A 72,089-nucleotide genomic window follows, 5' to 3' on the forward strand; every position below is an offset into this window, starting at 1 on the left:
AGGTGAGGCTACCACTGGACTTTGATATACACAGGAAAAGAAGGAGTTACAGAAAACCAGGGCTGTATTTAACAAAGAACACTCTCGTTCTGCTGGCACAGGACCAAAGTTGCTGAGAAAAGAGAACGCACCAGCTATCATATGATCTTAAAAAAGCAGTTTGCTCATTTTGAAAGAGCACCGTATCTTTTCTGGGTGACCAGCTAAGCTGAGCACCCAAGTGCATAAGGTGAAGTTGATTACGACTGGCAAAACTCTGCATCTTGGACTCCCTCAGGACTTTTCCAGGGAAAGCCTGGAGTACAATCTTACGTTTTTGGAGGAAGCTTAAGATTCCCCTCTCCCTGCTGCTGTCCTTTCCCTGCTACAGCAACCTTCGTTCCCCACAGACGGAGCATTTCTTGTCCTTCCAGCAGGGGACACAAATGTTTCATGGAGGAGTGGTGGCTTTGGTAGGTTTTAGCAATGGCCACATCTGGAAATCCTAAAAAGCTGATGTATGTTAGAATAAATTACCAGTTGCATAGAAAACTAACTTAAATAAATTAAGGAATGGGTCAGTTGGGTGGTTCAATTGTTATAAAGGGCTGAGTATATCACATGTATGTGACAATGCCCACAGCACACTGGATGTGCAGCACTGTCTATAGCTTCAGGAACAACCCTGAGCAGAACACTCAGTTCTAACCTGTAGCTGTCTCTGCCTGAGAATGACCATGTCTGGTCCTCAGTGGTGACCAAAAAGAGCAAGTTACATGGTTTTCTGATTGCCAGTCTGCTCAGGCCTATGCTGGAGAAAGCTGGCACAGCCTATGCTTGGAGCAGCCAGTGTGTGCTGCAGACTCCTGCCAGGGTCCCCTACACTACCATTAGCTGGGGCTCTTGCATCATGGAAGCTGAAATGGAAACACTGCAAAGCTTGCAGTGCTTCTTTGAAGTTGGATGAATTAAGTTGGATGAATTAAGTTTTAAGTCTGTTTTAGGTTGATGGAGCATAAAATGACTATGCCATGTGCCAGGATCAAGGGCAATGTTTCATTCCTGGCTGGGATATGCCTAGGTAACCTGTCCTAACTGAGCACCTAAAATTAGTGTTTCCTTATTCATGATGAACTGTTTTCTGCAAATTTTTTATGCCAGGAAAGTACATTAATGGATGTTAAGTAATCTTTTGCAGAATAATTAGAATTTCTATATAAGAATAGTTAAACAACAACAACAATAAAAACAAACAAACAAACAAACAAGAAGGGGCAAAAGAAGCTCCAAATTTCCCATCTCCTATTATTCACAGCTAAAAACCTATCAATGTAAAAACTTTCATCTGAATTATCCCAATTGATATGTTATGATCAAGACCGCTGCCCATTTTCGCAGACCTGAGATACTTCTGTATTTTGTTCTGTCTTGGCAAAAGGTTGAGGAATAGTACTTTTTGCAGGTGTTTGCATATCAAACCTCCCTATTGGTGATTAATTACCAAAAGATTATAAACTCCTTGCAAGACAGCTTAGCTATTCTATTACTTGATCTTTGTCCTCTTTGCTTGTCACTTTGTCTTTAACCTCTGCAAGGACAGGCTGTAGGAGCCTGATTTATGTTCTTAAAGTGATTTACTCTCTTTTGCCCTGTCACACAGACTTTATCTGATTTGTTACTTACTCCTCTAAACAAGTCCAGGCGGGGCTTTCAGAGGTAAACATGAATGGTATGCTCACATAAACAAGGCTCAAAGACTTACTACCAAAAATCCCCTACTCATATAAAATTAAAGGGTGAGGAGGAAGTAAAAACCTTGAATAACTTCATAACAGACAGTAAGAGCAAGCATGGGGATGGCCTGCACAGAAGGAAAGGATGCTGGTGTTTCATCTAAACCAAAGATGCCTGGCAAATCCCACCTCACACTGCATACCACATCTGTGTCCAGCCTCCTACAAACCTCTTTTCCACCACACTCTGAGATTACTTTGCAGATGTTTATGGAGTGAAGGATCAGGTGTTGATGGAAGGGGAAGGCTTGATAGCAGCATTGCTCTGAGGCTTCTTCAAGTTGCTCCCAGGAATGGCAGGAAGCTCTGAAGCAGGGTGCTGCTGGTCCGCAGTGCCATTAAAGTAAGGTCTCCCAACAGAGATTTCAAGTGAGTTTGAGCAGAACAACTCTAGGTCATCTAGCCTGGCCCACACTGGTCCAAAGCCTGGGCTCAGCCCTGAGTTGGATAGGCAGTGAGGCAGAGCACAGGCTCTGAGCTATGTGCTGAAAATGGGCTTGTTTCCTTCGGAGAAGAAACATGGGTTTTCCTACTAGTGCTATCATCTCAGTAGAATAAATTCTACTTCCTTTGTACTCCAACAAGAGTAAGATTTAATGTGCATCTGTTTTTCCCTGTTACAACTTGCAAATGCAGAGCAAGCTGACTTCGTGCTCTGTTACTCAGCAGACATTGCATGGGAACACTGGACATTGGGGTGGCATATGAAAGGTGGAGAGCAAACTTTATTAGGAATTCATTGAAGTGTAAAGTGCTTTATACCATGATGGGAAAGAATTCTGGAACTTTGGTAACGGTTCTTCAAGAGCTAGGTAGACTTGGATAGAGAAAAGACCTTGAAAACACATGCAACGCATTACATGGATATATGGAACCTCGTTTTTCAGTTCTCAGAGTAGGATTAATGGGGTAGAGTGGCAGTGAAAAACAAAAACTGTCATTAAAGGAAATATAGGAGTACTACCTTGCTGCCATGGTACCATTTCACAGACATTTAGTCATCCATTGACCTGCACAGAAAAGCAAAATCACTTAGGACTGGCTTCAGATGAGACTGATCTTATAGCAGAACTTCAGTAGTAAAATATGAAATGGACATCAGGTCGGCTCCCTTGGCTACCTGAATGACATGGTTCCTGGGAGCTGTGGAGGGCTTTTCTGAGAACCTGAAAAATCCATCTCAAGGGATGACTGTTCAAAAAAATCTTCTGATCCCCTCAGAATAGCCAAATCACAGGTACTTAAATCTGGACAAGAAAAAATAATTATGACAGGAAGTTGAAGTGCTAAGTTAGGCTTGACTTTTCATTTCTATAGTGACAGTGAGAACTTAAAACATATTCCTTTAGACATTCACAGCCAATTTCCATAACATTAACCAGAATCTCCAGGGCAGTGTCTGTAGATTTTGATCTGTTACATTCTAAATATAATTTTTTGAATGCTGACTAAAACCCCTTGAAATATGAAATTGATTTAAGGAAATCCTACTTCTTGGAAGAACAGTAATAATAAGTGCCGAGGTTCCTTGTCTATTAAGCAGTCTTTGCCTTTGCTGCTGCATTTATCACAGTCATCTTGTGAAATTCTGCAGTACTGTCACCAGCTACTCAGAACAAAGACTGTCTTTTAAAACCTCTTCAAATGAAATGAAATGACATAGTGGTCTCTCACACTAGAAAGACAGGGTTTTTTTTCCAAAGATTCCTGTATTGCTGCTAGTCAAAACATAGTTCTGGTAACTAGCAGTGTTTCTAATCTTACCAGAGGTGAGTTGCTCTGCTGCATTAACCTGCTCTTCAGTAGGTATAATTTCGATATTATTGTGCAGACACTGATCTGACTGTCAATAAATAGCAAATTATGCATTGTAGTGTGCAACTATGTGAGTGAATCTAACTTTTAGAAATGAAATTAATTGAGACAGATTTTTCAAGGTATTTTTGGATACGTAAATTCCCTTGCCTTGAAAAATGATTTTAAGCAGTGTATGTACAAATCAGTGTTTTTAATCTTTAAAATTTGCAATAAGTCAATAATTTTAGGGAAAGAAGCAAAGGTAAGAGTGCTTCTTTTCCTTAAATTAACCCTTTGACATGATTCAGCAGTGTTTGCTACATGACAGAGCATGAAGACTACACAGCTTTTCAGTGACATTTACTTCTGCCATTCTTGAAAACTTGCATGTGAAAGAGGTAAAAGTTAGAAATATTACAAAAAAAATCCTGAAAAAGATTCAGGATTCTAAAGATTGCAGATAGTTCTGGGTTTAAAATTGCCCGAGTATTTTGGTTAAAGGCTTTGGTATAATCCTGTCTGGCTTTGCTGTATGAAGAGTGGATCAAAGGTGCAGACTTGTTAGCCTCTTCTGAATTTCAGCCCTCCTGGGGATTAGTTTCCTAGGGGTGTCCTAAAAGCTTTCGTCTAATACAAACACAATAACAGAGGAGCAGTTCACAGGGGCTGAGAGTTTAAATTCTCAGTTTATACATGCATAGTTTAAATAGACAATTCATTTGAGTGCAAAGTACAGTACCTTAGCCTTTCTCTCTTGTTATCATTACCAAATGCACATTACACTAAACAAATTATCGTGCTAGACAGAAAGGGTATTTGAATTTTTTTAGGAGATAAAATGAAGACTAATCACGTTCTGACATCTGTGATGCCTCCATTCTTCCTCCAATGCACACCAAAACCTGCTTCTATGAAATTTTGCATGGGCTGTTGGTTGTACTGTACAGATCATCCATTGCCATTGTTATGCATTGATGGGGAAAAAAATCATATGTAAAATATGGTAAAAAATGCACAGCAGATGAAAAAAATAAAAAATTATTAGAGAATAGTGCTATGTGCTTTCACAGTGAGATTTCTGCTCCAAAGGTATATTCTAATGATACCATAAAAACTGTGCAAATGACTATGAGGAACTTACTCCTGTTTTTTTAAAATAACACCATGTCAGGGAACTGTACAGACAATTCACAGGCTGCACAGTGGGTTTATGAAATTAGGATAGCAATCCATTCTCCTGGGTGTTCTCTTGCTAGATGTTTTGTTGTTTTTTTCCCCCAAAAACTAGTCAATTTACACTATTCTACATGACATACTGCTTATGACAGATTTTTTTCACAATCTACTGCACTTTTACAATTTTGTAGTAAAGGAGGGTTAAAGAACCTCTTTCAGGTACATCAAGAGATAACTGACTCCTTCTGCAGCCGGGAGGGTTGATCCTGGGAGACGCTGAGTGCCTCTAATGCTGCTGAAGCCCTTCAGCTCCTGCTGACCCTGGTAGCCAATGAAAGGGTTCTACATAACAAATGTCAGGTTCTTTCAAATAACTTGGGAGATGTGGCCCAGATGTGATCATCACTGCTCCCCTTGATCGTGCCCATAGTCACATTGACTTCATGATACTATTTCTGTGAAAAATTACTTGACAGGACAAATTAAGTTTTAACAGGTTATTAGGAAACTATTCCAGAAAAGGTTTTTCTTAGGAAAAAGCTTTGATTATCACACAAGCTGAAAAGGCAACTGAGGCAGAAGATATTTTGAACCTGAAAAGAAGATGGTAAATCGTTATTAATAAAGTCTTCTGATAATTTAACTATAAAATAAACATAATAGGGTATCATATGAATTCCAGTGAGCTCCCACTACTGATGTTGCAAAATTCTATTAGATCGATGTAAACATGAAAAAAGAAACCAGATACTTTTTTGAAAGGGTAGACTGTTCAGGTCACTTTAATGGAAACCAGTGTTACTTCTGTAACTCACTTCAGTATGTTTTGTTCAAAATATTACTGTTTCCAGGAAATACAGAGCTCTGAGCTTTGGCTAGCTCTGTTCTCAAGCTGGTCAACAAGACTCTTGTGATACTGTCAAGTGGTGACTCTTTGGCTAGAGATGCTGTTAAAAAAGCTTCATACTGAGATAAGATGAGGAGGCTTATCAGGAGACAGGGGGCCATCTGCACTGGGCCAAATGATGAAGGGTGTTTGGGAGGCAGAGGGTATAAGAGTGGGGGAGTCAGAAGGATATCTATTGCCTTTGCCATGTCCGTGAGATATCCTTAGCACCAGCACAGGATACTGGGGCAAGTGGCTGGGGAACCACATGTATCCTGTTGCAGTCTGTCTCTCCACAGTGACAGCAGAGGGAACTGGAGAGTAACTCTGTCTTGACAAAATTAATTTTACTAATTTTCTCTTCCTCCTGAGGCAGATGGGAAGCCTGTTGTTGAAATTACTGAATACAAACACTTTGTCTAATAGATACCCTGATAAGATTTTTCTGTATTTTCCATTTCCCATGTCCCTGAGATGCTAGAGTGTCTCTCATTAATGACCAAGGCTTTGTTGTTTTCAAGGAAGTGTAATTACCTGTTTTTTTTAAGGTAACATCTGGGAGATTTCTTCCATAGCCCTCACAGCATAGTAAATGTGTCTGAGAGTTAGAAATGTCATCTATTTTATCTGGTGAAATACAAAGGAGAACAAAATACTTAGATCTGTGATAATATTGACTGTTTATTCACTTTTTTGGCAGAGTATATTTGTGGCTTCACTGCTCAGTCCTTTGTTACAGTTAAATATCATCTGAGCTTTGCTAATTTTTTTTTCTGCTTAAAATGCTATTGTAATTTTTTTTCTTAATGTGACCAGAATCACCAATTTCAGGAAAGGCCATTGTATGAATTATCTTCCTTACCCCATCTTGTATTATTAAAAAGTCTTTCTAAAAATAATGTACTGAATATGTTTCTCCATATATGTCTCCATATTTGTCAAACAACTATTTTAGCACAAATATTTTCCTTAGTATTGGTAATTTCCCATTAATGCTTATTTCTTCAATATTTCTTACTTAGTTTTATTTGATACTATTTTAACTCTTGCTTCTTGAAGATTCATATCTGGTTTGGATTCATCAGTTTGATGAGAGCTCATACATACTGAAATTAAAAGCAGATCTCTGAAGTACCAGAAATTTAACATTAATTCTTACCATTGCCGCTTAATATACTTTTGTTCTGACAAAATTGCAATTTATAATTACCTAACACTCAAACTTACAGAAATTCGGTTTACTTAATCATTTCACAGTTCAATTATTTTTAAATACAGTAGGTGGTCTATCAATCTAGGGCTCTATAATTGATTCACTCTGTGCTACGTTTTCAATCCCAGTCCATGTGGATTGCCAGCAGACCATAAATCAGAAATAAATAGCAGAGCAGCGAGTGAGGTGACTGTGTGTGTGCGTGAGGTCAGTGCATTGCTGGTGGATGCAGCAGGACTCCTTGTTACATACAGTTGTATCCAGTATATAAATTTATGACCTGATAGGAAGAGCAAAGGTGGCCAGATAGGAAGAGCAGATATCTCCTTGTGATTCCCCCTGCTACCTTCCTAATATGTAAGCAAATATCTCTAGCAATCTGGGTCTCAGGCTACACTGTGAAAGTTATTGTTATCAGTGAACCATAGCTTTAGAGTACCTCTAAGTTTCCCTGGCAAGAGGCTGGTACCCAAGGAGCCACAGGTCCATACTGTCCATGCTGGGGATAGCAAATTGTTGCTGGAGTGACAATAATAAGCTAGTAGAATATGCAGCTGCAGAGGATGTTGAGCAGACAGGCGCATGAACATGTTCTCCCAACTCTTGATCCTGGGCCAGCAGCAAGTGCATTGATTCATCTCCCAGAGGACATTGCAGCACTTTTCAGGACAAACCAGCACCAGCCAGGAAGCTCAACACATCCATTGAGGAACTAAGAACTAGCCAGGCTCAAGGTCGGTCTGTTCTGGTTGCTGAATTTGACCATTCATTTTCTGACAGCCAAGTGGAAGTAGTGTAGAAATTATGGCACTAGTTTTATAGCACCAAAAGGGTTGCCTACACTGCAGCGGGCACAGTTGCAATGTAGGGTGTTATCAGTTGCTACTCAGATTGGTTTTTGTTTTCTTTAATCCAAGGTATTTATGTTTTTGTGTTTGCTGCTGTATAATGGATCACCCAATACTCTGCCTGATAGATGTAGGTGTGTTTTGTGTCTTTCTGGGTGATGCCTGTAAGAAGTAGTTTCACAGAAACTCACTATATCTTTCCCAGCCATCACATATGGCTATAGACTAACCCAAATTGTCGTTGTGACCTAGCCAGTCAAACAAGATGAATCTTGTGTTGCTGTTCATTGGCACATAATTTTTTTTCTGTGAGAACCTCAGCAAGAGGAAGGTACCAAGAGGTCAAATCACAAATCACAGAGCATCCTGCAAGCCTTAGGAGTCTGAGTGTATAAGCTGTGATTGATTGGCTCATTTTTCTGTTGTCTCTTGCTGTAACACAGAAAGACAAAACAGCGGAAAATTTCAACTGTTCTTTGATTGATACACATCTCTACATACATTTCTAACGTATGTGTTACATGATTTCATCTGTCCCTTAGAAGTCAAGTAGGTGAGATCTTTGTGGTTAAATATGCAATAAATATACTAGTTTCAACTTGTTTATTTGCCTAATACTCTGTTCTCCAGAAACTTCATTCAACACCCAAACTTTTGAGCAGTTTCAAACTGTCTTTTTTTCCTCTTTGTTGCAGTCTAACCTGCAACATATTTATTTCCTTTCCTGAACAAACACTCATATTTCTCCCTAAAGATATAGTAGTCCTAGTGCCAGAAGGCCAAGAAAGAGTCCTGAAAAACTGTCAGATTCCATCTACGTAGGAATTGTGTAGTCTGCAGATCTACAGAAATGGAAGTGGGTAGTTGCTATGACAGGAAGAGAATAATACCAAAGAGACCCAGGACTCACTTCTAGCCCTAAAAAGGCCTGAAATAAAGAATTTTGCAATTTTAAGATTGACAGTCAAGCTTAAGTTTTGAAGCATATAACTCCTAAGGAGCTATTTTATGTAGCATGGGCTATTTTTGTGGCTTTCAGCATTGCTCCCTCTCCCCACAGCTGTGCCCAGGACATGATAACCATAGAGGGTATCACCATTACTATGCTGTGGTTCATCAGCATTAGGGACCAAGTGACCAGAAATGTGCGATCTCTGCTACCACCTGTTAGAGTAAGAGGAGACAGGTCTCCATCCTGTGCTCTGAATTAAAAACAAAGCAGAAACCTGGGAAGAAACCCAGTTTCTCCATTGGTCTCCAGGTCGTCTAAGTGAGAAACACATGTACTGGCTATTGATTTTCATAAATATTTCTCACTATTTGATACATTTCTTTCCTTTTTTCAGTGTAGAGGTGTTTGTAGACACATATACACATATGTCTGTCCAAACACGGGTGCATATTTGTAGAGAATATGCAGAAAACATGGATGTATTGCTCTGTCAGAACCGACTTGGATGTAATGATAATGCTCTCAAATCTTTGCTGATAAATATGATATTCCAGAACTCTATGGATTATATCTGTAATATGATACAATCCATCATTCTGCCTTTTCATAAATCAAACTTTAAATATCAATAAATAATTTATAAAAGTGATAATTTCTTTCACCCTCCCCCCCAAGAACTAAGAATATTAATGTTACCTCTGCAATAAAACCCAACCCAAACATTTTTTGTCTCATTATGCAGTGTTTAGCATAGCAGTTCAAGAAGACTTTCTTTTCTAAAGTGTATCTAACTTTCAGAACATATGGATAAAATGTCATAATGCAAAAGTAGGGATTTTTGAGGATTGCCGTACCTGAAATATTTAGAAAGTTTAATTTATGAGGAGAAATCTTTTCAGTGCAGTTAATCTGCCTGCTTGAGTTTGTCAGAAACTCTATTAGATTGACAACTGATTTTTTCAATACAAGCTGAATTATTAAACAATCTTGTTTTTAAAGAAAGTAATTTATCCCAATTTAAAATGAGGAAACAGAAAAACCTCAAACTTTTACCTAACTTCTTCATACATTATGTTCCAAAAACTTTTAAGCAAGAATGATAATAGGAAAACAGAGTAAGAAATACTTTTCTTCCTTTACATGAGAAACTAGCATATTTGTCATTTTTTTACTTTACGACCCATTTCAAGAAGTAATATTCAGTTGAAAATCAGACATATCATTGGTGTGGAAAAAACCAACATATTCAGCTGTGTCTAACGGAGATCTTTTTCAGACTTGCATCTTGGCAAAATCACCTGTACAGCTTACGGCTTCCTGTTTGTAGGACTGTAGAAACCAAGATAGATTACAAAGGGGAAGATCAGTAATCTGCCTTGTCCAACCTTTGGCTTTTGGGCTAAATATCTATTTGCCTCTACTCGCAGTAGATTTTCTTGAATTTTTGCTTTGAATCAAATCTGTGGTATTATTTTTTTTTTTCTTTTTTTCTGCTTGAGAAACGGTGTGTTCTTAGGAATCTGATATGACTTTCTCTTGCCAGTAGGTCTAGTGTGTTCCTGGGCTCACATATGGGCTTTCCAATTTGCCTATAATTAGTTCATGTTTGGCTGATCGCTAGCACTTCTTTCAGAGGAGTCCCACCCAGTTCGTTGTTTACATCCTCATAGTTTTGATGTACAGAAGAGTGGGACACCAAGTTTGCGGTTTTTTTTGGTGTCAGTTATAATACATGAAATGTGGTACCAGATCTGATTAGTTATCCAGTGACCATTTTCAGACATTTCAGAGATGAGTGTAAAACTTCTTTAAGCTTGAAATTTCTCCCTATACCCGGGGAGGGAATAGTTGATTGTTGTCCTGCATACTCAGAGTTAGTGTCTTCCAAGTTATTTTAAATCAGTGTGAGGTTCACCTTGAGCCATTTTGACCCCAACAGAGACACAGAGCCTGAAAGATTTTAGTGCCGAATTCCCAAAACACCTGCATTATGATGCAAGAGTTAACCGTTCCCTAAATGAGAACGAGAAGACTCCTCCGTAAACTAATCCAGTCTCTGGGAGCAGGTGTCCAGAAAAACACCCACCCTTCCTCAGAGATATCAGATACAAGTGTATTTATCCTCCCAGACAGAGATGCCCAGTTAATCTGCTCATCCATGCAGACAGTAATAAAGCCCTAGAAGAGACAGTCACAATAAATGAGAGTCCAGATCCTCCCTGGAAGTAATCTGGGCTTGTTCCTTTGAGGTCAAAGTGGTGAAAAAATTTTATGCCATCTGAAAGTCTGGTCTGTAAGGACAAGCAGCAATATGGATATGGATTTGCAGACTTCCTGACCAAGAAAATATTATTTACAGTCAAAGAATTGCATATATTTGTTAGTAGTATCTTTCCATTTGGACTTGATGGGATTTAATACAATAAAGTATGCCTTGGGCTGTGTAAAAGAGAGAAGTAGTAGTAGTGAGCATCTTTAAACAATTATCTTCTATTATTATTTTAATATCATCTGAATATTACCTTTTATGAATGTGACCACAAGCTTTTTGCTTGTTTGAATAGTTACTTTTATTAAAAGGTTTTTGTGGTGGTTTGAGACCCCCAAAATCCAATTCTCGAGTCCAAGCCCCCCCTCCCACAAATCGCCCCAGTGTGAGATGGGTTTTCCAGACACCACACAGGACTCAATATGGAGGGAAAGGGAATTATATTACAATAACTGTACAAATAAATATTACAATACATATTATACATAATCTTAACTATCTCTCCTATGCTAAATCAGTATTTACAATGGATCAATCTCTTCTCCCTCCAATAAAAGTCCAGAAGGGAAGTCCTTTCCACACTCAGGGCAGCAGCCTCTCTTCTTCCATGCAGCAGCAGTAGCTGGACTGTTGTAGCTGGATCTCCTTCCATTACACACACAAGGGGATCTCCTCTCCCCCCTCTCTTCCGTGGACTATGATATCAGGGACAAGCTCGTGTGACTACGTCATATCACGAAGTGCAGGGGCATCTTCATGACGGTCCCTTTCCTCAGGGGATTCACCCCTGAGTCAGAACGTCTCGGGTAGCTTTCAGTTGAGAGCCTTTGCCTCAAGAGTTCTATCAGAGTTCCTGTGCTCTGTCTCAGCTGCTGCCAGCTTGGTAGTAGCAGTGGGGGGGGGGGCAAGGTCACCCCTTCTGCATTCCGTCTGACCGTCCCGGTCCAGCTCCGGGATGTCTTGAGCCTCTTAGCTCCTCTCTCCGGTGCATGCTGCACTCCAAGACTCCTCTCAAATAGGAGTCCACCTCCTTCTGCTCTCTAGGAGGTCTTAGAGGGGCTTGGGGAGGTTGTTTCCGTTCTTACCCCAAAACTCTCTTTGTAGAGCTTAGTCCTGCTCTGTAGCCAGCTCTCTTTCTCTTTCAGACAACTCTGTGTCTTCCTGCTTGGCTGCATGCTTCTTTTGCTGCTCCTTACCTTCTTCTGGCTCTCTGCCACTGTTCTCCATCAACTGCTGCTCTGCTGCCGCTTTTCAGTATCTCCTGCTGCCCACACACAGTGGAGAAAGACTCTCAGCTTCTCCCAGCCGGGCTTCTGCCCCTTCTCCTCGTGGCTCTACAACATGGCCACTTTCTTCCCAAGAACTACAACATCACCCTTCTTTTCCGGTCTGCTTGTGATATGTTTATATTTTGCAGGAGCGCTCATTGGGTCCACATCAAGTGACACCATCCCCTCGGGAGTTACCATTTTTTTTAACTCCAGGGGGAAAACTTCTTTCCCCCCACCACAGTTTTATATTGGCCCAGGAAGTGTATTTTTTGTAAGTGTGTTATTTTTCCCAAGAAGTGAAATCCCCATGAAATGCAACTGATAATTTTATTTTTGAGTTGGCTAAAAGCCATTTTCATAGGGAATAGACATTTCCTTCTAATGACATGCCACAATCTGATTCATCATTTGCTTCTGTAGTTTCACCAACAAAAGGCTTTTCTGAATAGTTTTTTTTATTTTTTTTAATGAGGATTTCATCTTTTTTTCGTTTCCTGCTGATTAAGTATGATTTCCTAAATTATAGCTTTTAGGTGCATAATTTTTAGAATAACTCCTAAGTGTTATGTCTTCAGCTCTACCTTTTGTTTCGGATTTTGATTTCCTCTTATTATTGTTACTGCTGTTACTATTATCACTGAAAGTGTGTGGGATGCTCAGCACTCAGGAATGAAAAAGGTTAAATATGTTGCAGCCTGAAGACCAGATTTTCCTGGCTTTTTCTTTGAACTGATATTTTTTATCCCTCTTGGGATAATGTGTTTTCAAAATGAATGTAATATTTTACTAGTATTTTACATGGTATTTTGCAGGAAAACATCATCTCATTGCTCATGCTCTGGGCCAGCTGGATGCTCCTTGGAAGTGAAGGTGAAGCCATGTATTTGTGGCGAGCACAGCCCTTAGCCTAAGCTAATCACCAGCCCCCTGAGAGGAGGGATAGGGGCTCATACACAGCCTTAGGTGTCTGTGTGGATGTGGGCTCTGCCTGCCTGTGGCTCTGTGAATGTACCCACAGCCAGTCTGTGGCTAGCCCAGGTGAAATAGGCTCAGTTCCGCTAAACTGGAAACTATGGTTTGGCAATCAATTTTGGAAGACAGAACTGCAAAGGTGAGTTGGAAGACCAGGTTTCTCCTGGCTTTAGGAGTCACCTGGAGGGAAGAGTGATGCATGAGTCTTCACTATGGAGGGCCCAGATCTCCATCATATCTCGCGCTACTGTTAGTGCAATGCATGGGAGTGTGAAGAGGAAAATATTCTACTCTGTCCATGGGCTCTCCTGATCCAGCTTTTCCCTGTAATTTAAACATGATTCATTGTATATACGAATGAGAATCAGTCATCTGGAGACTTTATGCTTTCTATGTTTGTTGAATTATATCAGAGGCTGCTGTATTTCCACCAAGGCAAATGCCTTAAGGCTGTAAGCTTTATTTACAGAAGGAAAACAGTGTTTTAAAGCACTGAAAAATAATCTGAGCTTCATTATTTTTAAGGTAACTACAGACTATGCAGACATCTAGGTAGATATCATTTCAACTTTTTTAACAGATTTCTACAATGAACACCTTGCTAATTATACAGTAGTTATCCAGCATTAATGAAGTTATACACAATGAGATTTGCAACATTAACTTTTAATCTTGTTTTCTATAATGATTTTTCTTCCCTAATGGAAACACATGCTTATCTAAGCAGGTTTTTTGACCATTATTTTATAATTAAACTATGAGTTTCTCTTGTTGTAACTCCAGCCTGAGCAGGCACTAACAGATCTGGAAAGCGTGGATGTATTCTTAAAGCTCTTTTAAATTTCTAACCTTGAATAATTTGTCTCTGATGCTTTTCTTAATTATAATCCATTCAGAATAAAAGAGGATGAATTTTTCCCCTTGAGCAAAGCCAGGATAAATTCTAACGTATCTGCTCTCTATAAAGATTTCTTTTTCATTCTGCCAAAGTGAATACTGCATCCTAAACTACTTCATCGTTCATTAGTGTACAATTATACCCGTATTCACTGGTATGTACTGCCTGCTTTGAGCCATTCTGGTGATGCAAAGCAGCTGTAAACTCAATTTAACAGCCTGGTTAATCCAGGTTTACAGCTGTTTTGTGTGGCTGGCGAGGAGTGATGTGTCTGGGGTGTACTGGTAAATCTGGCCTGTTGAAAAAGAAAGAACTTATATTATTATTTTATCACTTCTCAAACTCTCTCTGTCATAAAGTAGCCTTTGCAAGTTTTCTTCAGGTAAGGCCTGTTTCTTCACTTTTTTGCATAGCTTTGTCACATTCTAATCACAACAGAGGAAAAACACATCAGAAAACTAGAGTTTAAATAAGCAATGTATTAGAGAAATATATAGTATTAGAAAGGATAATTTAGGAATTATTCATAACTGTGGTAGAGATTATATATGGCAGAGAGACTATATTATGACACAGGAAAAGAAGTACAAATTTTCCCTATGTATCAGCAATCTCCTTGCCTGAAAATCACTGACAGCCTGTACTTCACCCTAGCAGCTTCAGCCTCCAGGTAGGTACTAGCTCATTTAGATGGTGCAGAACCATGGAGGTAATTAGATGGTCACGACACACCATGAGGATTGCACCTTTTCAGACATGGTTTGTCTTACCTCTTTTGCCAGCAAAGTTGTCTGCACAGGTCCTGAAAGTGATGATGCTTTTCCACCCAAACTCTCCTTCCTCATCCATGATGAACCCTTAAGGAGAGCCACCCTAGGATCAGTTGACAGAGGGTTTCAGTAGCTGTCTCTGATCTGACACCACTGGGCTGGTGTCACAAATATCGGTGTGAGAAGCTTCCCCCCAGGAAGGACAGTGGTGCTGGTAGGCTGAATTTACATAAATCCCTTCAAAGTGTGACACAGTTTGAAAGACAATTGCAATTAAGTTTCTACTGAAACCAACCAAGTTCTGTACTTTTGTGTTTTCTCTTTCTTTCAATGACCTTCTGTGCTTGGTCAGGGTTTTACCATGCTGAGTTCCCTGCCCTTCTCACCATACCATTTACAGGCCTTATTCTCCATCTCAGTCTTTTGTTGAGTCCTCTCTCAGTGGGAAAATACATCTAAGCAAAATATGACTCTACCTAAATCCAAACCAAATTCAGAATAAGCAAGCAAAAATTTAAGAGCTTTTTCAGAATTAAATTACTTAAAAACAAAGGGAACTGGCAACAGCAGTACATCTAGCTCAGCTTGACCTTGATATCACTATGCCTGGGTTCCTTCAATGCCTGTTTGCAATGTGGTTCTTGGTTTCCTCTCTCCCATTCCCATTTCTGAGTTCAGTTGAAATTCTAGGGATTCATCAGAGCAAGTCATCATCAAAGGGAAACTTTGGTGCATGAGGGAGATGCAGATCAAACAAAAAGCTTGGCTCATTGGGGAGAATAAAGAAGAGTATTTTCTGGCTGCAAGTGCTATCATGAGCAATGCTGGTGTAACTGGATGCAGAAATTAATGTAAACATAAAGTATTTAATTTAGATTATCATGATGGGAAAATTCCATAAAAATTGATCTTTCTCTGGAGATATGTTGATTTACATTGCCTTTATTTTCCCAACAGAAAATCTTTCTCTAACAATTGTTTCCATCAGCCCTTTCCATGCTTTTTGAAATGAACAAACAGCTTTAAAATGCAGAAGTCTTTTATTTCCAATTAAGGTAAAATAGAGAAATAAAACATGGAAATATTCAATAGTGTCTCTGTTTTGCTTACATCCCGATGGGCTAAAATCTACGGAATTCCACACTTTATTGGTGCATGCCAGTTGAAATGGAAAAGACACTTCCAGTGGGTTATCTTAAGTGATGGAGTGCTGTAAAGTCAGATTAGGCTGAAATCAGGCTCTCCTCCTGTTTCTCAGTGTGCAAACAGACGGAGAGGAAGACAGGCCCTGCCTGCACAAGTGATCTGTCTCCACGCACCAGCAAGCAAATGGCAGTAAGGACAGCAGGCACTTAGGAAAGAAGAGGTTTGCTCCCAGCAGATCAGACCAGAGCTGACATCTGGTAAGAGATGGGCACTCAACCAGACCACCATGCAGCTGCCCATTGCCAGTGGCATCCTCAGCTTGTATTTCTGTCTGTGCTATGATCCTACTGCAATCAGGGACCATGAACATCTAAGGGAAATGGAGGGGAAAAAGGGAGAAAAAATAATGTTTACACTGTTAGAAACTAAATTGAATGGGTTTGTGTCCTTTTCCAGAGCCATGAGTCTGAAGGGCCAAGCAAAGCTTCCCATAAGGAAGTCTCTTGGTAAGTGCATCCTCACTGTAACCAACTATACCATGGCAGCCAGGAAGGTCATTTGGCACCACCTCATGCTTTTTTCCTTAGCTGCCTTTTGAGATTCACCAGCTGCAGTACTATTACCATGCAATTCTTCTTCAGGCCAATAAAAATCATAACCATTTTCATTTTCAGCAATTACATTGCCATCAGTGTTGCTTCCAGTGCTTTTTAACCTTGCTGAACCATTTTCTTTTGATGGAAATGGTTATCTCTCTCTCTACCTCCACCAAACAGTAACTGTCTTTACCATTTTCTCTACCCTCTATTTTTTGCAATTTCCTTTTTACTTGATTAGGTGTCATCAAAACTCTCAGATCTAGGTGAAAAAAGAAATACATCGAAAAAAGAAAATCTCCTCTGGAGCCACATGTGAGTTTCATTGGCAACCAGGTGTTTGGTCTAAAAAAGATTGATCTCTAAATTCAGTTTGAAATAAAAGATCCACACATTTCTTCTCACACTGAAGAACTACTTCTCTGGCAGCTCTTCAGGGTGGCTAGTTCCTATCCTGCACTGTAACTCGAAGGGTGCATTCCTAGTTGAAAGTTTTGTAAGGGAAAAGGAATCCAAACAATTCTTTTGTACTATGTCACAAATATTTGCCTCTTACATCTAACTTTCCTGTCACAGACAGATCAGTCACTCACTGAAAAGCAGAGAGGAATTCTCCCTGTGGCCACTCCAAGCTGAAACACATACATTTGTCCATCAGAAAATCCTACTTTCTTTCCCTTTTTACCTGAATGCTCTGCAAAACACTTCTTTTACTCTCTTCCACTACGAACAAAAGAAAAGCATCTAGACACCTGGCTGTTTCTGGAGAACCAGGTCCTTTTTAATCTTCGTTTTATTTCTTGAAGTGATTCTTTAGATCTGATTTGAAATGCTGGTGGAGAAAGATGTAACTGTATATGTCATATCACTGAATAAACAGTTTCCTCAGACAGACTGAAAGAAGGGAGTTATATTTTCACCAGTACTTTTAACAGTAGGACAGATGTGCTTCTTGGTCTCAGAAGAACCCCAGTGCTTAGCCACAACACATTTCCTTTAAGAATGGAAAATGTGGTCAGTGCCGGCAACACTGTACTGTGTCAGGCATTAAATATGTGCATGAGTTCCAATAATACTGTCAAACATGGTGGAGTGTAGTTGCACGCTTGTAGGCATCATACTGTCTGTCTGTCCTGACTAGGACTGTTTGAGGGGGAGTGTAGCCATATGCGTTTGGCATGGCAATTCAGACATTTGAAGCATCCTCCCTGTGCTTTCTGATATCTACAAAGGAGTGGTTACTTTCTAGGATTCTTTATGAAGACACCTTCTTCCAGGAAGAATTTTTCATGAGAATGTCTCATCCCACTCCTTCCTTCTTCTCCCTAACTCCATCTACTGTCTCCTACACGGCATGCAGCACTATCCACTCTCTATTTTGGTCCAAAGCTTATTTAGCAGGTTGAGACCCAGTTCCATGTCTGGAGAGTAGGGCTGTTTTGCCCCAGTGATGCTGACAGGCAAACCGGTGTTACTGTTCTTACAGAAGCAGTGCAAACCAGTTGGTTTCCTCCAGTCAAGTATTCAACAGACATGATGATAGGCCCAGGAAAAATTTTTATGTGTCAGGAAGGTAAACATTACATGCGTCCCAGGCAGCTCCCTCTGTCTCCTCCCTGGGCACATGCCAAGGTTGTGTTGCAGCCTGCTAAAACACAACCGCTCCAAAGAGTTTTTTGCCCTTCTTGCTCCATGTTGCAGCCATTTCATAGGCTGATGTGTACCTCCTGTGTTTCCAAAAGCCAGAAACAATTAAGGGCTTGTCTCTTTCATGCCGCAGCAGATACAGACAGACTTGTGTTGTCTTTTTACAGCTCTGGTAGGAGTTCTGTTTCTTTGCAAGCGAAAGCAAGAGGAACACCCTGCAGAGGGAAGGATGGCACGTTGACTTGTTTGAGGGTTGGCAACCAAAGGTGTTGGTAATATAAAAAAAAAACTTTACATGTTAATCTAAGAGAAGGAAGTTTCTGTAGTACTAATTTGTCCCTGACGTGCTTTATCTTGCTCTATAAATCTTAGTGAGGGATAAAATTTCTGAAAGTCATGATGACCGGCAATGAGACCTTTGGAAAAGACCTACTCTATTTCTTACCAAATTATAAAAGTTAATTGTGTGGAGTTTGAGACTTAAAAAAAACCTCTGCATGTCACAATAGGAAGTACCAAGAACTGTACAACAGTGGGAAGATTGAATCCACAGAAAATCACATTGCTGTCCACATATCAGTGGTTGGTGGCATTGGGATCATGATTCCTTTCAACACAGCATGCCATGTGGAGAAGGACGAAAGGCACTAATTAATTTCTAGGGGTTCTCATCTGTTTTTTTTTGTTTCATTCCAGAATTTTCTATAGCCACAGAGAACGTCACATTTTCTCCAAGGTAATTTTAACAGCTGAAATAAAGGGTAGCTAGAGGTTTCCAGTAAGGAATTCCTGATTCCTAAAAACATTGATTTTCCACCATAAAGTTCGTCTTCAGGTGTTTTTTCCAACTAACTATTCTTTATATTATTAAGAAAAATGGTGTTAGACAATTTTGGCATTTGCACCCTTTTAATGTCTCATTTGGCATCATTCTCTCCCACAGCAATAACCTAGAAAATCTCTACATGTTAATGAAAACTAACCCCCAAGCTATATTTGTCATTCTACACTAATTTCCTTTGTAATTATGCTTATCTTGTGATATTAAGAAACACAAATATGTTTGCAGATTTCTGTGTGGAACCATAATAAACAGACTACATTTACCTCCCAGATAACATCTGTAGCTTGATGTGAAGTCCTTGTCTGTTTGCCATCATCAGTTATACACTAAGACCTAGCTTGGAGCCTGGCCCAAGGCCTGCTGATGTCAGTAGAAATCTTTCTAATTATCCTGTTGATGACCTGTGGTATGATTCAGGAATCAGCAGTAGGACATGTTAAAGCCCCATGGGTATTAAATGTTACATCATGTACTTTGTGTGTCCAGAGCTTTGCCCTGTGTAGGGCTGCCATTTCTCCTTGCAGAATAAGACATTCCTTTCTCAATGGAGATTAACAGATGCTCTGAAGCCCTGAATAGATTAAACTTTTAGTGCCTAGCTCCTCGCTAATACACACTCCTAAAGCTCTCCTGGCATTGCTAACATCAAGATGTTCCTTTTCTTGAGGATTTTAATTCTTACTACCCTCCTCCAGCTAACCTGACTAATTAGTTTGCATTTTTGCTTGGTTGAATGTAATGTGGGGTTTTTTTGTTTCTTTTGGGTTTTGTTTTGTGGGTTTTTTTGTTTGTTGGTTTTCTGTGGGATTTTGTTTGTTTTTTTGGCTGTTTTCTTTTTTTTTTTTTTTTTTTTTTTTTTAGTTGTTATTATTATTACTTTCTACTAGTTTTTCAGTATTGCTTGGGCCAAACTTTTCTTCACCCTCACAGGAATCCAGGAAAGTAAGAATAGCATTTGTAATTCCTTTTAGTTAATTTTACCAACATGCATCCTGTAAGGAAGTAATGAAAGAAAAACATATGACATATACTCCTAACTTTCATCTAGACGTAGTAAAGAGATGAGTGTGTCACTGCCAATATTTAATACTGAAAAATATCTTTAACGATCTGGAAAACTGCCAGGCTAAATCGAATGAACTAGACACCATTTTTTCAGAAGAGGGTTATATTATCTATTATCTTAATGAAGGGAGATATAATTCATGTAAAATGGAAAGAACAAAATTATTACTAAAGGTAATTAAATGAAATGCTAAAAATCTTCTTTGTTATGCTTCAGTTTTTGGAATAGCTTATATAATTAAAATGTACAGCATTTGGTGGAGTCTGTAAATGCAGTCTTCAGTCTTGTAGGTTTTTTTACTCTACAGATCAGAGAGTTTTCCACATGCAGAGTGGAACACTCAGGCTTGGGTAGGAACAGTGACTGCAGTGGCCATTGATACAGTTCTTACTGGGACAATGTGTCACTGTAAGAGCCCTTCTGCAATCTGGACAACACAGAAATATTAGGAGAGGACCCAGGGACAGCAGGTGAAGACTTCTATAATTCCTGTAAGAGTACAGAGTACAGATTGTTACACATGATCTGCCTGTTGTTTTTTATTAATTTATAAATTGTTAGTACATAAATTTACAGATATGGGTAAGGTGACATTAGCTGTCTGTGTGCGCAGAATTGTTGTGTGACTCAGTAATGCCATTTTGTCTCCGGCAAAACATTTGAAGAACAAGGTTTTCCATTACCTTTTTGTTTCATCTGTATTGATTATCTTCCTACAAGTGCAGGCAAAGGACAGCTAAAAGGGCAGAAGGGAAAAACAATATCTTTGATTCTGAGGTTGTTAGATGGAATAATAAAATGTGGAGCCAGATTGTGGCCATCATGTTCAGCAGCTAAGTCTTCAGTGTTGGTGAGAATTGCTTTATTGATGCAGCTGAAGTCTGGATCAGAGGAAGGGAGTGAGTGAGTGGCTTACACCATCTCTACATGAGTGTTGAATTTTGCTCCTGGGTTCTGTATATAAAACAAAGGGACCAGTCCATGGAAGTCTGCAACTGAACCGGGTGCACAGCCTACACAGAATAAATGTTGCACTTGTGTGAGAGCAACTGATGCTATATTCATACTTGATATAAGAAAAAGTGGAGCAGGGAAAACAATGAGAGCAGAGATCACAGGAAGGCTACCTAAGGATTTAAACAGCTTAACACACAGGGAGAATACAAGGATTGAAGCTTACTTGTTTAATGAACCCACATAAATAATTTCAAGATAATTATTTTCCACATTTGAGGAAGAATTTCAAATGACAGTCCCCAATCTAACACCTGCAGTTACAATCACTTGTATGTAGAGGTACCTGATTACATCTGTAAATCAAATGGTTAGGTGTTTAAATAATTTCAGCTGTGCCTGAAAAATTGCAGATGCAAAAATGCAGTCCTTGCTGAGGGCATGATGGAAGTTTGGCCCTGCATTTCTCTCAGGTGCCTCTAGTAAGGAAAAAAATTGCTCAATGCTATGAAAAGTTATAAATCCTCTCTTCATAATGACAAAGTAGCATAAACTCAAAAAAGACATTCATCATGACAAAAAAGAACATGTGATATTTTTTAATATTTTTTGACAAATCATCATCATACCTAGTAGATGTGAGTTCAGAGTGAAAGGAAAGGAAAAGAGTGTGTAGAAATGCTAAGTAGAAGATATTATAATCTTTAGAACTTTGTGTTGTATTTTATAAGGATATTTTCTCTAAATGTCTTCAGATGGTTTTCCAACCTAGTAAAACTTAAATTTTCACTATCAAAGTTCAGCCTTTATTGAACAAGTTCTGTTAACTCATATACCATGTTCTGCAGGGTGTACTGAAATGTAAGTTTAGGATTGTTTGGGTTGGAAGAGACCTTCAAGATCATGTAGTTCCAAAACACTGAAGAAATTTTTCTTACAATACCTTTTCATATCTTACATAATTTTATTTGTTCCTTTTCTTACCAGAAAGAGAAATGTTTTTTTCTGCTTCTTTATTCTAAAATGGGTACAGGCTTTTCCCTTGTAATTCATCTTGTGCTTGAATAGATTTCAAAACATAAGATGACTATGACTATTGAAGTTGAAAACAAGGTTCAGGAAAATGTTTTTAATGGGAAAATTTTCTCTTTAATGTGAAATTATCAGCAATTAAATTCATGTGTGTTTCATGGCAAATTGCTAGCTTGAGTTATACATGACTAATTTGCGCAATTCACGAGAACCTTGTCAGAAATCAAAAATGCTACAACAGTGGGAACATTGCATAGGGTGTTCAGAGTCAGGCTGATAAGGTACAAATTTAATGCTGAGTAATATTTTAATTTCACTAGTCATTTCTGTCTATATGTAAGGATATTTTCTTACACAGTGCTAGGACAGAGGAATTTATGTAACGGATATTCTCACATCTAAGAAAGCTACTACAGAGTTACTGACATGTGCATGCCTTCTTTAAATGTCACAACAAATCATTTTCCCCCATACATTGGAAAGATCTTGCTTTCAATATACTCCAGGCTTTGTATTCTGATAGAGATCTGTAATTACAGGAACCTTTCAGCTTTTTAATGACGATGCATTCCTTGTTTATTTTTCATACTGTTGGTCTACAGTGGCTGCTATTATACTGTCATCTGTGGATCATTAGGAAACATATGGCCCAATAGGATTTATTTTGTCAGGAGCAATTGTGGCTGGTAACATTTTGGCCAAAAGGACAAGAAATAAGCACTAGCACCAACTCCTCCAACATACTGGAAAGTAGCAGCAATAATTTCCCAATGTTACAGGGTTCTGTGTTGCTGCACTGTATAATGTCTCATCCCCCATCTTCTCTTTCCAAGATCACTGTATATCTGTAAAATGCACACACAAGAGAATATTGTCAATCTATATGCTGTGGGGCTGTATAATTCTATTACATAAATTAAAGTTTGAATTAGAAATTAAAAGATTGTCAATTACATGTTCTTAGCTGTAGCATGGACTTCTTTTCACTAAACATATTTTAGCATAAAGAAAATAAAAGGAACAATTTCTTTAATGCATGTGCATTGTATTTATTTGTGAAAACAACAATTTGGTGAGAAGCAGCAGGTGCAATGGCAGGTTATCCTAGCCAATGCAGCTTGGAAGAGAGAATAATACAAGGAGAAGCTTGAGACATAAAGACAAACATCTGAATATCACAATTATTAATTATATCATCAGTGATTATTTTATCAGGAAAGTCCAATTATCTTAGATGCCCAGTCAATTCCTATGCTTTCTATATTAACAACTGTAGAAGGATCCCCAGTCATTTCTGATTTGCTGGATCTATCAGGCCATTCCTAACCCACTTCATGATACTTCATTATTATTGCACTTTGCATCATATTAATAACATACGTTATGAAATTTCTGTAATGCTGAGCATCTTTTGTAATCTCCATCATGTACCTAGTTTTCCTTTGGTCTACAACTACACAAGTTTGCTTCAAGTACTTGTATTCATGGCTGCAGTTGTCTTTATCATGTGTTTGGAACAGAAAATGAGGCCAGAGTGATATCATACAGTGTTGTGATGTTTTTCGTCTCATTCGTTTCATATATATGTTATCATAATTTTATATACATATATATATGTCTATATGTGTGAACGTGCAATAAATCCCTTCTTTGTTTTCTGGGTAGAGCATTAAAGTTATCCAACTATGGTGATATGCATTGCTGTGTCGTGTAATTGTTTAGCAGCCAAAGCACTTCAGTCAAGAAATTTAGAGTTCCAGATAAATGTAAAGACAAGAAAATTTTAACACTAAACCCACTTTTTTTTTTTTGGTAATATTATCTTGTAAATTTGTTGATTATAGTACTTGGATCCCTTTGGCAATTGCAGCGTTACTCAATTATGGGTAACAACATAATACAGAAATTTAACTTATCTGTACTTCAGTAATGATCATGTCTACTAGTACAAGTTACATTGTGAAAAACCCATCAAGTTAGTAAAAATTTTTATGTGTACTGAAAGCTTCTTACCTTATCTTTTCCACCTTTTCAGTGGAGTTTTTTATCGAGTAGTTAATACCTACATATCTTCACTTGCTTTACAGTTTTTTTTTTTTCTATTTGCTTATGAAAGATTAGGGTTTTGCCTGTTCCCATTATGAAGTACAATCAAAATCTTTCAAAACCAACAGAGTGTTTCAAGTACTTGCTCTTTTTAGATGGTCTGTCTGTTTATATGGGTGCCTTGCAAATAATACAGGCCTCCCCCTTTTATTTCTGAAAGGGTGAAATACCTTGGACTGACCCAAATACTAAGGAACACAACTGGCCCTTGCAATTCAGGACACACCAGTTCAGGGCCCTCTCCTACCTAAGGGGGCTGAACTCATGTCTCGGCACCGTGCCTGCTTGGAAACCTGCTGCAGTGTAGGTTTCTCTGAATCCTTGCTTTTGAAGCTCTTCCCAGCAGCATGGAATAACAATTTATGAGGCCAGGGAGAGGCTGAGCAGGTCCCCAGTTTAGCGGTTAAGGCATACCACCAGCATGCACAGTGCCAGCTTCCACACTCTGCTCTTATGGTGGGCTGGTTATTTGCTTGGTTATTTACCCAATGCAGAGCAAGTTCAGTAGGAAAATGACTCCCATGTGAACTGAGTCAGACTGCTTATGTGATCTAAATAATGTGTGGTTTTAATTTTTTTTAAGTGCACTCGTGAGAGAGACTAGTATGTATTTTGGGAAGAAGATATGAGTATTATGTGTTTAGGCCTTATGTGATAATGTTAGGTTTAAAATGTCTGTTGTCTTGGAAAAACAGATGAGATAAAAGGCATGTGCAAGATATTAAAAAATCTTGCCAAGTTAATACTACTTTACACTATTGAAATTAATGGACATTCACCTTCACAGAATCACAGAATTGGTCAGGTTGGAAGGGACCACAGTGGGTCATCTGGTCCAACACTGCTGCTCAAACAGAGTCATCCTAGAGCACATGGCACAGGATTGCATCCAGACAGTTCTTGAATATCTTCAGAGAGGGAAACTTCACAACTTCTCTGGACAATCTGTTCCAGTGTGTGATCATTTGGATAGTGAAGAAGTTCTTCCTCATGTTCAGGTGGAACTTTCTGTGCATCAGCTTCTGCCCATTGCCTCTTGTCCTGTTGTTTGGCACCACTGAGAAGAGCCTGGCTCCATCCTCTTGACACTCATCTTTTAGATATTTATACACATTAATGAGGTCTCCCCTCAGTCACCTCTTTCCAAGGCTGAACGGTCCCAGATCCCTCAGCCTTTCCTCGTAAGAGAGGTTCTCCAGACCCTTGACCAACTTAGTAGCTCTCCACTGGACCTGCTCCAAAAGTTACATATTTCTCTTGTACTGTGAAGCCCAAGATTGGGTTTGAGACCTTGACTGCATATTTCTATGAAAATCATTTGTTGATGCCAAAATCCACATAATTCTTTTTAAACTCTAGTCTATGTTTGCTTAAGAAGGTGTTAGTAGCTTTCATATCTATATCATATATGTGTCATAGTTCCTAAGATGCTGTGCATCCCTGTGTTGGAGAGGGTTTAGCTGCTACTGAGCAACTAGAATAAGTTATTTGAAAGTTACAGGAATATATCCTACTTCTGTGTAAACTCAGATCACTAGTAAAAGTTGGTGCAGAAACCACAGTTAAAATGTTTCGAACAAAGAGGGCTCAGACAACAAACCTATATGTGAAGGTGACGTTTTATACCTTCTCTGTACAAAGCTGAGTGAATTGGATTTAGCTTAGGGGAAAATTTCACAATAGTGACCTGTCTCCAGACAACTCTGATGCTACTAGACTGTGAGAGTTGCTTCAGTTTCTTCATGTCCCAGTACAAAAAATATGCTCAAAACTTGGTTTTTATGGTTGCCTGAAATAAAACCATCTCTTAGTCTCTTCCACCAAATAATGTCTGTTTTTTATTTATGTAAGAAGAAGGGGCATTTATTGTGCCCGTATTAGTACCCGTATTCAGCAGCTCAATCAACAAGAGTGAAATGCCCTGAGGTTTATGCTATATTCAATGGACAGTTATTCTTGAATAGATCATGATTCATTTTGGGAACTTAACTAACATAATTATTTACTCTCTGAAAGGGTTTATTTCCCAATATATCACAGGCTGAGGTCAGGGCAAGTGTCTTTCCTCTTTAGGCTGTTGATCCACGGTTCCTTTGTTGAGCCTTCATGAGCAAAGGTGGGGGTCCATGGACTCCTGGGGGTCCATAACTAGTACAATACCATTCAACATCATTAATAATGATGTGGATGATGGGGCAGAGTCAACCCTCAGCAAGCTGGAAGATAATACTTAACTGGGAGGAGTGGTAGATACACCATGCAGGAGGACCTCATCATGCTGGAGAAATGGACTGACAGGAACCTTATGCACTTCAACAAGGGGAAATGCAAAGTTGCACACCGAGGGAGGAGCAACCCCAGGTACCAGTATGTGCTGGGCATTGCCTAACTGGAAAGCAGTTTGGCAGAAAAATCCCTGAGAATCCTGTGGACGGCAAGTTGACTATGAGCCAGCAATACGGTCTTGTGGCAAAGAGGACTAATGGTATCCTGAGCTACAATAAGATGTGTGTTGCCAGCAGGTCAGGGAAGATGATCTTCCTCTCTAATCAGCCTTGATGAGGTTGCAGCTGAAGTATTGTGCCTAGTTCTGGGGCACAGTTTACTGTGTCTGGTACAAGAGAGATATGGAGCCACCGGGGAGTCCACCAAAGGGCCACTAAGATGTGTAACAGACTGGAACATCTCTTCTATGACAAAACTTTAAGAGAGCTGAGACTGTTCAGATTGGAGATAAGAAGACTCAGGGAGTAACTCATCAGTGTATACACATATCTGAAGGAGGGTCTAAAGAAGACAGAGCCAGGGTCTTTTCAGTGGTGCCCAGTGACAAAAGACAATGGCATATGCTGAAACACAGGAGATTCCCTCTGAACATCAGGAAAAAATTTTCACTGCAGAGATGACAAAAAAAAATGGCACAGGTTGCCCAGAGAGGTGGTGAAGTCTTCCTTCTTGGAGACATTCAAAAGTTGTGTGGATGTGGCCCTGGGCAGCCCTGCTCTAGATGACCCTGCTTGAGCAGGAGTTTGGTCAGATAACCTCCAGAGCCCTCTTCCAATCTCAGCTGTTGTGTAAACCCGTGATTCTATGATTCTGTGAAAAGTTGAAAATAACTATTTTTATATTATTAATGCATATGTCTAGAATCTCCAAGCGCCAGTTCAACTCTTTTCTTGAATTCTGATAAGATTTGGCTTTCATAATAGAAGGGCTAATCTGTTACGGGGGTCAACAGTGGGCATAAGCAGAACAGAAAGTCTAATGAGTTTTCCTGCTGATAAAATTTTCCCTAAATTTAGAAAACTTAAACAACAACAATCCAATATATTTACTAAAAATCTTTCTATAAGCACTTATAAATGAAGTTTCCCTGTGAAGTGTCCAGTTGGAATAAGAAATGAAACATTGTATTTGCAGCTTGAGAAACTACACCTAAATTATTTGTTTGTTTTATTTCCCTCTTACATTACAGCACCCTAATAAAGAACTAAAATTCTTATATCTCAGAATACCACAGGAATGATAGCCCTATATGGTATTTATCATTGCTTAGGGCAAGGTCAGTTCACTACATGGAATTTACTGCAATTTAATTTATTAACTTAATTTTTAGAAATAACTACAAGTATACAATCTACTTCCTTACAGTTCTGGTTTACTAATGTTTTTCTGAAGTCTTACTAAGGATTATCTGGTGATCAGTACAGAAAGTTATACAAAAACAAATCCTATGTCTGCCTTCGGAGAGTTTTTAGACAAAAATATTTGACTTTCACAGTGCTCTCATTAAAGAAAGATGAGCAACAAAGTAACATATTGGAAAGGTTTAGCAACATTGAACTTTTACTGATTTCTTCTATTATTGAGCCCAATCATACTGTCAAGTTACCAAATCAATATACGATGGCTTATGGACATAAGCATCATGATCCTTCAATGTGATTAACAAATTTTTTAACTTTTCTTTATGATTTTTCATATGGAACAAGATTTTTAGACCAACATGAGGACTGCCTGCTGGACTAGAAAATTTTGTGACTTGTAATTCATAAAGATAAATGTTTGATTTACAGGTGGAATAAAAGAAAAGAAATCTGTTGAGGACTGAACTACTTGCCCTTTTTCAGTCTGCGCTGTTGAGAGCATCTGGGACTGCTGCCATTGCCTGTGACAGAGAAAAAGCTGTCTGTGTTACTGATGTGAAGGAAATAATATTTAGAAAAATTGAATAACCAAGGTATTTTGAGATCATATCTCACAGGTAGTCTCCTGCTGAGACAACATGTCCAGGAAATAGAACAGTGGCACTGGCACAGCACTTTGTTTTTATGAGATGACAGATGAATAAAGGAATGTGACTGCCCATTCATCCCCAAAATATATCTTGAGAGAAGGTGAGATCTGGTGGGTCAGTGTCAGAAACCGTAAATTTCAAGCTCAGAACCTAACAAAAGTGTTTCAAACTAAGAAAAGTTCCGTTCCAAAATAGTGACATGCTCATGACTCCTTTGAGGTCATTCCAGAGTAATATTTAAACTGCCTACAGTTTTTGTGTTTCCTGTTTTTACTTTGTCGTAACAGAGATTGGTTAAGAGCATAGATGATTTTAAAAAGCATATTATTTTTTCTCCTTTTATGGGAAAATATCAACAAAACTATTAACATAAGGCAATTGCAATAGGTACAAAACTTACTATTTTTTGTGAAGTAATAAAGTAATATATCTGTCCTTCATGTCTGATATTTGGATCTGATATTCAGGGAACATTAATCCAGCAGTGGCTAAGATCTCTGAGCAAAATGCTACCACCATTGCTATCACACAGAAAACTTCTGTTGATTTTAGTGGAATCAGGGTTTCCGCCTTACAGATCTTTCAAAGAAATAGAAGACTAATTTTGGACAAACTATAGAAATGCTAATATTTTTTCCTAAATTTAAAAAAATACTGGTTATGAGAAAAGAATTGTATCATAAGGTTTCTTTGGTTATCTCTTTGCAATTTTTAGCTGCACAAAGACATATGACCTGTTTTCAGCCTTGGGCAAACAGAGGAAAAACCTTTTTCCTACCATATTGTTAAAGTTTCTAGTTAAGTGGAAGAATACTTAAAAAGTACAGGCAGAAGAAATAAATAGAAATTTTGAGGAGGTAAAATTGTAAAAACAGTTCTATCACAGAGATATTTTCAGAAACCTGTACAAGATAAATATAATACAGCTGATATAACTAACTACTGAGTACTTTTGCCCTGAAAATGTTGAAGTGGTTCTTTTAAGAGTTTCAGCTCCTTGGAAAATATGTATAAGAATTATATGACCAGAAAGCTTTTCATACAAAAGAGACATTTCTTACTCACAAATAATATTTACAGAAGTATTTAAGCTTAGAATTAAGACATATTGCAAGAGGTTAAGAAAGGTCTTCTATTTGTAAGTTTCTTTTAGAAGACAAATGAAGTATTCTTTTTACACATACCTACAGAAAAAATGTGCTGTTGATAAACACAGTTGGCTACAAGCAGAGTTAACTGTACATTCTCTCCAATTCAAAGATCAATGTTTCTGACCTAAAGGCTACTCAAAAGACATAAAAGAGAGCTTAGATACAAAGGCTACCCCTTTAGAGTTTTTCTCAAAGATGCACACAAAGGTAGAAATAGCTTTTTTGGACAGGGCTGCTGTCTGGTGTTCGCAGAAAAAGGAAAAACATTAATTCCATGTGCTGGATAGTAAAGCTTCAGAATGCTGGATTTTCAGACTATTCATCAAGAGGGAGTGTGTACCTTATTCAACGTGGCAGCTCCTGTGTGGTTTGATTGCACTCTACATACTTAATGTCCAAGCCACTTTTCTCCTCCATTACCAAGGAAAAGATCTCTAACTCTGCATGTTAACATGTGTTATCTTTGACTAACTTGAATAGCACCACCAGCAGACTCCCAGCAGCCACCTGCTTCAGTTGACTTACAAGTCTAGAGGCAGAAATTTTGGCAGAATTTCTCACTGGGAACTTCCAAGCAGGTAATCGCATGCCAAAATATAAATTTTAATTATTTTTATGTACAACATAAGGAAATCTGCTAATACTGTACTACATTGTTTGCACCCATGGTCACAGGTGAAACATGTTGGTGGGCACCTGATCACAACAAAATGTATTTTCCATCTGCATGATTCCATGTTTCCCAAATTCTCCATTTTCCTATGATTTTGGACTATATTGGGCTGCCTGAGCTGTTGTCCAGTCTTTGTATTTGAACTGCCAGAACATTTTCTCATTGGTGTGTGGAGCTCCTTTTGGGAAAGCACCTGCTGCCTCACCTCACCTTGCCTTGCCTGTTTCCATTAATGCTGTCGTTGCCACTCCTGCCTAATGGTATTCCCTGGTGCAATTATTGGCTTCCCAAAAACATGGGATGGTAACTTAAACCACTCATCTTGATACTGTGATTCTCACAGGGCAGAAGGTGGGGACAAAGAACCAGACATCCAAGAGAACTGTGGGGAGCAGAGTTTTAGTCTTTTCCACACAAGACTTCTGTGGTTTGGAGGATGAGTCTCCTGAGAAAGAAATACTTTGCCAATGAGAGTTTTCTAGATGTGATAGGAGATCATTCTAGAAATTTAGCAATCATTTGTTGGCAATTTTGGAATTTGCAATCCCTTCACCTGGCTCCTTTGCATGGCATTTGGGATTACAGTTTTGGAAAAAGGTCAAAGTTATTACAAATATGCAAAAATATTGTGGTTTAATTATTTTTTCATTTTTTGTCTTAATTTGTTTGTTTGTTTGTTTATTGTTACTTGGGAAAGTCCCTCACAGCACATAGCTTAAACCGATAAAGCCTCCACAAAATAAAGCACACAACATACCCCTGACAATTAGCTTTGTCCAGTTACAGGCTCAGATCATGGTTGCAACAAGCACCTGGACACTGTTGCCACCATTACACACAGATAATTTCAATTCTGCCATTTGTGATGTGCCACAGAGGCTGAAGATCCTGCTACAACTTATAGTTAAGTACATTAATTTCCAAGGACTAGAACTGAACTTACAAGTATTTATGTTGGGCTGAAGTTTGACTTTAATTCTCAGGTACAGTTGGCAAGGTCAGTGGCAGGAGTCTGCCACAGAGAGAAGCCATTATATGGCTTATGGCAATTACCATGCTTCTAGGCAACTTGACTGATCTTCATAAATTAATCTTGCTAAAAGAAAATTATATGGTGAACATTATGGTGTACCAGGATAAAACAGTGATGCTGCATGTCACAGAGACAATACCTTTTTAAATGACTTAATAATGCATTTGTGGAAAATGTGAGTAAAAAAAATAAAATCAGTAATTAATTTTTTTCACCGACCATCTTTTAACTGAGTCAATACTGATATTCAATGTCTTCAGTGGGACAGAGAAATGAGAGTGGTGTGAAATAGGAGGCAAGTTTGGTTGATATGACTGAATTGCTAAGGACAGAAAAATAGAGTTAGTTGGAGGTAGAATGGATCACCCACTGGGTGCTTTCTCTCAAGAAGCAGCAGACAAGACAGACAGAAGATGTAGAATGAAAATAAATGCAGTCTAAAAACAGAACTTAAGGGAAGTGAAAGAGACTGAGAGAGATCTTGGATATGCTTGCAGAAAGAAATGAGTAATGTCAGTGGGGCTGGCCTGGGTGGATGCTATGGTTTTCCCTTCTACACCAGGGTTTTACAGTGTCTTATGTCACCAGGCAAACATGAACAGACCTGTTCTGAAAATGTCTGGTCTTTGTCACTGAAAACACACAACTCTGTCAGTAGTCTGACTTCTAAATTTGGTAAGCCTCCAGCAGAATGCTTATGACTTCTTGGAACCATTTGAAAGAAATATGGTGAGAAATCAAGGTGTGGAAGCAAGTGATAATCTTGGAGCTCCAGATTGTACCATTGTAAAAATGTAGTGTGAGTAGTATTGCTAACAGTCTAGTATCTCGTGGTCCCCCTCTCAGGGTGAATACATAAACCTTAAAGGCATTGCATGGCCCATGGATCTGTGATGAGGCTGTGACCTCTAGTAGGAAAGATATCTGGTTTTACATTATATAGAATATCTAATTTTCTGAAGAAATTATATTGTGTGTAATAAGAGTTTAAATTACATAGGATTTTGGAAACTGGCCGGTAAAGCTGTCTGGTTAAGAAAACAGATCTGATAATAATTTTTTAGGTGAACGATATGTAGGACAGTGCTGGCTACCTCCAAATTCCCAATTGCACAGCTGGACGCTTATTGTTTATGACAGGTGACAAAACCATGTCTGCCAGCTAGATCTAATTCAGTTGCGTGCTGTATTCTGGCTTTTGCTGCATACTGCTGTTTAAAAGTTCTAATTTCTTCCACACAAATACAAGATTGCATATCTTGGCCTTACAATCTAGAGAGTTGAGGCAGAAGCCAGATGAAACTTTCAAAACCAACATATTGGAGATTAAAGTTATGCAAAAGATAGCTCTGGAGGCTTCAGGGAGTACAGCAGAGATCATGCAGAACTGTAAATTATGTATTGTACACAAATAGCTTGGGGCCACATGATAATTAATAACTAGTGTATTTGAGTAGTTGGGAACTCAGTTTCATTCATTATTAATTATAGCTTTGTTTAGCAAATGTTCTCTATGGTAATTGCCTGTTTATCCTTTCTGTATATGATATTAACAGATAGCTTGGATGAGCAAACTGATTAGTAGGAGCCTTAATTGTATTGTAGCAGTTGACCCTATTCCAGCAGGTAAGAAGAAAAAAAGAAGCTATAAAGCAGATAAGAAATGATAAACTGATATGCATCACTGGGTTGTTTGCTAGAGAAGTAAGGTCAGGTTTTGTGAGCAAGTAAGAGTAAAGAGTAGGTTTTTGAAAAAAACAACTCAACAATCCATAAGTTACCCAGTGATCAGTTGGGAGTTACTTTAGTTATATCAGAGAGGCAATAGTGGATTTCTGTAATACAGTCTTAACAGTAACTCATAATCACATCTATAAATCCAAAAGAAATTCTCTGAAAGAGGGCAAACAATAGAAAGCACATTAGTAAGCAATTATTTTCTGGTTTACCATCTCTGCAAATGACTACATCTGTACTCACAGATAAACTAGTTTACTTCTGCAGTGGTAATAATAAAACTCGCTGTATGAGCAAACAGAGGGAATACATTAAAACTGTTTTACAGCTAATCTGGAAAAGTAAGAACTTTTATAATCAGCTATCAAACATCCACTGCCTGGTGCAGGCTCAAAACACTGATAAAAGGCTGCAAGAAGGTTTGGATGATGATAAGTCAGCTCTGGATCTAGTCTGCTTTTTCTTACCCCAAACTTCCTGAAAATATGTTTTCTCGCTGTCCAATATTTACTACTTTAGGGATTTACTTTTCCTGTGGGTAGGGATTTTTCAGAAAAAAACTAGCATTTGCAGGAGAAACAATAAAAACAAATATAGTGTGTATCTAGTCAACTAATAACCTATAATTAGTTCAAAACAGAAATAAAGAAAGTGGATTTACCAGTAACTGGAATACCTTATGTGTTATAGAAGGCAGAAATGTTGCAAAATGAGAAAAATATTGTTTTCCCCTGGGATTCTTATAACACTTTATATTTAGTGGTGATTGAGCTGAAAAATTGGGCTTGAGCAAAACCAGCAAATGGACATCAATCTGCACCACTAATCACTAAAAGAAGTGAACTTTCTCTATTTATTCTCCAAACTGTTGTCCAGTCACTATCTTTAACACTCCCCGAGGGTGAGTGCTTTTTTGTTCTTTATGTAGGTTTTCCCTTTTCAATGTTAAAAATGGCGTTGTACTTGCTTCTGAACATTTTTATCAGCACCAGCTGTTTCTCTTGATCCTGATTCTGCAACATGTACCCAAATTTGAGCATGTGATGAGTCTGGTTGGCTTGAGAGGGGTGGGCACCGTGCTGAATTAGTGTAAACTTAAACTGCAAGAATAAGTGCTTTAATTGAATCAGTGCTCTGAGAACTCAGTCCATGGACACCCAATTGCTACTTTCAGCATCGTATTTAGGCACTACAGAGGATCTCAAAACCCTTCTCTTAGCAGCTACCTGAATCTGTGAGATCATTTTTCTGGTAGCTGTGCCAAGGCCCTGATATCACCATTGTTAGCTAATATTTAAAGCTTTGTGAGAGGCTTAAACTATGTGTCCCTTTAGCTGCAGGATTGAGGTGGCCCTCTGAAAGAGTAGCTGTGTGGCACAGGAACATTGTAACTGTAGTGCTGAGGATGACACTGCTGCATTGCACTGATGGCTCTCATGATGACTCATGTTAGAGTTCTAGTTTAGAACAAAGACCTAAAACAGGTCCCACAAAACCCAAGAAAGAGTACTGTCATGGAGGTAATAATCCAAACACCTGGGCAAGAAGGGGAAGGTGACTATTTCCCTTTCAATCTATGCCATTCTGCAGAAAGGAACAGGAAAGGGGAAAGAAAAATTTGATTCTCCTACCAAGGTATAGGGCACGTGTCCATAGAAGAATTTCCATCACAGAGGAATTTCAACCAGGAGAAATCCGGCAAGACACATTTTTGAGAACTGAGAGCTGGATGGCTGGGATGTTGCTTTGGGTGCAGGAGGCCAAGATCCACTACGAATCTGGTGGGCTTTGGTGACTGTCCAGTCAGCTAGCTAGCTGGAGCATGACACCATTGCTCTTCACAAGCTCCCTGGGGAGTCCAGGTACAAATCATAGGGCTGGACATTCTATTGAGGCAGGGGATGTTGACTTTAGAGCACCAACTGTTCCCTTCAAGAAACTGTGTAAGTCAGAAATTGTTGTCACCTTGTTTTGTAATAGATATTGCTGGCTTTGAAAGGGCTCAACTTTTATGTCCATAAAATTAGGACAGAGTCAGAATATTTCCCTGGATCTTCTTCTGAGAAGTATTTTGCATTTTTATTCTTCTGCTGTAACAAAATCCAATCCCAAACCCAAATTAAAACCACTGCAATGCACTGGATTTGGATGTGGATGTTTAGCTCAGAGCCTGGAGTCCAAGAAGATTTGTAGCTGAGATTTCTGATTTGGTTGATGGCAGAATGAAGATGTCTGTGTCTGCAGTTACAGCACAATGGTAAGACTGAGCAGACATACAGCAAAAACTAAGATTAAGCCTTTACTTCTGGCTAAATGAGCCTCTGAAGTTTGTGCTATCAGCATAACACCATGACTGGTCACAGTCAGCTGAGTATCACAGAGCTGAACACCGTCAGTTTAAACTGCAATATGTACTAGCTGGAACACATTGAAACACTTCAAAATTTGTCTTTGCCTCCTCTCTCTAATCTTGCGATCTCTTTTGTTGTGCTTTCTACAGAGTAGCCATCAGAGCACTGGAATTACTGTGAAGTGCATCATTATGATTTGACCATCCGTCCTTTGCAGAACTGGCAGGCACACCTTGTCTGTTTCAGCAGTTTTCATGTATCTCTGAATTTAGGGTCTGGTGGCTATAATTGTAAAAGAGCTTGAAGTCACAAAGTGGTCTTGAATGCCTCTGAGACTGCAAAGACAAGTTGATTTTCAATCACAGTTCAGTAGTGGCAGGAAAAAAGAAGAAATCTGTAGGTATGCAGGTGATGTAAGTACCTGAGGGTGTTCAGTCAGCATAATTCATCTTGCTGGTTAGCATTCTTCCTGAATATTCATCATGTTTGCATTTAACAACTTCACACATAATTTACTTTGTGTAAACTTTAGAATATTTTTATTTTCTAAGATGGTCAGGCTTTTGGTTGCACCTCTCTTATCTGTCTGCCCTTGGGAGCTTGCATTCATTTTAGTGGAATCTAGAACAGACACGTTTCTGTGTAGCTGGGACCAGCCTAGTGTAACATTTTTTGTAGTGTATTCCAAGTATTTGAGGCATTAGACATTTCCCATATATTTTTTCCCCTGTGAACTTTAAGGAAGAAAAGTGGATCATAGCACTTCTCCACTATAAGTCCAGGTGCTTTCTGCTTGTCTGAGCAGAGAATCATTGAAGATGTCACATTTACTGTGTAAAACTTGATGAAGCATATATGTAATTGGTGTTTCGGAAGACCTTGACACCTAATGAAATGATCTGATGCTTTTAAAATCTTGGTAAAAGAGCTGCCATCACATTTCCAGAAATGACCATGGAATAAGGTGCTGGAGGAAGTGGGGATGAGGGGTAGTGGATGAGTTCATAGAACAGGAGGAAGAGTGACATCTCATGGCACCAAGTCTGGGTCACAGTGGAAAAAGTCAAAACTTTCACACTTCCTCTGCATGATCACTGCCTTCCACTTGCTCCACTGCTGAGTCAGTTGAAGAGGTTATAAGTAGCTGGGTTAGGCAGCACAAAGTTTTACATACTGGTGAAGCTTAAGCTGTACAGAGGGTGTGTAGGGGTTGTGACCCTGTGTAGGAAGAGTTGCAATTTCGGAAGAATTTGTAACACTTAGGAAGCCTGTGAAGTGCCTTCTCAATAGGATTAGATGGGGGTTTTCCCCTTCTTCAGTCAAGAGGGGGTTTCAGAGAGAGCTGTGTTATCCCTCTCTTTGCTATGCCAGAGAGAGATAACCCTAGCAGACATGTACAGAGGCCTTGGGAAGGCGTGGGAGAAACAGAGAGGATACTAAACGACCCAGAGAGGGCGGGAACTTGCCTTTTCCTCCTAGGGCCTGGTGCTTCAATATCACTGTGAAGTATTTGTAAGTTTCTCATGTTCTGACCTTTTAAACAAACTTTTGAACTCTTTCCACTGCCTTGGCATTTCTGGGGATACCTGCGTATCTTACTTTACACCCTGTCTCTCAAAAGCTGTTCAATTTCTCTATCTTGGCCACATTTCTAATTCCTAGCCACAGGTGGTTAGCTTTGAGGCACTAACTGAAACATTGATGTTGATTTCTGAGACGCTTTTTCTCTCTGTAAGTCCTTAAAAAGATGTAAAGGAAAGCCAGTGGAAGTATGGAAGCAAAAGTAAGCTCTTCGGCTAGATCTAAGCAGTTTTTAATTTAAACAATCAGCAAGGAAATGTAAAGTTCTTAAAACTACTCAAATTTTACAGTAATTTCTCTTTTGGTATTTATATTATAGTATCATCCAGAGTCTTATCTAGAATTACAGCTCTGTTATGTTACAAAGTTTGAAAGCAAGTACCCGTGAGTGTATCCTGATTTGAGCATATTCTGATCCTGCAGGGGTAAGGTAACTAAGCATATCCAAAACCAAAGTGGCCAGCAAGAGTAAGGTATTTAAGCAGTCATCATTTACTGAGCAGTGATTGATATTCTCAGTGGAATATTGGTACTATTAAGACACAGTTTGACTGAAGATCCAGGTTATAGGAACTGGTAGAATCTATTCTAAATTAATACAGACAATAATTCTGATAAACTTGAAATTTTTGTAGATCTTGAAATATGTAAATGTCAGGCCTTAATATTCCCACATTACGCTGATATTTTTTACTTCTTTATTCCTGATTATTACTCATAGGGAAAATGAAATGACATAAGCATACATGGGGCTAAATTTACTGACTTTTCTTTTAAATGTAATTTAAAAGAAAAAAAGTCATTAAGTATAAAAAAATTAAATGTTTCAAGAAACATTAAAAAAGCTGTTCCCAGAAATCTTGTTTACAATTTCAATGTTTAGTGCACCATAAAATTGTAGCACTTGTAAAATGATGCTTCAGTTCCTGAAATAAAGTTCCAGGGAGGCAGACTTGGGTAAAATAGCTGATTCCAGTAAGCAAATTCTGCCTGTCAGTATGTACCAAAATTGTTATTGTACTGTTAATGTATTTGTAAAAAAGCTCATATGCCAAATCTTCTATTCTTGTAATTAAATAATTGAGTTTTAATTACACAGAGAAAATTTGTGATTCTAAATCTGAATGATATTACAGTTTTCATTTATCTATAATGAAATTTAGATTCCATAAAATCTGCTTGTATAGACTCAAAACTTCACCCACATTTTACACAGCTGATCTACTGGGTGCACTGTTTCTAGTGGCCATCACTATGAAAATCATCATTGTCCTCTAATTAAATGCAAAACCAAAAAGTGTTGTGATGTGATGTAGTGTCTCACAAAGCTTGGGAAACAGACAAATATTCTAGATGTGCAACATGGATCCTTTTCATTGCAGTGGTTTACCAGTACAGCAAGGATCAATGCTCACAACACTGAAATGTTTAGCACCTCCTTGATAGTCCTGTCGTAACGTCTAGAAAGCATAGTTATATAATGGTGGATTTTACTGAGCTGTTATTTATTGCGCTCAAGATGTTGATGCTGTATGACTCACATTCCCAGAACCAGACTTGCAAAAGCTCTTCTGTTGTCCTGGATGCAGTGATTTTCATCTTGAAGTAGGGCCTTCTGTAAGGCATGTGTTCACTGTCTGTCTTTGCCCATCACTTCCCAGGATGCTATTGATGTATGTCACTTGAGCTTAGAAGACTCAATAGCACATTGTCATTTCAAGAATATGAAAAAAATAGTTTTAAAAGAATCAAAAACCCCTCTCTTTGCAAAATTGTGCTTTCCTTTTCTCAAGCAAATGCACAGGCAAAGACAAACCCTTAAGTTCATTCTCTGGATATGCATAGCTAATTTATCTATTTGTAGAAGTATGCACACAACAGATAAAAATTGATATCTCTCTTAAAATGAACAAACTTAAAGGAAATAAAATTGTGTCGCTTCATGTTTTCAGGGTTTAAAAATAAATTGTGCAATAAAACCAAATTAAGTAATTTCATGCTATCCTATGGAGTGTTTTCTCTATCTGTCTTCAAGTGGGAAATCCATGATGCTTTGGGGAGAGGCATAGTTTAGATTTGCTAAAGTGGAAGCAATATTTGAAAGAAATTAAAAACTATGTAATCATTAGGTTATTTTGTAGCATCATGTATTCTGGACTGAAGTAAAATATTACTAAGAAAAAAAAGAATTTTATTATTATTCTGAAACACCGACCATATAAGTCCACCCTGGAATATTAGTAGGCCTAAGGTGTGTTTTTTATTGGTCTATTGGAGATGGACACAGGATCAGCAGTATGCTCTCAGAAAACTCAAGTTCCACTGCAACATTCAGGGCTGGCTTATGATTGTGATAAATCCCAACATTTCAAGTCTTGTCCTGTCAGTGGTGCTAGACATATAGGAGTAAGGATGATAGTTAACTCTTTCTGGGCAATTTTTCTGCTTAAGTAGCATAGGCGTATTTGTAGCCTGTATTTATGGCTTTTATAACCTCATTCAACAAAGCACTCAAGTACTTGAATATTTTTAGAAACTTCTGGAATATTATAACCAAATCCATCAAAACAGTGTGATTAAAGATACAAAAGCATGTGCTTAAATGGCTAGCTGACTACATGATGAGAAGGAGGATAAATCAACTTCTTTTGTAGAAATTGGTGGTTAGGAAACATTCATGAGGCAAATAATATAAAAAAATTCACATTCAGCCCAGTTCAGCCTTAGTACCAAATTCAGGAAATATAGGGGGTGATTAGGATAGCTACATAGAGTTAAGTTCTTAGTTCTAGGTTCTATTTTTTTCCGAAATTTCATTCTGTCATAGCTCCAAAGATATCCATCTTGCATCAGGAGCCTCTTCTCCTTATTCCTCTATGTCATCTGGAGAAAGAAAAAAAGCAACCAAAAAAACTATCCAAACCCAAAGAGACAAAAAACTCATCACAGACCAAAAAGGAACAAATAACTGAGACATTAAAACTACTGGGCCCATTGCTAATGTTCTGATAAAATATCTGTAAATAGAAAGAATTTTCAAATGTTCAAAGCTGCTTTCCGTGTTTTATGGCATAATAAATGCCTTATATGGTCGCATTAATGCCATTAGATTTTTATCTCCAGGAGAAGAAGGAAAAGAAAGGATGTAAACTCTGAGCAGGGACCATATCAGAGTAAGTGTACAAGAAGAGGAAATGCTGAGTGAACAGCAGGAGATTTATTCACAAAGCAATGACTTCAGGTTTTTATCTGCAGTTATCATGGTTTGAAACTATTTTCTTTTCTCCATCATTTATTCATAACTTTCAAACTTACATAACTTCTCCACTTTCAGAGTCAGTAAGAACCTCTGTGGTTCACTGCAAACTGTGATACTTTCTGTTCTTTGCTGTTCCATGCTTCAAGACTTTCCCCATGCACCCTCATAGGGCACCCAGACTTTACTGATGCCTCTTCCTAAGTAACCTCTTTTGCGAACCAATCTTGTCTTAAACTCTAAGCTTTTCAAGGGCTCAAAATACAACTTAACCAAGACCTGATATGCCATAAAGTTTGGTTTAGAAAGAAATAGATGCAACTGCAAAGAAGTTTTTAATTCTTTTTTTCTGCCTCTTGTGTGCTTGTGTGTGTGTGTGTAAGCTGCCAGGATTCTGTTTCCCAGTTTTTCTTTGTAATCAGTCAGAGTTAGAAAATTTATTAATTTTAAATCTAAATCAAATCTAGGAAGCTGACAAGAGTATAACAACCATTTGTGGAGCTAACCTTTTTCTAACAGTACATAATGTGGAAAAGAGACAGGGATAACTGAGATTAAGGTAATGTCAATCTTTGTTGCTCCAGCACCTCTTGTTAATTGAATGTTACAGAAAGCGAAGCTATGTATGGCAAACCAACACACAGAACTATGGCTGCTACAACAAGTCAAGTTCTTTACTCATGGTTGATTCATATGCGTGCCTCAGTTTTTGGATAGCTACCGTGAGACCTTTTTCTCCAGAAATTTTTTACACCCTTTTAGAAAATAAGTATGGTGTCTGAAATGAATACCAAAAAACTCTAGTAAAATCCCATTTTTTCATTCCTAATGATTGAAGATTTTATTTGTTACAAGTAATGGTAATAAAAACTAGGACAACAATAAATCTGCAATTCTCAAAATTCCAGGAAACTGTTTTTTTAGGGACTGATTTGTAATTTAATTTTCCTTTTGCATTGGATAATTTTTAGACCTCAGATTATGTGATCATGATAAATGATCCTGGCTCCAGATAACCAGATAGTACAGTGCTTACCAAGTTCCCATCTCCTCTTCCAGTCAGCTCCCTGGTCTGCTTAAAATACTTTGCAATATGCAATGAAACTACATAATCCTGATTTTGTTCTTCCAAAGTACTGTGGAGAGACATTTGCTTAGCTTGTGAACAGATAGACACATTTTTACCTTTTTTCAGGACCAGTTTCCATCTTTAAAACTCTTTTTTAGGGGTTTTTTAGGGGTTCCAGACAGCTCTAGAAATCGTCATATTTACATAATGTTTTGCTTATAGAAAAAAGAAAATTACTTTCAAGAAGCATTTTTCTGGTGACCTCCTGTTGCAGTGGATGTACTGGTTTTAAATAAGTTTCTACTGGTTTAGGACTGGGATATCTACTGTGAAAAATATGAAAACTGTCACTTGAGTCTTCTTATCAAAATGTCTATCAGCATTGGCTCGGAAGTATAAATTTTTGGACTTTCCAACTAATAAAAGTGTCAGCAGTCCTATGTGGATGATCTGCATAAACAGAAGTACTAATGTATGATACTTGAGTCTTGTAGAACTAATAGAAATGGCTGCAGATACACCAGGTTCCATCTTGTAGCTCTATATGACAGTTCTGCAAAACTGTGACTGGCCAAGACACTCATTTCCTTTACTCTGACTGTGGAAGTTGGTGCTCTTAGCATTTAAAATCCTAAGTTCAAATCCTTCTTGTGGACTGAGTATGGTCTGTTACACTGTCTTTAGGGTGTTATATGCTGATACTGCCTACATACAAGGAACTCCAGAAAACAGCACCAGAATTAAACTTTGCTGAGCAGGAGCCACAAATACATAAAATTTTCACTCAGCTCTTTCAATACTAAGTTTACATGAATCATTTTTTGAAATATTCTGGTTTATGTGTAATTGGTTGCCATACTCCATGTTTTATTTCTCTCAAGTTGATAGTTATATCCTCAATGATTTTTGCAAGGTGTAAACTGCAGAAATATGTAAATTCAGCCTGGGCAGAGAACTTGACAGCTTTGGTTCAAGACAAAAAATTAAGTGGAAAATTTGGGAACAGCAAAAATTTCAGAGATGACTGAAAATTTCCAGATAATCTTTTTCACTAGGGTTTTTCCTACTGATCCCCCTGATCATTAAAGCTTCCTCCAGCACAGGAACACGTTGGTCATAGCTCTGACATCCCTAAAAACAATGCACCACAGCTACCGGTTGTGCTCTGAAACACTTCTCTCTTTGCTAAAATAGTATGAGATATTTTCCCACTTAAGCAGGTTTTCACCAGAAGAGCAGCAAATCTGTCATCCCTCTGATATCTACAGACCTAGACTAAGGAAACTCTCAGGTGTTTGCAACAAAACCAACTTTAATATGGTATCTAAACCCCAACAACCAGGAAGCAAAGTTACCACAGGATCCTTTTTTTTGCACTTTATCTATAATGTACAAGCATTAAAACATTTGTCTTTTTTTCCCCAATATTTGGGACAATAGACTCATGGCCCATATCTCTAATTAGTATTTGAGCACCTGAATGTCACTGATTTCTTTGTGAATTAGCTACTTATGGCCATTTACAGTTGGAGTTGGTGATCTTAAGAGTCTTCTCCAACCTATATGTTTCTATGATTCAGAATGAGGATTTTTGTTTCAAGAATCAATGTGAGATGAGAACATGCCATACTATTTCTCTAACAGCATCTGCCTTTCTGGTACATGTCTCCTTCTGAGTGGAAGTGGCAGGCACCTGAGGAAAAAATTATTATCTTTGGAAATAATAAGAACATAAACACTAAAAAGAGTATAAAGTATTTCCCAATTCACAAATGAATGACTCTTTTCATATAGCTTTTCATCTTCTTGTGACAGATGGTCCAGTTACAGGAACCAATTAATAAATTTTTAAAGTCTATTAATGAGCCTCTTGTTTGGGGAGTTTCAAATCCATGCTTGGTATTACATATGTTCTCACAGCAAGAAAGGTGTTTCCTGAAAAGGAAGCCAAAAGGACTTTGCCTACACGAAAAGTATACATACTAAAATTTGTTCCTAAAAATATAATATTCTATAAACAAAAAGAAAAAAAGTTCCTTCCTGAAGGTAAAATGGTAATAATAACACAACATAAAGAGGTTATGGTCTTTGTCTTTCTTCCTTTTTTCTTGTCAGAAGGTTAGTTAACTATCCATATTTTCTTAAATTTTTATATGTCATAATTCTGGAATCATTTACTTAAAGGAACCACATCAAATCATTAAAGCTTATCATAAATAAAACATTTATAGAAAGATAGCCCAAAGCTTGTTTCCCAGATGATATATATAGGCATAGAACTATGATATATTAAAAAGACAATAAAGGGGGAGAAAAAAGGAAACAGTGGTGGAAATAGAGGCAATAGGCAAATGTAGCCATGAGTTTTGGTCCCAACAAAATGTAAATGGAGCATGAAGGATTCACCTTTGACATATGTTTTGTGATGTATATTTCACCTTGACATGTATACTTCCACAATTTTAATAAATCATGATAATTAAATTAATCAGGAAATAATATGTGTCAATGTTGATGATAGTTGAATATTTTTGGGTTCACTAATAGAAATTATTGATAATTGTAAACACGTAATTTAACCTGAAATTGGAGAATGCTCTTATCATGAGTTAGAAGCAAAGCTTTATTTCAGTTTTAATTGTTGGGGTTGTTTGCAGTTTGGGTCTTTTATTGTTGTTTTGATTTTTTGTTTGTTTCTTTCTTTGCCCTTTTTTGGTTTTGTTTTTTTCTTGCTGGATTATCTCTGACTTTATTGTCGGCCATTAATAAATTGCAGACTAGCAGGCCTAAAAAAGGAAAAGAAAAATAGCTGAAGAAAACTCCAAGAGTACTACCAAAATATTTAAAAATACAGCTTCTAAAATCTGCCAATATTTTCCTCTGTAATTTTTTTTTTATTATAATTTTTTATGAATTTTTTCCTAAGGGGAATACTTTGTGTTGTGTATTATCATGCTTTTTTCCTGGGATGCATGAAACCTGAAAACTGAAGGGAGCATGGCACAGTAATTCATGATCCGTTTCATATTCTTCACCAGACTTTCCCTGAGATGGGAGGGCAAGTTCAGGTGCTGTGGGTCTTCTACTGCTGTTCTGTCATAGAAAGTAGGACAAATTAGGGATAACTAAATGTGCCCAATTAGTTAGAAAATATTCTAGCTTAGGCTAAGATGATGATTTGGTCACAGATCTCTAAATTCTAAGTGGAGACAGAAGTAAAATAGCATGATATACGATACAGAAAATAAAGACATAACCTTCAGTGAAGGGAACTTGGAGACAGAACAACTCGGATCAGAACCACCCTGCTTCAGATAGAAATTAATGCCCTGTGATATGGCAACACTTCAGACACTTGCTTCCTCCAAACTGGCTGATGCTGCACTCAGAGGGCAAAATTTCTTCAAACTTTCTCCTCCTCTTCTGATAATTACTTGCTGCCACTATGGCAAACAGATTTTTTTTTTTTTTGGTAGTTTGACTACTGTAGAAGTAATTTCATAGTACATTAGACAGCATTACTGTAGCAATAAGGGAACTAAGAACTAATGGGCAAGTTTTCTGGTTTGTGAACTGCTAAGTACCTTTCCATTTTAATCATAAACAGGAACAGAAGATGGAGTTTGTACATAGAGGGAAATCATCAAAGGAGTGTGTTTCTTCACAGTCATGATTCACTAGGATACAGGAGGTTTGCTACTCAGTTTACAGTTTTTGCCTGCAAATTACATCTTAAAGAGGTAGAAATTGGGAAACTGCACCAGATGTCCATCCTGATACCTTTTTTTTCCCCTGTTTCCTTCCACTAATTAGGGTTGCTTGTAGCAATTAAGCATCCTTGGAGAGCACTAGTGTTTCAACCATCTCTGTGCAGGTAGATATCCTAGTTTCTGGAAACCCGTCAACTCCTTTCTAAATTCAAATCATATAAGCAAGCCTAATTGTTAAAATTTTCAGACAGATTATGAACAAGGACAGGGCATGGGTGCTGGAGAAGTATATTGGGTGGAGTAATAGAGAGCTGCCAACATAAATTATCTTTCACATAGTTTACCCAAGAAGGTTAGGAAAGTAAGAAAATGGATCCCACAAGCCAGAATGAGAAAAAAAGTCATTCACGGAGCCAAAATTTAGAAGTACTGACTTCTGAAAATCACAAGGGAATTGTGATGGAAAGTTGATATCCTCTGGGAAGGATTGTTTATAACTTGGCATGAGTTTTCAGCAGGCTGTTCTCCTAACACTCCCCACTGAAATCCCTCTGTTAAAACCCTTGTAGGATAAGTTTTGAGCAATCAGAGATTTATAACCATTCACATTGTAAGAACTTTAAACAAAAATAATGAAGAAAGGGAATCAGAGTACTGAGTTCCCATCAGGTAAAATATCACAGCTTAAAAAAAAGAAACCATCAATATTAAAATAATACATTTGTACAGATTTATAAGAAATTTTTAGATTTATTATATTCTAAATATTATGGTGAGATTAAAACTTAAATTTTGGCATTAATGTTGATTTTAAGTTATTTTACTAATTTCTCTTTCAAATCTAATTAGCACCAGACAAAATATATTTAAAAAAGAATACATATAATGCATCTTCAGTCATTACTGCAATCTTTCTTTTAAATTTACATTCTGCATGTTATTTGTTACTAAGTCCTTTAGCTATATTTCTCTGGCATTAAGATTTAGCTAAATAAAAATACAACCTACATCAAATAATACAAATTTTAATGTATCAAGTCTTTGCTACTGTTAAGATAAAACTGATTGAAACTCATAAAAACGCATTGTAATGTGATACTTGCTTCCCCTTAGCCATTTTTGTTATGGACATCATTCCGACATATTTACTACCTGTCACCAAGTAGCTCCATGCCATCCAACTTTGCCTTGATGCAGAAATGGATGAAGTAATCTCTCAGATCCTCTTTAGACTTTTATTTCTGTAAAGTGCTTTTGTGCTACTTGGGGGGAGAAATCATAAGAATCTGTTTCAAAAATTATGCTCTGTGATAGCACTGCACAACACCTGTTGAAAAGATCCCGGAGTATTACTTTCTAAAGGCGTTCTTCTTGTTATAAATCAAGAACTGTGGAAAGAAAGAAATGGACCGGGGATGGTTCCTTTTATGATATCACCAGTGTGAAACTCTGGGCTCATTTCAGCTGAGCCAACTGTTATGCTTAGCTGTTGTGGAAGAAAATAAATATATTTGATGAAGTCTTTACTCTGGTAATAATCAAGTTGGTGGGTCTAGACAGCTGAGAGAATTGGGAAAAAGACCTGGAAGGTTTCACTGTTACCTTGTTAACTGAAATGGCTCCCATGGTGACAACAGCAAAAAATTGTATTTTTGTTGCTCATTTGTCTCTGTGAAGTTAAGTGGTGGTCCCAATAAAAAGTCCAAGGGGATGTCATGGTATTAAAAAAAAAAAGTAATTGGTTATCTTTTCAGAAAATTGTTCTCTATAAACATAAATTTTGGGGATGAATTTTATTTTGTTCATCAGAAAATCTGATTATTTCACTTCTGATGCGTAGTTGAAGGGTGACTAAAGCAGTTAGGGACAAAAGTGTGAGAAGCAGCATCCCATCAGCAATGAGAATGACTGTGCTAACAAAGGATGCTGCTTACGATGTAAATACATGTCAACAACTGCTTGAACCTCGGTGACACCTGCTGTAGGGGACTGGGGAGCTTCTCAGATGTCTGAGAAATGGCCAGTGCCACAGTGCTCAGAGTTGTGCTCTTGGTTACCCCTGAGGTTTGGGGTATCGTTGGTGGTGCCAGAGAGGTCTAACTGATCTGAGACAGGAGTTGCTCGTGGGGTGGTGAGATTCCTGCTCCGCTGCTGGTGGTGGCACCTGAGGCAGCATCATCACCCAAACCAAACTGCAGAGATGAGTGTGTGGGTGGCTGAACGGGACTCAGAGGGAGGCAGAAGGCGGCACTGTGCTGGAAGGAATGGGAAGGAAAGTCTAGAACTGTGCTTTCCATAAGCCTCCATTATGACAATAAAGGAAAATTCTGAGGTATTTTAAAGCTGCCACTAGTTGTGTTAGAGAGATTATGACAGTCTTGCAGGAAGGTCACCACTGCTTGAGGTCAGATGGCAAAGCACAGATAGCATTTTTGTCACTGCTGCAGTGCTGGGCTGCCTGTGCTGCTGTGCCTAGAGCAGCTGCCTCCAGTGAGCACTGGGAGCCTGAGCAGAATTTTAATATGATTTTTTAGTTTAGGAATGGTGAAACAAAGTGCCACAATGTGCTGTGTATGGAGGAACACACATGGATATGAAAATAAGTTATTGTTGGGAGATGTAAAAAAATGCATATGTATATTGACTATGATGCTTTATTTTACCCTGTCAGGGATGAAAACATGCAAGTTTACAACAATAACAGATGAAACACAGCATCTGAGCACTGAGGTGATGTTCGCTGAAATCAAAGTCATCAGCTTTTCTAGACAGGAACAGCTATACCTGTCACAGAGAAACACTGTTTCATAGTGAGTGTTCCCGTATAGTACACAATGCAGATAATGAGACAGGTAAGAAAAGTTACATATCTTCTTGGCTTCCACAGGCACCAATGCTTTTTAAAAATATGGAGAAGGAAAAAGAAAGTTTTAAAGTGGATTTTCTGACCTTCCCTATGCACCTGTGCTGATGTTCTATCTCATATATTTCCAAATTAGAAAAGAATAAAAACCACATGACGCAGTCTGTCTCCTCTGTTTTAGAGAGACCTGTCTCATTGTTTGTGTAGCATGGCAACCTATTCTGTTAGTGATTTACATGATCAGTCATCCTTTGAACAGAAAATGTGGTGAATCAGTTACTTTGGGTAACATTTATCCCATGTAGCTTTTGTCATAAAATTACTGGTAAGAAAAAATTGATGAAAACCTCATATTTTTATTTATAAACAAGTTCTACATAGAAAAGAAACTCAGCTTCTTTGTTCTTGGAATATAGTACTAGTCTTCAGCATTACTGTGTGCTAAATAATGCTTTGTATATGGTTCACCCTCATGACCTTTAAAAATGTTTTTCTACACAGACAGACAACTAATTTGACTTGATATATTTAATTTTTAAAATTTTAACACACGCCTTCTAGATTTCACCGAAGGTCAATACAATCTAATTGATAAGATATCCTTTCAAGAGTCCTTAATGCAGTAGGGTGAGATATTCATGTATTTCAAATGGCTTTAAAGAAGTATCCCTGTTTTCTCAGAAAGGTCAAAAACCTTCTTCTAAGGACATAGTAACACAAATCTAACCTGACTGTTATATGCTTCTAATAATCTCTACACTTGTATCTTAATATGATAAAAGTGGTAATCTAGGTAATAGCTTTTGTCTGTCTTACTCCTGAAAAATTACAGCACTAATAGGCTCCACTAAGTCTTCATTTTATCTCTGAGAAACTGACTTCAGACAACTTTGTGAATTAACCCAGGACTCCAGTGTCCAAGTCTATCATCCTGTCAAATTTTACTGGCCACAAATTTTCTTTAAAGCCATCTGCAGCAAAATGAAAACCCCAGATGATTGAATCTTCCTGAATCCTAAAATCTATAGGTTTAAGGAAAAACTATGGAGGAAGGATGGCTTTATGAATGAACTTTGAAGGCAACTGCCATCCAAAAAAAAAGAAAAAAAAAGTTCTGTCTTCTATGTTACTGTCTCCTGTTTCCATGGAAACCAAAGCTGGATTGGCAAAAATGGGTAAAGTGCTTTACAGTGACAGAGACTAATCACTGTTATTTTATAACATTACTATTGCCAGTGGAAGGGAGGGTTGCATTTTAAGGAGAGAGGTTAACAATGAGTCTACTTCTTGCTGAACCTATCAGACAGCAAAAATATGTGACATGAGAAATTTTGATTACATATATAGTAAATCAATACAAACTATACAAAAGTCATAAGAACCTGAGAAATACTGCATATAAGAGATCAGTTAATCCCAAAGTCAATGAATAGCAAAATCCAACCATAAACTACTTGACTTTTCAAAACACTGAGAAAACACTCAATTACTTGGTAAATACTGAAAAATTAATCTGTCTGTCCTCTTTTCCAATGTGTGCCTTATTCTCAGGAGAAATTATCTCAGAGAATCTACAGCAAAAAAATTGTCAGCCTGCATTGTTATCCTGAAAACAAGTTTTTTTCCTTGTGGTTGAAAATCTAAACTTTCAAGGGATGGAAATGTTCAGTATCAATGTTAATTTTCCAGAACTTTACTTATGGCACTAAAACACTTACAATACTTATTTTCTTTTGAGCAAAGTAGGTCAGCAGGAAAAAACAAACCTCATTTCCCTCAGAAACATTGCTTTCTGAAAACAACAGAATCCTCAGATTTTAGGTGGGTGTTCATAACTTCTTGGAAAAAAACTGTCAGCAGTATCAGAATTGGCACTCATTAGACAGAAAGCAAACAGTTTGTCTTCTGGAAACATGGCAAAATATTAATTGTTAAAAGCCCTATTTAAAAGTGCTGATGACCAGTAATGTTTTACTTTGAGAGTCTTATTGAGGATATCATCCAAAGTTGAAGGTACTTAAGTTGTACTTTGTCAAGTACCCTTTATCATCCTGAAAAACAGACCATTTTTGTGAAATATTACACATACAGGCTGCCTGTACCTACATGCCAACTTAGGTTCCTAAAGACAACCCTTAAGCACCACCAGACCCTTTTCAGTCTGTGTGCAACTCCACAGACTCTTGAAGGCCCTGGTCCAGAGGTTTGGTGGGCAAGCCCACCCTGACTGGGGTTCCAAAGCCCGTTTCTAGTGCCACACTGCTCTGCTACTGGCTTGCCCATGGGATCTAACCCAGCATGAGGGAAGACAAATGTGGCAGGATGGATGGAGCTAGATGAAGTTCAAGTATTTCTACTTTATCAAAAACCCCAGGGAATGGCTGCCTAGGTTGATGTTCAGAGGATCCCACCTGATTTATCATTGGTTTTCCAAAAAACTAGGCTTTGGGATATTTGATGGTGAGGCTGCCCCTTTGAAGTTGTTTTCTGTGCTTAAAGCATGTAGCTGCTGCTTGGACTGCAGTGAAAAGAGCCTGTGCTTCAGGAGGAGTCATTACCAGACTTGGAATCTCAGTCTCAGGTCACAGTGCACTGTCTGGGCAAGGGAAATGACCACTTGTTTGGCCAGGCTCAAGACAAAGGTTCCTCTGAAAAACAGTGACAGATATGAAGAATGCTTGTCTTCTGCTGGGTCTTAGGGACAAGTAAAATAAATTTTACTTCTCATTCAATCTCAAGTCCAACAATCCCAGGGGAATCTTTAGAGATTTGCTTAAAAAAGCCCAAAGTAGAACAAACATTCTTCTCCTCAGTGTCAATTGTCAATTCATAATCCTGTGAACCTGAATGACTGAAGCACCTTTTTTATAACAAAATGAAAGGATATCTCAAAATAGTACTTTGTCTATTGAATTAACACACCTGTTAGAATTTAATTCACAAGATGCTGTTACTTGAATTCAATTTATATTTAAATAGAAATTAAAAGGTTTTTCCCATCACAACTGCTTGATTAAAATATTTTAAGAGGTGATACGGGTTTTAGAACTTGTGGCTTTGGTAACTGGTACATGAAGGCAATATCTTTTGAAGAAATGACAGAATGGAGGTGAAAGAGGGTAAAGCAAACTCTTTTCTTTTGTGAAAAAAAGAGTTATTAGATTCAGTAAGAAACGTAGGGTAGGACTGCATAATTAGATGAAAAGGGGTTAAAAGTAAAGTATGTCAAGAAGGACTTGAAGTGGTGGAAGGCAACTTTGACTTTATCCCCTGTTTTAGTTCAGCACAAATACAAAAAATTAAGTCTGGGGAGCAAAGGAGAGGCATGTTAAGGAACTGTTAGGGTAATGAAAGCAAAAGAAAAAAAACCAGTGTAATTAAGCAAAAAGCAAAGAGAGTTGGAAAAAACTCTGAACACTGAAGGAAAAGATAGGAGATTCAGGACTCAAAAATCACAGTTCTTGGAAATGATATTTACTGAGGGAATGGTCAAAAGAAAGTACAAAGAAAGTAGAAGAAAATGAGCTGAAATACTGATATGGTATGCAGTGTAAATAAAGAGAAAGAAGGTAGTAGTCATAAAAGCAAAGAACAGCAAAATAAGTCAAAGGGAAAGCATTCAAGAAAGAGAATGTGATTTTCTAGATGGTCTTTGAGAATAGATATTCACTTTAAAAGAGGTGAGAAAATACAGACCCTCTCAACTGGAACATGAAGAAGAAGGACTTGTTCGCTGGTCCATACTTGGATTGAGGGGTAAAGTGTTAAATTATACGAGCAAAACAGGTCAAACTGGTGAAGGAGCAAGATGCCACTTGTCTGTGTGGTCCCAGACAGGTTGTGGTTTGCCTAGAGCAGCAACCCCCAGCAGCCAGACTGGTGTCGACCATCACCTATTGTCCACTATCCCTCTGATGTTCCTGTCTGATGCAGAGATGGATGTTGGTGGGGTGATCCACATTAAACACCCCTGAACCCAGTGCCACCCCCATGGAAGGACCTGGCTTAGCCATCACTGCCCACCTCCTCCCAAGAAACCACTTTTTCTCAGCCCACCACCTCCATAGCATCTCTCAGGCACAAGTAAATGCAGGCACCTTTCCACCTTTCACTCCCAGTGGCCCTTTGCTTCTGGATTTTAAAGCATTTAGTGGATTATACCACTTATTACTCCTTCCTTTCCCTTTCCAACATGCTTTCAGTCCTTGCAACTCGCGTGATCCAGCTGTTTATGTCACACTCTAGTCCATTCAGTGGGACTGTGTTGATGTGACAAGCTATCGGCTTTATTGGAAAATAAATTAAAAAAACCCCTTTGGCATGCTGTCCTAGAGGAGGTAGATTATCTGAGGTTATTCCCACTCGTATGATCCTAATGTTTGAAGTAGTATGCCCATTTATATACACTTCTGTCTGTTTGGTTGCCTGCACAATGGGACTCTTGTATAGTCACTTATTGCTCTGCAATCTTCACTTTTTAAAAGCTGTTGTATGATGCATCATTAACTCAAGGTGAGACTTCCCTTCCAGTCGTCTCCTCTAGCCTCACTGCATAAACTGGTCTCCTGGGTAACAGTGCTCACGGATGATCTGAACATCCCTGGTTTTAGGGCAGACTTTGTATTGCTCTGCAGCTGTGTAGTCATTTATGCTGGCACAATGTGAAATACACATATGGTTTGAAATTAGCCTGGTGTAAATGAGAACACAGACAAATGAAGAATAAATGTAGCTTTTTTTGTCTGGTTTTTTTTTGTTGTTGTTGTTCCTTTATCACCTCTGTGAGCAGAACTAGCAATAGGCAAATAGACCTGTAATCAATGGTATCTTTTCTAGAGTCAGCATAACAAAGCACTTTCATCAGATGTTCTTTCACACTTGTAAAATTTATATTAGGAATGGGAAATACAAGAACTCCCAAGATGTTCCTATAAACAGAGGATGCAGGAAAGTGAGTTGAGAGGCACCTTTATGCAAGTTAACATTTTTCATTAGCTGAAGGAATGACTTGCAGGTTAAGCACTTGTGGTTAATAGAACTTTCCAGATGATATCAAGTCAAGGTAATCCATACAGACCCTTAAATGCACTACAGATGCTGAATAAATATATATGTGGAAGATGGTATTTGATGGAGGGCTTAGCTGATACCTGGCACTGTGCTGGCTTGTTTGTTTATACACATCCAGGCCTGGCTCTAGCAGAGGAAAAAAGAGGCACTGCACTCTAGATTAATACTTCCCAGGGCATCACATTCTGCCTTTCATGTGATAATGCCCAGCACCAGAGGGGATGCCTCCTTCCCCTGCTGGCGCTGAAATCAGGGCTGCTTCCATCCATGACCAACCTCCACAGACATATCCAACTTGGAAATGGAAATTTCACAGCTTTGTTGGGTTTTATTGTACTAAATGTGTAGATGAATTCTTTTATAGAGATTAGGGGCCCGTATTTCAGCCAGGATAACCTGGCTCATTGACTTCAATAGAGCTTAGCTGATTGATGCAGGCTTTGGGACTCCTCCTGCTTGGTCAAACCTCATTCTGTTTCTTTTCATCTGAATGAATGCAGACTGGAGGGAAGGGCCTGAAACCATTTTAAGTACAGAAACAGTGGCTTCCTGTGTAAGGTCCTGTGTAAGATCCTGTGTGGATCAGCTTCCCACAGACTGTTTGAAGCTCCCAAAATCTGTGGCCTTCCAGGGAAATATCTTACTAAGGTTTCTGAGTAAATTTGTAGAAGTTTCCTGAAAGTAGAGAAGCTAGGATCAATGCTGCATTCCTCATTTTTTTAAACAGTTGAAGGTGGTATACCAAGTACACAAATTTTATAGAAGAATTATTATTTGGACAAAATAGTTCTAAGTAAAGGCAGAGCTACCACAGTGTCAGATATCAATTACCAGGTCCCACTGCAAATATGGAGGTGTTGATTTCTATCTTTTTTTTAATGGTGAATGTAGAAGATACACTAAATGAATGAATAACTGGCTGTCACTCATAGAAACTAACTGAAATCCAATAAATGCTGTTGAAATGTGTATTGTACAGGTACTGCATGTTGAGACTAAGTGAAGAGTTCTTTTGGATCTCTGTTTCAGGTTATTTTCTGACTCAGAAAGAGTAAAGAATCTTTTTGCATTCAATTAACCTAGAAGTGTTGTTTTCATGGTTACAAAAAAGGGGAGAAAAAGTAACGCTAAAGACTCAACAATTTAAATCCACATAGCTCCCCTGACTTTCGAGATGCTTCAATAATTGAGAAAAGTGGGAAATACAGGTTCTTTAGCTCTTCCTTGTCAATGAATTTCTGCATCCTGAATTGAAGGAAAACAATGTATTTTGAAGCATTACCACCATTAAATCTTCCCCCCCTTTTAGTTATTGTATTTTCATTTATGATAAATCTCTAAATCTGTAGTAGTAGCTGGTATTTTTAAGGCATTAAGTTTTTCTCTTGTTATTTAAAATTAAGAAGATCACAAAGGTAAATCCAAAGTGATGTCTAAAAGCAGTTCTAGTCACACTGATATCATGAGTAACTGGCCTTTTGCAAAACCTGAATGATCTTAACATAGTACAGCCAATTCCTGTTCTAAGCGTCCTGGTATATTTTACCATTATTAGGATATTATGGAAGAGTAAACAAAAGGGAGATAGATTTTTTACTATAAAATCAAAGAAAACAAAATATATTCTTTTTAAAAGTTTTGAATTGTTCTGTTTCTTTCTTCTTTTTTTTTTTTCTCCTGCTGAAGGACTTAATTTTATTTTTGTGTATGAACTTTGAGTTGTTATGATATACGTAGGAACCTACTGGTCAAACAAAAGGGAAAGGAACAAATACATAGACAATTGAAACCAGGGCAGCTGACCTGGGAAGACGAAGTATGACTGTTGGGATGAGGTGAGGAAGGCCAAGGCGAAGTTGGAACTGAAGCTCTCAAGGGATGCAAAGAATAACAGAAATGGCCTCTGCAGCTATGTTAACCAGAAAAGGAAGGTCAAAGATGATGTATGTGCCCTCCTTCATAAACAATGGATGAGGAGAGGGCTGAGGTACTCAACAACTTTTTGCCTCAGTCTTCAATGGCAACCTCTCTTCCCACAACTCTTGAGTGGATGGACAGCAGGATGGGGACTAAGAGAGCAAAGTCACTGTAAGTGTAGATCAGGCTCATGACTACCTGAGGAACCTGAATGTACATAAGTCTATGGGATCTGATGAGATACATCCCAGAGTCCTGAGTGAATTGGCTGATGCAGTTGCCAAGCCTCTCTCTATAATCTTTGAAAAGTCATGGCCCTGAGGTTAAGTCCAAGGTGAGTGAAGAGGGGGAAATATTGTACCCTTCAAAAAGGCTAGAAAGGAGAACTCTGGGAACTACTGATCTGTCAGCCTCACCTCTGGCTTCCAACTCTGTCCATTTCATGATTCTATTATTTTAATTATAATACATAGGGTTTTGTTATTGTTTCGTGTCTGTTTTATGCTTCTTCTCTTGTGTTGGCTAAAAATTTTGGAACAGAACTAGTACAAAATATTGTTAAAGGGGATAATTTTTCTTTCAAATTTTTCTTTTCATGACTGAGTACAATTTCTGCAGTGAATTTTTTTGACCAGAGGGGTAACGTTACTTAGTTACAAAACCATTGCATTTTTTTAGGGCAAGAATTCTTATCTGGTGTACTGTGAAAGATTCCTAGAATTCTAAGAAAAGGCTGCACCTGAAAGTACCAAAAATTACTATTTTCCTCATTTTATCTAAATATCTATTGAAAAAAGAACTGGAATCTACTAAGCCTTTAAGTTTTTATGAAATTTGATAAGGAAAGCATCCTTTCATAGCATTTTATTGCCTTGAGTATTTCTTCTAGTATTAAAAGAAAATTATTAGCATTATTCTATATTGGTTTAGATGCAGAAGGAATTTCAGACATTTAAAAACATGTATTACAGTTTACTCAGTTGTAACAAAGAATTCAGATTCTAAAACAGCAAAGTAATATTATTATCTAATCTTAATCTAAAAAAAGAAATTATCTATTGGGTTTTTGTTTTTTTTTTTTTCTTCAGTTGGTTGATTGATTTTTATGCTTTTCCTGACATTATTCCTGTAAATGATAATCATGGTGGGATAAGAGATTGCACTTCTTTTGTAACTGCTACCAACCAGGGCAGGCTACAGCTATGATGAAGGAGAGAGGCTGTGTGAGGTTCCTCATCTGACAGTATAGGTAGAAGTACTGAGACATGCAGGACTGTAGGTAACTTTTTCAGTTACATGTGCCAGGTTTCTACATTCATATTTTATTAAACATTGAGCAGACTGTAGCAAGTGACAATGTGACTTGCATTTTGTACCCATGCAAAGAAAGGGGAAGAAATAAGAATTCTTGTTGTGCCCCTGGGACTAGGGTTGGGGTGAGCTGCCATAAATAACTGCTTGTTTGTCCTCCCTTGGTGTGCAGGAATAGGAATTGGAAGATAGGCAGATCAATACACTAAATAGGGCAGCTGAGTCAGGCAGGAAATATTGATATTTACTGTTCATTTGAGCCTGCAATAAATGACCATCCCTTTCCTCAAAGCCTGAAAAAATAGGGAGTGCCTCATGCTGTGGAGGTGTGTTGTCTCTTGGGATTTCTGCAGAAAGGAGTAGTTTGTGCAGTCTTAAAGGTTAGAGTCTCCTGAAATGTTCTGCCTATGTTCAGTATCTCTGTCCTCTGGACACCTGGAAGGATTAGCCTGGAGTCACTCTTTTGATGGAAGACTCTTTCTTGAAAAGGGTTTAAAGTAATTTAGAGAGTGAGAATTTCCTCACCCTCTCAGCATGGGTCAGGACTTAAGTATTTCCTTAGTGAGGTGCTCCTCTGTGTAAAGCAACTTCTTGTAGTGCTCATTTCTTGGAGTGAAGAATGGCAGACCTGACCAGGGAAAGCTGGAGGCATGGCTGGAATGGGCAGTAATCTCAGAAAAAAAAGGCACACCAGATATCATACATCTGGAAGCATTTTTTTTCCAGCACAAGAACATAGAATATTGCTTAAGAGATTAGGGAATTTAGACACCTTTGGATCTGGGCAGGGTGCTGGATAAGGGAGCTATAAGATTGTGTATAGGTGTGGTTAAATGTGCAAAAGCCCCTCTCGGGATTTTATTTTGGCAGCTAACCTTCGAAAGATTGGTTTTCTTGTCTGGAGAAAGGGAAGTAGGTAAATTTCTACTTCCTATTGGAAGGAATTAACAATTGCCCCTAAAAATAAGCATTAATTATTCCAGTTGTTTTGACTGTATTCACAAACATTTCTGTGCAATTAATTAAAGCATGTGAAAAGGATACTGAAAGCATATGGACATATAAGTAGCAGCAACAGATATATTTTAAATATCTAGGCCTTTGGAGGCTTATGTGGCCAAACTTTCCCTACTTTTAGAGGCTAACCCTTAATTTCTGTGAATGTCACAGTAAATAAAATCCTGCTCCCACGAAGTCAGTGGGAGTTTAGCCACCAAACTTAGCAGGAAGAAGACTGAGCTGTGTAACTGTTATTTAATGCCACTGCCTATAGGAAAACTTGGAAACAACATTATATAACAATTCCACAAAATTATGAGGTTGTCTGACTGGTAGGACATACAATTCTTGGAGGGAAAAGTTGGCCCAACAGATGTCACTTGCAATATATTACAATGTAAATGTCAATTCCAGTTAATGTTAAAGAAAACCGTCTGAAACAATTTAAGATGCAAAGAATAGCATTTAATGGAAGGAACTTAAACAAAACATTATTATATGTCAAAAAATTATATGTAAAAAAATTGATTTGCCAGGGAGTTGTTCACACTAGGTTAAATCATGCCATGGATAATGTCCAAAATGAAGACTATGGTGAAAGGTACCCAAAACATTGAGCCTTGGTGGAGAGCTTGTCCTCACTGCACACAGTAGGAGCACAAAGTAATTTGTGACACATAAATTCTGTAGTGAAGCATCCTTTCCTCTCACAATGCATAGGCTTTCATTCCTTTCACCAGTGTGTGACGGTGGTGGAGTAGGGTCTACCAGTTCACTGGGTCTCACCCTGGCTGGTCCAGAGGGATACCCTGCTTCCATTCTGGAACAGCCTTTGTGACCTCCACCAAACACCTGAAGGTGTCTTTACCTCTCCTACTCTCCAATACAAACGCAAACATGTCACTTAGAGTAAGATTTTACCTTGAATATATCCTCAAGGGAAGTACACATCTTTATCCACAGTACGTAAGAGTAATTCCCGAAGAGTAATCTGAGACCAGTCAAAAATGTGCATGAAGCAAGTACTTGTTTTAAAGCAGTACAAGATACATCTTTGACTAAAGTTGAAATAATTTATTTAAAACTGGACAACTTTGCAGTGGTACAATTGTAAAATTTCTCTTTGTGTCCAGAGATAAGTATCTGACTGAAAGCTATCAAAATTTCTAGAGTTCTCAATCACAGATATAATAATAACCTTCTTAGCTGTGTGATGAAAATTGCTGTTGGAAATCTGATAAATCTCATTAGATGTTATCCAGGGTAAAAACCTTGACCAGCTGACTTCTTTCTAACATGGTGCATTCATATTTAGATGTGGTATACCCAGGATAGCATTTGTACTATATTCTTTCACATGCTGAGAAATAAAAGTACAGCCTTCTCAAATTCTCTTTATCTTCTGCTGGCTTTATTTTCAAAACAGACCTGATTGCTGCAAACATCTGAGCCTCTCCTCTCTTTCTTCTTTCTGTCTGTGTTTCAGACATAAGGCAAATTTTCCACCAAGGCATAACATTGCTGTGAATGGGCTGACCTGGGTGCAGGGCAGGAATGGGACTTCTTGGACCCAGGAAGCTCCTGATGGGAGAGAGAAGTTAAGGATTATAGCTCACCCTGTCTATAATGAGACTTTGTATCAGTGGATCAATGCTGTTTATGGTTAAAACAGTGTGGATGTTGGGCTGGGGTTCTGACAGAAGATGGAACCCTACATGCCACCCTTTTATGAAAATGCTGTACATGTGCCTATGAAACATCCCATTTATAAAATACATTGGGGAACACATTCAGTGCAGGTAGCTCATTGTGCAAACTGCAGTGCCAGATTGAGCTCTGCTTGGGACCTTTTGCATAATAGAGGGCACGGGGACCTGTGGTACCAGCTAGGTGGCTGGACAATTACAGACACAGCAGGAGCCAATGATGCCCAGAATGGTGTAGCTGCAAAGGGGCTTCTGTCCCAACTCAGGTGCTGTGAGTGTGACTGTCATAGTGGTTCCTGGATGATTGGACAGGGAAGTTACCTTAACATATACCTCCTCTGGTGATCTTAAAGGGCTTTACTCAGTGAAGGACTAAGACAGATGCATGTGAAGTGACTGGTGTCTAAAGAAGGGGCCATGGGCCCCTTGAGGATGGTTGCCATCACACAATCGGTGTTTACTGTGGCTGTAGGGGGGATCCTAGACAAATCCAACCTTGCACAGACTCCTGACCTGCTACTGCTGATAGCCGTTCAGTCGGGACTATCTAGAAAGCAGGAGGCCTTAAAGAATTTTTTACTTCCAGGGTGTTCGCCTTCTGTCCTTTGAGGCCAGGAAGGCTTATCTTCAGTATCCAGCAACATTGGCAGGAAAAAATGAATACTTGTGTTCACATATGAATAGTTTCATTTGCACATGAATATCAGTGTCACTGTGAGGAACAGCACCTTCACAATACCTATGATAACCAAAATCTCCTTGCATGAATAATGGCAGAGAGATGATCAACAGAGAGATGATCATGCCAAACTGAAACACAAGAAGGAACATACGGAAGCATTTGTGAGTAAAATGCTTCTTTCCTTATATAGTCCAGCTGCACAGCATTTTCTGTCATGAGTTTACTATTTATAAAGCCTTGTAGGAAATTCCAGTTTGTGTTATGCTGACTCCTACGTAGTCTGAGTAATAATTTATAACAACATAGAGACAGACAGTATTTTATGAAAGAGGCAAAGAGCCAGAGTAAAGGTTGAGCCTACAGCCTGACTTCTGCATTTCATGACATTTGAGAACTTGATTTATCAACCTTAATGTTACATTAACATAAGCACATAATTTCCTAGGAACTTCACATCAAATTTAAGGAAAAAAAAAGAAAAAGAAACAAAGAAGATCAGAGTGTAAAATCGCTGTAAATTCTTTCCTCTGTATCTTGCATTGCTTTCACAAAGAAATCCAGATTGTTCTTTGTAGCTTTATTGTCCTATGAACTTGGAATGAAGAAAAGACCCTCTGTTCAGCAAAAGGCACTTGTTGCTCAGAAGAGTATAATACTTTTCTCCTCAATGGACTGAGACATCTGCAAGGGATGAAAAAAAGAGCAATCTCTGGTTGCTATTCATGCTCCAACCAGTTAACCAGAGGAAGTGAACAGGTACCTTGAAGCAAGGACTCTGGGTGTAGTGTGTGGCAGGCTTCCATGTATGAGTGTGTATGTGAACTTCCTCAGTCACACTGGTCAGAGAGACTTGCTCTTAACTGTGATGATAACTCTTTTTACATTAGTTACTGTTACAGCTACTGTAGTTTCTAACATGGGGTCAAAGTTTACATTCAAAACATAGATTCATGGATGTTGTAACCCTTTGTGATTTTGCTTTGATTTTATCACATTCTTCCTTTAGGAATAAAACAAAATCACAAAACATAACAAAAAAATCATATTAAAAATCCATGTTTCATTCTGATATTTCCTAGATTTTACTTGCTCTGTTCAAATGACCTTTTTGTTTTGAGGTTTACTTTGACGGTATTTAAAAATAATAATAATGTTTAAAAATCAGTTAAATACCAGATTGACATAGTTTCCTCCACAATTAATGAATCATGGAAGCATGTAGCTAATCTTCCGGGCTACTGATTTTCCTTTAGAAGAAACTGAATGTTTTAGTCCCTGAGATAAATGGGATTGCAGGAGGTTAAACACCCCACAGGAGGCTCCATGTTCAGTTCAAATTTCAGCTAGTAAAGCTCAAGCAGAAAAAACCTTGCCAACTTTTGTGAGAGATTAATCCACTTATCTCCTAGTTACTTCACAGCAATTTCTTGCCTACTTCCTATTGATTCACTGTGTGCTTGAATTTTTCACTCTGCTTTCCTGTAGATGTGTACCTGGGGTTTGAATGCTCTGAAGAAAGGAAGTCATAAACTTCTGGTAGGTACTCTGGTCTCTGACTACAGACTTTTCAAGGTAAATGTCTACTTTACATTTGTTTTATAAAATGTAGCTTATAATTAGCATACTTTTTTATATTCTGGACTTCTTAATAATGGTTCAGAGTGGAACTTCATCATAGTTTAGGCTAGATACATTCTTATAACCCAGCAAATAAAAGGACAAAGATATTGCATATCTATTTCATCATTTATGCATTTCATCCCCATTTTTCTTTCAAAATTTTTTTTTGCCATTCAGCACCAACTCCTCTAGTACTAGACACATTGTAAACGTGACATGCTCTGCCAGTTACAAGAAAAACCCTCTACAAATCCACCCAAACTCAGCAGTGGTAAACCGAGGCCAACTAGGTAGCAGTGCTGTCTGAAACAAGCTGAGGTAGTCAAAAAGTTCTGTTGCAGTTCTTCTGTTTTGGAAATGGCTGTTTTCCCTTGACATCTGCACAACCTCAGGCCAAACTGGCCAAAGTAAATATGCTACTATGAGCTAAAAAACCCGATTAGCTCCATGTCCAATTTGCCACAGTCAAGGTTGAGCCCCTGTGTGGGCAGAAGAGGCCACTTGCTGGCAAGAACTGGTTTAGTTTTAGTGAGATAGCATTGATTAACCTACCAATGCTGCTGGAGATTGACTTGATCTTCAAAATGAAGCTAACTATTAATCTGTACAAATTTTCATTCTCTTCCAGTAGATTTTATGCAAGTGTGTCAGGGATCTTTAAAATGCCAGAGGTCCAATGTTGTAATTACACGTTCTGGAATATTTCTACATTCACTCTTCATCCTTTAGTAATTGCTTCCTTAATTTCTGCCAGCATTACCAAAAGTGTTTCTCACCTTGTCCACACTGACTATGCAAAATTTTCCAAAATGCTGCACTAATTCTGGTCAAATATTAAATAACTTATTACCTTCTATTGAGGAAGGAACAGGCAGTTTCTCGCATAAGGCAAATTCTCAATGATACAGTTAAGCAGAGACAATGGATGTTATTACTATTTTATAGAGGAGATAAATACCTTAATTTTGTAACCAACCCCACAGTGTTATTCTCCCATTTTATATATCATCCTTTCAGCTACTTCCCTATCTGTAACCTCTTTACCTACTGCCTTTTGTTTTACCGGGTTGAGAAAAGATTGCAACAGCTTCAGCAGAACATCAGCTGGCCCTCATTTCTGCTTTTACTTAGCACTGCTTTATGGTCTTTGTGAGGTGTGTCTTAAAGGCTGCCAGAGGAATGGATGCAGGGTACAAAAATACAGTTCCCAGTGCTGCAGGCACTGTGTCTGAAATAATTGAGGGGTTAGAAATTATAGCTCTTTTACTTTGCCTTAGCAGGCTTGGGTTAGTATGCAAATAAACTTGTCTGTCCCATAAACAAAAAGCTGAAGTCCATATTGTGTTATCACAAAATTCTTTTTGGGAACTGAGGCAAAAAGATTTTGGTAGAATGGTTCCAAAGAATGCAAAGCAAGTGTAAAGGGCTGGATTTACTCATTTACTAAATCTATATAATTTTTTTAGACTTTGCCTGTTTTCTGCTGTAGCAGGTTGCTCCCTTTCAGATTAGCTATCAGATATTCTGCTCTGTGTTAACCTGTATTTTCACATCTATTTTATAACAAATAGGACAGAAACTTCCTTTCTGGAAACAGAACTAAAATTCAGCATCATGGAAGCACAAAAGGCAATGCCATTATCAAGGGATTCCTGTGAACTTTTGCAACTCATTTTGGGATGCGTGGCACCTCCAAGTGACCCTCCCTTAATATAGCTTGTAGGAAATTATGACGTTCTTAAACTTCCTCTACCCTTGCATGCAGAAAAGCTATTAACTTGTACAGAAAGCAAGTATTTATATCCATACTTGAGGATTTTAATACAGGTCTGTTATTTCAGAGGTGAATTAAACTATTTGATTTTGAACAGAAAGCAGCAGTATTATGTAACACTTATTAGCCTTCAAATTAGTATTGGAAAGAGGAATTCATGAGAGCTATTCCCCTTTTCCTTGCTCTGGCTTATTCTAACATTGATGTCTCTGGAATTAGCTGTAAGTATGTCCTTGGCAGCTATGTAAACAAAGCTTGCTCCTGTAACCTAAATCGTATGAGTTGCTGAGTGCTGCTGGAGAGACAGAGTATCTTCTGCTGCCATTGTCTTCAGCACAAACTGACAATGACACATCACACCTTGTGTAGCCCACTGGGTTACAGGGTAGGGTTTATAATGAATTCACTGGGTTTTTTCCATGCCTTGTTCCAGACTATCAATAAGAAAAATATGCTAAAATTTGGTAAGAGGAAAAAAAAGTGATAACAATACTACAGGTTAAATCCTGAACTTGTGTGAATAAGCACTGCACAACTGATTCCAGTGACACCGTATCAATCTACCCCTGCTGAGGTTCTGCTTTAAAAATTTTAATGGCTATCAGTTCAGAAGAAATACTTCAGATATATTGCTAAATAATGGTTTAGATGCCACAGCAAGAAACAATATCATGCCACTTATTATTCCATTTTAAAACAATATAAGCCATGTGTGAGAAATTAAATCTGTCACCCTGTGAAAGAGTTCAGGCTGTCAAAATGGTAATAGCAATGAAATTTAATTACCTATTTTCTATGTTACCCATAGTAATTCCCCAGAAAATATTAAAGGAAATTGAAGAGGAGATTATCTTGGAAAGTGTTTTTATAATATAATTATTATTTTAATTACTTTAAGAAAAATCTGTACAATTATTCAGAAAGCCAGATGAAAGTTATAAGAATTGCAGCTGTTTGTCAGGCTAAGATTAGCTGCCACTGACCATGACCATCATGCTGTGATGCCAGCCACAAGCTCGCTTCTATAGATTTTCCTCACGCTTGGGCTGGCAATAGTCTGGGAGGGATAGACTGATGTTGAGTTTTCTGTATCTCTAGAAGAAGGAAGCCATTAAGGAAGTACCTGTAAGCCCTTTCTCTCTGTAAAGACCCATATGTCTCTGCACTTTTTCCTTGCTGGAGCTGATCTAATTCCACCCTAAGTGTCAGGGTCCCTTGAGTGGCAAACCCTCATTGAAGGTCCAGTGGCCCCTGGATTAGGAAGGAACTGGCCTTCATTTTCCTGTGTGACATTTACAGCTGTGAAGTGTGGAGCTCAGAGACTGTCCTTGGCACAATTTCACTGTGTCATGAGGAGTGGAATAATATAGCAGGAGGTACTGTGAGACACCATTTCATACTGCAGCTTGAGGGTGAGCTATAACCTGCAGGCTAAACAACACTGGGGCCCTCTGGTGGTCTAGTGGTTAGGATGCGGCACTTTCACCGCCGCGGCCCGGGTTCGATTCCCGGTCAGAGAAAAAGTCCCCCGGGTAGATGGAGCTTGTTAGCCCTGTAAGGCCTTCCATCTAAGAGAAGGTCACTCTAAACAAACCTACGTCCTGAGGACCTCACTGCCACCGTCCAAGCTTGCTCGGCCCTGGCAGATGAACCTCAGGATTAAAGGGTGGGCTCAGCTCAGCGCACACTGTGTCTCACCTAAAAAAAAAAAATCCACTGCGCAGGCTCGAAGGGTAAAGACCCTTCCCAAATCTTCGTTCGCGGTTCGCGAAGACTGGCCATACGTACGTAAACAACACTGCAACCAGAGGCCATGAAGAACCAAACCTCAATGTGTTTGCTAAACATTGAGATTTTACATAAGGGGAAAGAGGGGATCAATATAACATGCAGAATGGAGAGTCAGCTGGGATGTAGGCTCCTTTGTGGATTTAGTCCTAAATTAATGCATACAGAGTCTGTACAGTAAAAATCATGGACAAACTGCACTTACTCTACAAAGAAATTAGAATTCTTCAAGGTAGAAATTTTTAAAAGTGAATGATGGTATCAGGTGTCTGTGTTATAGAAGAGTTCATATTTTTTTCCAGGTCAAGTTTGTACGAGAGGATAGAAAAAGAAAAGATGATCAAAAATGAGATCAAAACCAGGCCATTACAAGCTATTGCTCTCAGAGACTGGTATTTCTTATCCTATCACAACACAGAAAACTGATTATTTTCTACATGTCAAGAAAAAATATCAAGATCAATGAATGCTTCACTAACTGTGGCATGAAACAGGATGCTGTGAGTTTATGGTCATTTAATCCCCATCTCCTTAATCCACTACAATATTTTCTGTTACCTTCCCAGATCTTCAGTGGGAACAAACTGGCAGAGATTTTAAGATTAGGTTGTGATTTGTGTATGCAGTTCTCATGGTGGAGAGGCAGTGTTGGGTGGCTTCCTGCTCTCAGGAGTTTCATCCTTGGGGCATTACCTCAACTGGAGCGCACAGAGACACTCTGAGGGAGACCAAGTAGCTCATGTGCGTGAACCTCATTTGCCTTTGCACTACAGACTGCAGAGCACCTGACCTCTAAGTGAGCCAATGCAGTGATCTGCAGTGCTTGACAAGCCTCTTTCTGATACTTAAGCTAAACTGTTTACAGCTTGCTTGCTAATTTCTCTCCTCCTTCAAATCCTGAAGCATAGAGATGCACTGATTATTAATTTCCTTCTCATCATCATCAAGAGGTCTTGGTAGTATTTGAAATAAATGGATAGTGTTCAGGGAATATGAGTCCTCATCAAAACTAGTTGTGAATGACAAGGGGGAGTTTATACTGTGAAATAAAGTCAGACTCATCACTTACCAATTCTGAACAGGCCAGTCTCAGTACCAGAAGCAGTCAAGCCGCAGTACACGATCTTAGCAAACTAGCTTCACAAACTGGCTGTGCTTATAAGCCTGAGCATCACTCTGACAAGGCTGATTTTGGGTTCACAGTATTTCTGTACTATGTAGATACATTGTTAGCCTAGGGCTAGCTTGGGGCAATCCACGTGAGACTGCACTGAACTAGGCAAGCACTCCCTCTCTCTCTCTTTGTGGAAGATGATGAATGTCTCTGTATTCGAGTCACTTCATGGAGGGTCTTGGAAAACGGTTTAATTTTACCTTCTTTTGGCTCTTTCTCTAAGCACAGTTTGCTTTTTCCAGTTATCTGTTCACATGAGAACTCAGAGCACAAGAGCCATTCAGGGCTGAATCAGAATGTCCAGTCAGGATAAGGAAACTTGCATGTTGATAATATAGCTCTAAAGAAATAAATATATAGAGCTGGATCATGGCATGAATTGGATGTACTCTGATACTTGGCATGCACCGTTACAGGGACCTTGTTACAAAGGCTGCTGCATCACGCCTCTGGCTGAACCCTCCCTTGTCAACCACCGTGGCTTTCCAGAAGAGCAATTAGATGCAGTGCTTGAGTTCCTCCAGGCATCTGGGTTATGAGTCTATCTGACCCATATGCTGCAGGGGAAGACTGCTTATTCCTTCCTCTTTTCCTGTGGCCACGGAGACAAGCCAGTGCATAACTAGTCGTCTTGTGATCAGTCAAACAGTTATGCAATACTGAGAAGGTACAGAGGAAAGAATGAAGTATCCTAATTTCCTTTCCAAAATGAGAAGTAAACTCAAGACCTTACTCCTCTATATCACTTTATGTAAATAAAGCTGTGGGGCTGCGGCTCCCTTGTTGTTTAAGCCCTCATAGCAATGCAGTATTCTAAGAAAAGGAAAAAACCAAGAACTGCAACGTAGTGAATCTCAGACAAATCCTCGCAGCCGAGATGTGGTCCTTATAATGCAGTAAACATGCTTGTAGCTTGGCTATTCAGGATGTCACTTTTTGGTTTTTTTTACATTTTGAAAAATAACAGCTGCAAAGCTCTTTGAAGACCTCCAGGAATGTTTTAAGCACGGCCAAGGTACCTGCTCTTTGTAAAGTAAGAGTCAGAAGTACTGAAGACTGATTCTATTTTCTTAATATAAAGTTTTTTCAGCTTTAAGTCCTCACTCTAAGTGAATGAACAATGCTGAAAGACAGTTATTTAATGGAGCAAGAATGATGGAAACAGGAGTCAGAGAATAGCCTCAGCTATCAGAAAGGAAGAGAAATAGAGAAAATACATTAATTAGAAGTTAAAATAAGACTAAGTTCATATTCTAGTTTATGTTGAATTTCACATAGAAGTTTCATTAATTTCATTTTGGCACTTTCCTTACAGCTTTGGAATGTCCTTGAAATTTGACAAGTGTGAATTGGATTCTAAAAAACTTTTCATTTCAGAAATTTTCCAGCATGAGGTGGTGAAATTATGCATTGAATGTACTTTTCATAGTTATATCTGTTTTATTTAGTTTTGATCATGTTTTATGTAAAGTTTTCTGGATATAATTGTATTTCTTAGATGCCTGTCCCTCGGTTACTATTGAGGGGTGTTATATGACTTTTTAAGAGCATTTTAAAGTAGACATTTTACTTACCTGTTTTTATAAGACATAATTATACTGTAATAACTGACAGGACATTGCAGCCTGTCTCATGAAGGCAGCCTTCTGTGAATTCAAACCAAACATCTTTACATTTTATATCTGCAAAGAAGAAAAAGTGGCAGCATAGCAGCACTACCGTTTACCTTGATGGTATTTTCAGAGCAAGAAAGTCAACCAGATGTTTCCACTTCCTGAGTCCTCTGTCCATCTACTTCTGATGGTTCTCAACTCTGTTTTCCAGTGTCAACACAAATTTGTGACAGTATGACCATTAGACTACATGAAGGAAAACATGACAGGCAGCACAACAAACTCTATAGCAGGTTTATGACCTGTATTAGCATGGTCATTTTCTTTGTTAGGAATAGTTCAAGCAACCCTTTCATTAACAGTCCTTATCCTTATAGTTAGAGATCTTCCAATCTATACATTGATTTTTTTCTTTGCAATTTCAGTGTTCCTGGGTTATTTGAACTATCTAAACCATTTAACAATACATATGACTTCATCAGGCCATCTTTTTTTTTATCCCTTTAATTTATATATTGGATAGGACTTTAACCAACCTGGTTTAGAGGGAGATGTCCCTGCCCATGGCAGAGGAGTTGGAACTTGTTAATCTTTAAGGTGCCTTCCAACCCAAACAATTCTATGATTACTGTATTTAGTTATTCATGGAAACACATATACATATGAGAGATTCAAGAAGTTTCCACCATAAGGAAATTATTAAAGTAAATTTCAGAAATCTCAACATATGAGACACGAGGACAGAAAAGAGAGAAGGTGGAAATTGATGAAGATGAATAGCAGGGAGGACACCATTTTCAAAGACCTTGATGATATCTTGGTGGAGTAACAGATAGACAGATTTCAAAGGCTAAGACCAGGGAAAATGCATCAGAAGTAATAGACAGCCATGATCAAAGGCATGATTTTCAGAATGAGAAAATACATTATTAGTTCTTTATTAAATCCTGTCTCACAATGAAAGCAAAATCTCCTGCTAAAATGCCATTTGTAGTGTTTGTTTCTTAAATATTCTGCCAAGCCTAAAAGGTAAGGCTACCACTATAACTCCTATTACTCAAAGATTTGTAATACGCAGAGTAAAAAAGAAAAGGAAGGAAAGAAATGGAAGTTAAATCTGTAATCAAGCTTTGCCATCTGCATCCCAGCCAGACTTTGCACCCTACTGCTTGTAATCGAACAAAACTGTACATGCAGTGTAACTGCAACTAGAACTTTACTGATGTTTATTGAAGATAGATCTGTGTGTTGTGCTATGTACACAGATATAGACTTCCAATTGAAATTATATTACAGATTAATTACAAATGAGGTGATATTTTATGACAGAAATATGCTTGCAAGCAGAAATAGTTAATCTGTGTACCCTGTTTTGTTTCATATTGTTAATGAAAACCTGTTTATTTTTTTATTCATATTCGGAAGTAGAAGGTCAAATAATCCTCAATGAGTAATGTATTAAATGAATTTTTGCAGTCTTTCTCTGCTGTCCATGGTTTACTACAAATATATGAATTCTAAAAAGCACTGATGATTTAAAACTATTTGCACATTTCAAGAGTTTACATAAATAATTCTTGCTCTGTGTATCAGTAAAAAAATAGTATTATGGATTACACCTGGTATCACTAAACAGGAGTTAAGCAAATATATCAGATGACTTTTTTAATACTTGCAAGTTTTTTCCTAGTGAATATTTATATCTTGACTACTGGGCAGTGAAAAATATTGAATGCAGTCCATTTAACCTGAAATTAGCTCAGGTATTGCTCCAGTGATGCAACTGTCACAGAGCCAATGCCAACAAAGGCCAACAGCCCAAGTGTTCACAGTGAGATCTGGGCAGGATTTGCAAACTTATTACCTTGCCCTTGGCAGTCAGGCTAGCCAGGGTAAGGTTAGTTCAGATAAACAAGGCATACCTTTTGTCTGCTCCAGTTCACATAAAGTCACTCTGGGTTAAATTTTATCTCCAGGAACAAAGATGAAATGCCCTGAATTGCTCTGTCCCAGAAGCCCTGTATCAAACACAAAGCTTGCTTTTTGTGCTAGGTTTGTGTCTTAGTAACATTGAAACAATTACTGAAAATCATAAGCCTTCTTAGAAGGAAATCAAGAAGTGCAGTGAATATTTTTGTTGTTAAATCTGCTATTTACTCTTACACAGCCTGGCAAAAGCAGAGTAGTGCATCATCTGGAAGCATCCCTGAGAAAAGTACTCTGAAGAGCCACCTCCTTGAGCATGTTTTCTACACTTCTTGTTTACTTAGTTCACATACTCATTTTCCGGTCATCATAGTCACATTAGTTAATAAATTAAAACACTGGCAGCATAGAAGAATTTTATCAAATTTGTACAGGCAGTTATTAGCATATTTACCATGGCCAAATTATTTCACTTGATTTATTTCTAAGTCAGAAACAGTCTCAGCAAATACATCAGCATTCCAGTTCAACCAAAAGTATTTATTTCCTCCTTAGCAAAAAATCAAGTTGATAATATTCTGAATAATACATTATCTGTACCCATCCATCCATTCACCCAGAACTCAATTCTCTTAGGCTGAGCAATGTTTTAGGTTTAAATTTCCCTGTTTGCATTTCTCTAAGGGTAAAAAAGATCTTTACAAAACACTGAGTCAAAAGGGCTTATTTTCATCCAGTATTGGAAAGGGATTTCTTGTTCCCTCAAGTAGGGAAATTTGTATATATTAGTTTACCACTTAGTCCTGTGTCCCTTAAGCTCTTCTTGTCTTCTTGCAGTTACTCCAACACCTATTTTAGTATTAATCCTTCCACTTGTATTTTGCCTGCTAGACCTCTTGCTGCTTTGCTTTTACAACACTTCATATTTTTCATATTCACGTTCAGTAGTTCTACTGCCCCTCAGTGTATTCAAGTCTTTGGGTTTCATTTCATTAATGGGCCCTTTTTGAGAGGGCGATACTATTCAACTTTTAGCTTTGTCTATTGTAGGGCTATATGGTATTCTATTTTTCACCTTGTAAGTATATGCAACGAAGGGAGCTTTTTTTTTAATGCACAGAGTTTACTGGGATTTTTGGTCTCCCATTGCTTCAGAGATTACACTTGATCACTGAAAAGCAAGTGGAGCAATCTGTTGTATAAACCAGTTATATAAATCAGCAGATGAAGATAAAAGATGTGGGAAGAAAAAGAAATGCAACTCATGGGACAGTCAAGACCCTGAGGGAAAGATTAGTGGGCAAATAGAAGAAGTGAAAATAAAGGAGATAAAAGAGAAGGACCTGAAACAAACAAAGCCAGTTGCAAGTTGGCATAGTTGCTTTACCAGAAACCATGGCTGGTCCTCTGACCACCTTCAACATATTCTCCATAGTGTAAATAGGTTACTCATCCATTAGAAACACATTGAACTGCAGTCTTTGTTCAGGCTGATAATATCCCTCGTGTTTTCAGAGCTTTTTCCATGGCTGTTGAAACTAAGTGTATGTACAATAGCTTTGACACCTAAATTCTGAAAGAGCAATACTTTTTGTATTCAAGTAAGCTTGAAAAGATATGATCCAGCTTAGGTACACAGATAGAGTCATTACTGCACAAGTGCCTGAACTTCTTACACTATTCTAGGAAGGATTCCTTGCAGTTGCCAAAGGAGGCTACAGTGCAGGTAAACACTTGTAGATCCACAGCTATTATTTTCTATCTTTTCCTATATTTTCCTCCATGGGAATATGGCTTTTCTTTATGCTTCAAATGTTTATATTGTTCTTTGGACTGCAAAAGTGTATGTGGGTGGCAGAGGCATCTTCAAGATGTCCTTCTTCATTCAGACCATGTGAGGGACAGTATACTCTGCTAAGGTGTCTGTGTCTGGAGCATTGGTAGGTGGTGAGTCTAGGCTTGGGAGCAGGCTTGGAATAGTCATGCAGAGCAGGCAGAACAAGAAAGGCCGCTGTACTTGCCCAAACTCTTGGGGGAGCTGTAGATGGAGAAGGAATAGAGCTGGGATCTCCCAGGATATCCAGGCTCTGTTACTCTTAGATTATCCTTCCTTATTGCAACAGGAGAAACACGACGGTCTGGGACACAGACAGCGAAAGAGAGAAGACATTCAGAAAGTTCACAGTCTTAATGTATGTGTGTATGCATAGATGCATTTTTCAAAAATTACAGATGTAAATATATATAAATTCCTTTATTTTGATAAGAACTTTTCCTCATAGAAGTGTAGCACATAAATATAAAACACCAGTTTTCTTTGGTTTTTCTGAAGCTAAATGAAAGCAAGCTAAATGTAACCGTGTTGCAACAGCAAAAAATTTACATTCAAGGAATGCATTAGTAAGTGAATACAGTTTTCATGTGGTTGCAGTCGTGATGAAGAATAATGACTCTGGCCCTAATGTAGTTTGTTTCTGCAGTAAATTACAGAAGCAGGTTTTCCATCTTTGTTTCCTAGATTTTGGGGTTCTTTAAATCTTTGGGAACATTGTACATATAGCTAGCAATGTTGT

General features: G+C 38.2%; 2 long non-coding RNA genes across 2 annotated transcripts; one reads left to right on the forward strand and one right to left on the reverse strand.

Moving 5' to 3' along the window:
- Positions 1-16,213: 16,213 nt before the first annotated feature.
- On the forward strand, positions 16,214-19,970 carry LOC116784391. Its single transcript, XR_004356042.1, has 4 exons — positions 16,214-16,227; positions 16,427-16,476; positions 18,910-18,949; positions 19,945-19,970. It is a non-coding gene; the product is annotated as an uncharacterized LOC116784391 (long non-coding RNA).
- A 40,149-nt stretch (positions 19,971-60,119) lies between these two features.
- LOC116784390 lies at positions 60,120-67,789 on the reverse strand. Its single transcript, XR_004356041.1, has 2 exons — positions 67,704-67,789; positions 60,120-60,302 (listed from the first exon to the last, which is right to left on the reverse strand). It is a non-coding gene; the product is annotated as an uncharacterized LOC116784390 (long non-coding RNA).
- Between the last annotated feature and the right edge of the window lie 4,300 nt (positions 67,790-72,089).

This window comes from Chiroxiphia lanceolata, chromosome 3, assembly GCF_009829145.1.
Source record: "Chiroxiphia lanceolata isolate bChiLan1 chromosome 3, bChiLan1.pri, whole genome shotgun sequence".
NCBI lineage: Eukaryota > Metazoa > Chordata > Aves > Passeriformes > Pipridae > Chiroxiphia > Chiroxiphia lanceolata.